The sequence below is a fragment of the Marmota monax genome, unplaced genomic scaffold, assembly GCF_021218885.2.
Source record: "Marmota monax isolate L192 unplaced genomic scaffold, Marmota_monax_Labrador192_F-V1.1 WCK01_AAM20220418_F8-fsc00185, whole genome shotgun sequence".
Taxonomy (NCBI): Eukaryota; Metazoa; Chordata; class Mammalia; order Rodentia; family Sciuridae; genus Marmota; species Marmota monax.
In genome coordinates this window covers 2,950,626-3,020,440 of record NW_026693278.1, presented here as the reverse complement: position 1 = coordinate 3,020,440, position 69,815 = coordinate 2,950,626, and the positions used below count along the sequence as shown (strand labels likewise).

Here is a 69,815-nt window from a genome sequence, read left to right as displayed (position 1 = left end):
CAGGAGGAAAGGCTAACTTATAGGGAGTCAGGACCCCTGAGTTTGTTGACTCAGCATGTGTCCTAGGACTGGGTACCTCTCCAAGAGATCTCGGTTTCCCCTTTTATCAGAAGTTGGTGGAAACCAGGATGCTTTTTGACTCTATCCTGTGAATTCCACCAAGGTTCCCAGAGCTCCTGCCAGGGTAGTGGGAGAGGAACTGTTTTAGGAGACAGGAAGGGGGCATCTCTGGAAAAAGTCCAGCAGAGGGCCTGAAAGCAATTATGGAGCAGGTATTCGAAGGAAGCCGCACCAGGGAGCACATGGTCGGAATTGGGTTAATTCCATTAAGCAGTTTGGTGACAGAAGGTGCTTTAGTGTTAGGATGGGGCTGGGAATTGCCGCGGATTAGCCATGCGCTCCTGGGGTAATTAGGACCATGTGTTCTTCCTAAAACAGGGCTGGGGCCACGGGGCTGCCAGAGGTTGGGCAGGGAAGAGGTTGATGAGGAAAATGTCGGAGTTAAGTTCAGGGAGACCCTGCGATGGCCTTGGCGGTCTCCCAGGAGGGCTGGTGGGGTTTTGGAGCTAGGCTGTGGGTCTGGGTCATTGACCCACCCCCTTTCCCCGTGTGAGTCCTTTGGGAAAGGATTTTTCCAGATACAGACCCCAGGGAGGGAGACACACTTAAGAAGTTAGGGTGTGACAGGCCTAGAGGTGGGGGTTAGGAGGAGCTTGGGGAGGCCTTCTGAGAGGCTGGGGCCACAGAGAGCTTGTCAGCTGGCAACCTGGCAGGGGGGCTGGAGCCCCTGCTGGTGGCGGTAGGCCACAGGCCTCAGATGCCCACTTTCTCCTTCCCTCCCCTAACAGATGGTGACTCGAACGAAGAAGATCTTTGTGGGGGGACTGTCAGTGAACACCACAGTGGAGGATGTGAAGCAATATTTTGAACAGTTCGGGAAGGTGGGTCTTAAATGGGGGTGGGTGCTTGCTGGGGCTGAGAATGCTAAGAGAGTGGTCAGGAGCCAGTGGGGTCAGCCAGGTCATCCCAATTCCTGCAGAAGGTGTAAGGGAAGTTGTGTCCTGCAGGTGAGGCCAGGTCAACTCAACTTTCGGGCTCCTGGCCCATCTATGGGCTTCTGACTCTTGACATCCCCTGGGAGCGGAAGCCACACAGTAGCGGCCCTGTTGTTGCCCTTCCTTCTGTATTTTTCTCCTGCTTATCTTCTTTCTCCTGAGGGAGGCGGTGCTCCTGTAGCCAGTTCAATCCAGTCACCCCTTAGCCTCTTGGGAGTTTGCACCTGTCCAGGCCAAGGGCGGTTGTCACCATCCCCCAACCCCTTCCTGGGGGATGATAAGGAGGCAATAAATATGACTCCCCATTTCACTTGGTACCTTGCTGGCCCAGGTGGGAAGCTGGGAGCAGGAGCTGAGGGGCTGCTAGGTATTGGAGGAAACTGAAGAAAGCACCCCCAAATTCTGATCTGGCCCAGAGAACGTGCGCTCACTTCTGGGTCATATCAAGCTTTCCTTTCTGGGCCTATGAAGAGGTAGGCTATGGGAAGATACGCGGTGTGTGGCCATGTCAGACAATAGGGTGTCCCTAGGAAGGTGAGCAATGTGAACTTCAGGGTCCTATGGTGAGATGGAGAGAGGGACCCAAATCCCAGCGGTGGTGGCTTGAGACCCAGGTCCCTGGTATTCCTTTTAGGTGAGTGAGGGCGGCTAGAGGCTGGGTCTCCACTTTCCCAGCAAGGCATTTGGTTCCCAGCAGGCCCAGCTGGAGGTGGCTAGAGAAATAGGCTGTAAGCTTGTGTGGCTGGTTGGGGGGGTCCCCTGGCCAGCGGATGCTGACGTGTGTGTGTGTGGCGGGGGGAGCGGGCAGAGGCCTCGGCTCAGGCACACCTCCTTGGGGACCTGGGTCCAGGAGGCTGGGCAGGCTGGGCCTGGGCCCCAGAGGGAAGGGCGCTCCTGGGAAGCAGCAGGCCCGGCTCGGCTTCGGCGGGGTGTCTTTGTGTCTGAGCGCCGAGCATTAGAGCTCGCACTAATCTGATCCAGCAGCTGTGATTGGAGGCCGCCTGCCCCCGGGGCCGGCGTTGCCATGGCAACCGGGCCCCAGGAGAAGCCGTCAGCGGCCGCGTCTTTTGTTCGGGCCTAAATCGGCGTTGGCATGTGAAACCGGCCCGGGGAGGCCAGGGGGAGCCGGAGAATAGGCTGCCAGGGAGCGAGGGGGACAGCCGGGAATGCCAAGGGCCCCGCGGCGGGGGGCCCCCCGCCCGGACCGAGGGGCCCGCCGCCGAGGGGGGAACAATGGTCAGCCGCCATGGCTGCCACTCAGGCTTAGCGGCCGCCGAACTTGGCGGCTCCCACTGGTCAGCAGGCTTCGGTCGCCTCCCCTCCCCCCGCCGTCCCCCCCCCCCCGCCCGAGCCCCCCTGCCCCCGGGTTCCCATGGAGACCAAAGCCTATTAAGGACACTGGGCTGGGAGCCTCCCTCCCCTCCGCTGGCCCCAGGAGGGGACACCGCTGGGGGTTACTCTGGACCCCCAGCCACTCTCCTTGCCCCGGCCTCAACCCCAGTGCCCCATCGGAGGTCTGTCCCGCCAAGGCCCAGGTTGAAGGTTGTGGGGCACCAGGGAGGTTGACTGGGACGGTCATGGGGAAGAAGAAGGCCGGAAGGATGTGGATTTGGCCTGAATCAGTCTGTGGACCAGGCAAGAACTCCAAGCTGTAGGATTAAGGAGGAAGGTGTGGCTGGTTCTTCGGTTCATTCACTCATCCATTCAAAAAAATAATTAATTGAGCACAAGTCAAGGTGCTCAGTAGAATGGTGATCGTGGTCACAGATGACCCACTGTCCTGGTGGAACCTTCCAGCTAGGGTGTTGGGCTGCTGCTCCCTCTAGTTTTGCCACCTTCCCCCATGTGACCGTGGGCAAGTTCCTCCATAATAAAGATAATAACAGCAGTTGTTATTTATTCAGCACTTACTGAATCCCAAGGGCTGTGAGTTAAGAGTTATGTGCACTGTCTTATTTAACTCCTTCCTATGCCCATTTCACAGATGAGGAACCAAAGTCATGGGGTCCTAAAGCCACTTGCCCAAGGTTACCGAATCAGCAAATCCAGGATCCAGGATTCCAGTTTAGGCCTGTCCTACTTAAAGCCTGTGCTTTGATCAAAACCCTTCTGTCTGGGTTTCTCTTTTCCATTGCTTAAGTGAGGGATGGGGAAGATGTGTAGAGCCTGAAGTGTCTGTCCAGCTGATTTGGGATAGGGACCCAGAATTGGGGTGGCAGGGTTAGTACTCTGCTGTAGGGTTCTGGGGATAGGAAGCCCCTTGGGAAGGGAGGTGTCATTTCATTCTGAGATTCTCCAGGAACCCCTCTGTCTCCTGGTTAAGCAGCCTTGATACCTAGGGAGAGCTGGGGGAGCACCTCCAAGGTTTGCACTTTCTACTTTAATGAGGCAGGGGAGGCCCCTGATAAGGCAGGTAGGGTCTGGAAGTAGAAGAAAGGAGGGGGAGAGAGCCTGTACCCTGTGCCCTGTGGCCTGAAAGTTTACCCTCACCCTTCGAATGGCAGACCATTTGTGCAAGGATCAGGGGCTGGAGTGGATGGGACTGGGGAGGATCAGAGGCAGCCCCTGATTTCCACTGAGGGTGACTCAGTCCTAGTGAAGAGGGGACAACAGATCCAGGCACAGGGAAGAAGGTGGGACATCCTCTGGCTGGAGAAGCAAGAGGAGAGATGACTGGGGTTCTAGAGAGGGTAGCGAATGTAGACCCTCCCCCTTCCTCAGTCCTTTCCCCTCCCCCAGACAGTGGGAGGCAAGCTGTCCAGGCACTGAACTCCACTTGCTTTAATTACAGCCTCTAGCTAAAGGAAACCTCAATTAGAGAAAAGATCTGTACCGGGAGAGGGGAGTCTAGTCTGTCTGTTGTCCTGTCCGCCTGGCCTTTTGCAAAAAAAAAAGAAGAAGAGGTTTTCTTAAAGCATCTCCTAATCTTGCTCCCATATTTTCTCCTCTAGTACAACCCTGTGCCGCCTCCTCCCTCCAGGACTTGCTGTGTAACCTTGGGAGGCAACTTCCCCTCTCTGAGCCCATTTCTTGACACAATGGGGATTTCCCCCTCCAGGAAGTGTTAGGATGATGGTTAAAGTGCTGGGCACCTCTTTGGAACTCGATAAATGTAGGCTGATTGATCCATTGAGAATCTGGTGACTTAACTAGAGGGTTCTGTGGTGTCCAGTGGGGTCGCAGATGGAAAGTTATCCCCTGAACTGGGAACAGGCTTAAGGGAAAGCCTGGCAGGGGCAAGAGGGGAGCGGGTCGTGGGAGCCCCTGGTGTCTGGTGGGTCCTCCATGGCAGGCTGTGTTTTAGGTGGATGATGCCATGCTGATGTTCGACAAAACCACCAACCGGCACCGAGGTGAGTGTGCCCCTCCCCCTTCCCAGGCTGGGCCTGGGGCCTGTGGTCAGCCAAGGGGGCTGCAGGTCACAGCTGCCCTTTCATCTCCTCTCCTGACATCCTATCCCTGAGGATCTGCATCCTCTCCCGGGCCTGGCCTTACAGAAGGCTTTTGTCCCACTAGTTTCCTGTGCTAGAAAACTGGCCGAATTGGAATTGCAGACAGAGGACGGGCTTCCCACCAATGGCGCCCTCCACCCCCGCCCCAGCCAGTGTCTGCCTCTGCCCAGGCTTACCTTGTTCCTGGTAACCAGAGCTTAGGCCAGGTTGCCCCAGGGTCACACTGACTCCAGAGCCCCAGGGAGTCTGCTGTGCCACTGCCCCCAACTCCTTTGGCCCTGAACCTGTGAGCATCTGGGCCACACTCTGTGATCGGCCTGGTTGTTTTTCTCTTAGGGGCCTTCTGAGAAATTCCACAGTAGCCCCTGGGGCACGCTCAGGAGGAGACAGGGTAGTTTCTCCAGTTGATTCAGGGCTTTGGGCCTTTTCGTTTTTTGGGGGCCATGTGTGTGCAGCACGCATGCTCAGGCACGTGTGCATGCCTGAATATGTATGTATGTCTGGTATGTTGGGGCAATAGTATGTTATAGAGAGCCCACGGGTATCTTTGGGATGGGCGCCTAGGGGGGTGTGTGTGCGTCTGTGTACAGAAGTATGTTCGGGCATGTGCACCTTTGTGTAAGTTTGTCCATGGATGTTCTTTTCCCCCCTCTTTGGTAAGCATCTGAGGGACAGAGAGAAGGCAAGTTAAGTGTACATGGTCCTCTGTATCTGTGCATTCTGTGTTTTTGGATTCAATCAACTGTGGATCAAAAATATTCAGAAAAAAAAAATGCTATCTGTACTAAGCCTGTGCAAACCTTTTTTTTCCTTGCCATTGTACCCTCAGCTGTGCGGTATAACAGCTCTGTGCGTAGCATTCACGTTGAATCAGGAATCAGAAGTAATCTAGAAATGATTTAAAGTATAAGAGAGGCTGTACATAGGTTCTACGCAAATACTGGCCTTTTTTAAGGGACTTGAGCATAGCACGGATTTGGGGGCCTGCGAGGCATCCTGGAACTAATCCCCCTCTGATTTTGAGGGACAATTACATTCTCTTGGCAGCTTTGCCATTTTCGAACTTGCTGTGTGACCTTGGGCAGGTTACTTTACCTCACTGAGCCTTGGTTTGCTCTTCTGTAATTTGGGACTTGATACCCTGTCTCAGCCGGTAGTTGAGAGTATCCTAGGCTGTGGGCAGAGCCTTTCATTAACTCTCAGACACTTGGCCACAGGAGGAGATGTGGTATGGGGATGGCCTGGGGCTGGGTTTTGACCATGAGCCCTGGTTCTGACCCTGCCCTTGCCCCTTGTCCAACCTGTAGGGTTTGGGTTTGTCACATTCGAAAGCGAGGACATCGTGGAAAAAGTGTGTGAAATCCACTTCCATGAAATCAACAACAAAATGGTAAGCCATCCAGGGAAGCCCCGGGGTACCAGAGGTGGGGTGTGGGGGTGTGAGGAGGTGTTACAATGAGCAGGGCAGAGCTGGTTCTCTCACCTCTTGGAAATCTAGACAGGGAGGCAGTGTCAGTGATTAACTGGGTTCCTCTTCGAGCCTCAGTTTCTTCATCTGTAAAATGGGAGCCATAGCAGCACCTCCATCATAGACTTAGTGCAAAAATTCAGTGACTACGGCATGCAGAGCCTTTTATGCAGGGCCTTGCACAATGCGTGCTCCATAAATGGTAACTATGAAATTAATAATAAAAAGGCCTGGCGGGGACTCAGAGGGATGGCGACCCTAGCTGGAGAAAGAATTGACCATCAGGTCTTGTTGCAGGTGGAATGTAAGAAAGCTCAGCCAAAGGAGGTGATGTCGCCGACGGGCTCAGCCCGGGGCCGGTCTCGAGTCATGCCCTATGGAATGGACGCCTTTATGCTGGGAATCGGCATGCTGGGTACGAGCTAGGCCTGCACCTGCGGCTTCTTCCTACCCGGAACTACTCCTGGGACTTCCAGGGGCTGCGTGGGTGTTGCATCTCTTCTGTGGTCTGCCCTCCTGTCTGAGTCACTGGGCGGCAGTGGAGGCCAGGCATCTCGGTCAGGGCTGGCAGTCCTACCCAGGGTGGGATGGTTTGGTTGTGGAGTGCTGCCCTCTCGTGGTAGCCAGAAGAATGGTGCAGCTGCTCTCTATTGATTGGTCCTCTGTCCATCCATCCATCTATTCAGTAAATAGGTGCCGAGCACCTGCATGGGCCAGGCAGCCTTCCAGGAATCCCAGCCTTGACTTTCCTCAGCTTTATGGTCTGTCAGGGCAGACAAGTGAGAAAGAAGACAAATAGATTTAGGGTGGAATACAGGATGCCAAGGGAGCATTGGCATGGGGAACTTGACCAAGACTTGGAAAAAATGGAAAATACGTACTATTTACACTGATTCTGCAGGTTGAGTAGAAGCCAGTTATGGGAGGGCAGTCGCAAAGAGAATGGAAAAGTATTCCAGAGGAAACAGCACTTGGCTAAGGCCTCTTGGAAGGCAAAAGGAAGGCTGCCTCCTCTTATTCAAATTTAAAATGTTTTAGTTGTCAATGGACCTTTATTTTATTTATTTATATGTGGTGCTGAGAATTGAACCCAGTGCCTTACACATGCTAGGCAAGCGCTCTACCACTGAGCTGCAACCCCAGCCCCTATTTTATTTATTTTTAAGTGGTGCTAAGGATCAAACACAGTGCCTCACAAGTGCTAGGCAAGTGCTTTACCACTGATTACCAGCCCCAAGATTTTAGAGGAAGGATACCAGGGGTTGAACTCAAGGGCACTCAACCACTGAGCCACATCCCCAGCCCTGTTTTGTATTTTATTTAGAGACAGGGTCTCACTGAGCTGCTTAGCTCCTCACTTTTGCTGAGACTATCTTTGAATTTGCGATCTTCCTGCCTCAGCCTCCCAAGCCACTGGGATTACAGATGTGCACCACTGCACCTGGCTCCAAGATATTTTTTTAATATAATCACAGTATAATTGTTCATTGCAAAAATTTATTTCATTTAGCTTTTCAGGGTCAGGACCTGCCCTCATGGGGTTCCCCTTTTAGTGAGATAAGAGTAAGTGAACACTGTCATCACGGAATGTTTGGGGACTGTGAGAGGCCCAAGGGAGGTACCTAGACCCACATGGGAGTAGGGGGGCTCCCTGGAGGGAGTGAAGGGTGCCTTGAGCCTTGAAAGTTGAGGTGGCAGTCACAGTTTGGGCCCAGGTAAATTTGGGTGGCAAATTTGAGAAAGCTCACCGTTTCCCTGTAAAGATGTATACACATAGGAAGAGGATTGTTCAAGGGGGTCTTTATGCCTGCTATGGGGGAGGGGTACACAGAGAGGTGCTCTGAGACTTCAGAAGCTGGGGGGCCTAGCAGGGCTAGAGGGTCAGCATTGTGATCACAGGAGAGGTGTGGACAAGAGCACCCTCCAAACAGGATGTAGTCTTCTTTTTCTTTTTCTTTTATATTTTTTTTAGTAGATAGACACAATACCTTTATTTTTTTAAAATGTCTATTTTTTTAGTTGTAATTGGACACAACATCTTTTATTTATTTTTATGTGGTGCTAAGGATCGAACCCAGTGTCTCACGTGTGCTAGGCAAGTGCTCTGCTACTGAGCCACAACTGCAGCCCAACACAGTCTTCTTGAAGAAGTAATTCCAAACTCTCTGAAGAATGGCAAATAATAGAATAACATAAAAAACATAAAAGAACATCCATATACTATTGTATCAGATTTGCCTGTTGATATTCGATCCCTTTGCTTTATCATTCTCATGCTGTGTGTATGCATTTACATGTATGCATATACATACCCATGGGATATTTTCCTAAATCATTCAAGGGTAAATCACCCATATGACCCATTTACCTGTTTCCTTAAGACTAGAGATAATCTTTCCTATAACCACAGTATGCTTGTCAACTTCACAAATTTATATTGATGCAGTTATTTTCATTTAGCACTGGGATGTGGCTCCGTGGTAGAGCACTTGCCTAGCCTGTACAAGGTCCTGGGTTTTTCACTGAGGGGAAAAAATTTCATCGAATCTATCTTCTGTTTTTTAATATTATCAATAACACCCCTCATACTGGGCATCGAACTTTGCGACACTTTACCATTCAGCTACATCCACTCCTTTTTTATTTTTTTAATTTTTGCTGAGTTGCTAAGGGCCTCAAACTTGTGATCCTCCTGCCTCACACTCTCACTAAGATTACAGGTGTGTACCACCACACCCAGCCAATGATGGTCTTTATAACATACTTACTTTTGTTCCCCAGAACAACAACTGGGCTAGAATCAGATTTTAAATTTAGTTGTCTTGTCTGTTTAGCTGCCTTTGATCTTGTACCTTAAGGATTTTTTTTTTTTTGGGTACTGGAGATTGAACTCAGGGGCACTAAACCACTGAGCCACATCCCCAGACTTATTTTTGTATTTTTTTAAAACATTTATTTTTTAGTTGTAGTTGGATACAATACCTTTATTTTATTTATTTTTATGTGGTACTGAGGATCAAGCCCAGGGCCTCACACGTGATAGGTGAGTGCTCTGCCACTGAGCCACAGCTCTAGCCCCCTATTTTTGTATTTTATTTAGAGACAGAGTCTCCCTGAGTTACTTAAGATCTCAATAAGTTGAACAGGCTGGCTTTTTTTTTAATATTTATTTTTTTAGGTGTAGATGGACACAATACAATGCCTTTATTTTTATGTGGTGCTGAGGATCGAACTCGGGTCCCGCCCATGCTAGGCGAGTGCTCTACTGCTGAGCCACAATCCCAGCCCCAAGAGGCTGGCTTTGAACTCACGATTTTCCCATCTTAGCCTCCTGAGCTTCTGGGATTACAGGCGTGCGCCACCCCCACCCGGCTTGAGTAATTCTTGATCTGATTTCACCCTCATTTAAAAAGAAAATGTCTAATAAGAAGTGAGATTGGTTAGGAGTATTGGAGCCAGTCACATCTGAATTTGAATCCCAGCTGTACCATTATTACTAACTATAGGATCTTCCTTGATTTTCTTAACAGAAAACCAAGTCTTGAAGAAATCATGAGATAAGTTCAGACAGTGATCATCAGTGCTATGAAAGGGGGGAAAAACAGGCTGGGGTTGTGGCTCAGTGGTACAGGGCTTGCCTAGCACATGTGAGGCACTGGGTTCAATCTCCAGCGCCACATAAAAAAAAACTAGGGGCCGGGGCTGGGGCTCTGTGGTAGAGCACTTGCCTTGTCGGGGTGAGGTACTGGGTTTGATCCTCAGCACCACACAAAAATAAATAAATAAAGATATTGTATCCATCTACAACTAAAAAACTATTTTAAAAAAAAAAAACTAACTAAATAAATAAACAATGAATGAGAGGAGAAAAAAACAGGGTGACATGGTAGAGATTGTAACTGCTAGGAAAGGAGGACTCCTGTGGGAGGACCTCTTTGAGACTTGTCCAGTGAGGACTCAGTCATGCATTCATCTGGGGAAGAGTGTTCCACGCAGAGGCAACAGCCTATGCAAAGGCCCTGGTGTGTGCATGAGCTTGGATTTAAGAAACAAGGAAACCAATGTGACTTAGCAAGGGAGTGGGAAGCAGAGTGTAGGACATGAGGACAGAGGGAAGCAGGAGCCAGAGCATGAAGGGCTTTTTTTTTTTTTTTAAATATTTATTTATTTATTTTAGTTTTCGGTGGACACAACATCTTTGTTTGTATGTGGTGTTGAGGATCGAACCCGGGCCGCACGCATGCCAGGCAAGCGCACTACTGCTTGAGCCACATCCCCAGCCCCATGAAGGGCTTTGATAAGGGGTTTAGAATATTCTCGGCCAATAAATATTACCTCTCTGAGCCTCAGTTCCCTTGTCTACAAAATAAGGTTGTTTGGACATGGTGGTGCACGCCTGTAATTCCAGCAACCCATGAGGCTGAGGCAAGAGAATTGCAAGTTCAAAGCCAAAATAAGCAACTTAGGGGGGCCCTAAACAACTTAGCGAGACCCTGTCTCAACATAAAAAGGTCTTGGGATGTGGCTCAGTGGTTAAGTGTCCCTGAGTTCAATCCCCAGCACCAAATACATAAATAAATAAATAAAATGAGGCTATTAATAGTACCAACTTGTTATGTACTATTTCCTTTTGAGGTTTAATGAGATCATTAAGTATACACTGCTTAGCACTGGACTTGGCATTCCAAAGGTACTTGGAAAGCAGGACTGAGGATTATTCATGATAAGGAGGTGGTGGAGGAGGAAGTGATTGGTTCAGATCCTTCCTGTCCTAGCAGGGTCTGAGCTGTGGGTAAGGCATCTGACGCTGCCCCTTTGCCCCATCAGGTTACCCAGGTTTCCAAGCCACAACCTATGCCAGTCGGAGTTATACAGGCCTTGCCCCTGGCTACACCTACCAGTTCCCAGGTAAGTCCTGCTTGGTGTCCCTCTATGGCCAGCATGTCCCCAGTTCCCAGGCAGTCTCACTCCTCAGGGTGGTGTCTGGGGTGCATGGCTGGGCGTCTGCCTGCTGGAGGCTTGGAAGGAAGGGCATGTCTGATGAAGGAGGGCCTTTCCCCTGACCTTTCCCCAAAAGCTGGGGACAAGGGCTCCCGGTGTGGCCCCTGCATGGTACTGTTCTCTCCCAGGCCCTTCTCTGCCTGCCTCCTACCTTCTGTCCTCCCCTCCCAACTCTGGGGTTGCCACTTCCACCAAAGAGGACACCAGATTGGCAGTAGGAGCACCCTCCCTAAGGGTCATTGTGAATTGCGCCTTCACAGACATAATACAATGACCAGGTGCTATGCTGAGCCCTTCAAAGTCACACAAGCCCTCTTGAGACTCTAAATGCCAAGAAACAAAAGCATTATAATCACCTTCAACATAGACTAGACCTTAAAAAAGTATCAGGAAGCCCAACAAAGTTCTGGACTGTTCCATGATGAGTATTCAATATGTTTTCTCTGAAATATTAAATATCAGGTTTTTTTTTTTTTTAATATTTTGCTTTAATTGTAGTTGGATACAAAATAATTTTATTTTTATGTGGTGCTGAGGATTGAACCCAGCACCCCACAAGTGCTAAGCGAGCAGTCTACCGCTGGGCCAAACCCCTACCCCCTAAACATCAAATTTTTACAAGGCAACTTATTTATTATTTAGTTTTGCAGTGCTGGGAATGGAACCTGAGGCAAGTGTCTACCACTGAGCTACACCCCCAATCGGTTTTGGTCTTGTTTTTATTTGAAAGGTTCCTAAGCACTTGTATCCTCTGCCCCCTGGGCTATTGTTTAACTAGGAATCCTTTATTTACATTATGTTGTCTGATCCTCCCAATAATTCCATGGGAGGGATGATTATACCCATTTTAGAGATGAGGAAACAGGTTTGGAAAGGAAATGTGACCTACTTAGATGATAACTAGGAAGTGGCATGGCTGGGAAATGGACCCAAGCTGGAGTAGGACTTATTCTATAACCAATGTTTTTCTTTAAGCTGCCTCTGAAGCTCTCTCCTCATTAAAAGTGAGAGAGAGGGGGAGAGAGAAGATTCTGGAAGGCGTCTTTAGTTCAATCCTAAGCCTTTTTTGTTCTTTTGGTGGTGCTGGGGATTGAACCCAGGGCCCGTGCATGCTAGGCAGCACTCTGCCTCTTGGTAGATGTCCCCAGCCCCAGTCCTAAGCCTTTAAAGGAATACCCAGGGTTGTAGTGGCAGCACTGCCTGTGCCTAGGGTTCAGGTGGCAACTCCACCTGTTCTTTTGCTCTCTCTGCTTCTCCTCTTTGTGTCTCCTTCCCCTCCCTTCCCTTCTGGGGACTTTCTTTCCCCGTCCTCAGCTCTTGGGTCCTGTGCATGGCCTGTCCCCTCACCTAGTGTCCCTTTGGGTACATTTGTCCTCCCTGGGCCATGTCTGAGGGGCCTCCCATACTTCTTCCTAAGCTGTTTTACGTTTCATTTTAGAATTCCGTGTAGAGCGGACCCCTCTCCCGAGCGCCCCAGTCCTCCCCGAGCTTACAGGTCAGTCGCTCGGATTTCGTACATCTCCTAGGCCACATGGGGAGAAAGAGAAGGGCCCAGAGACCTCTGGGGAAAGCCAGTGGGACTCTTTTCTCCTGCCCACCAGTCCCCTGGCTGGGAGGACACAGCAGACTGTGCCTGGGCACTGGCCAGTCTGTGGAGCTACGTTGCCCTTAAGGGTGGGGTATAGGGCCAAGCCAAACAGATGGAGGCAACATCACTCATTCACCATTTGGCAAATATTTACCTAGCACCTCCCGTGTGCCAGGCACCACAGAGGATCTGGGATCCAGCAGTGAATAGGCCAAGATCTCAAACTCAAAGCGGAGTGGGCCAGCGAGGAGGCCAGGGAATTCTGGGCATGCTTGGTGGACAGGCCTGCCGTCCCTGCAAGCCTGTCTTTGGCGGAAGGGGATGCAGACCCAGCCTTCTCCAATCTCATTTTTCTAGACAAGCCAGAAATCCAATTTTTGCTTTCGTATGAATTTTTTGATCATTTTTAAGGATTGACAACAATTCCAAATTATCATTTGGAATGGCCAAATGAAACCCATCCAAGGGCCAAATCTGGCCCTCAGTTTGCCCATGTGCGATTGCTGGGAAAGTTGGATGGAGGTGCTTAGCCATCCAGGACCATTTCTCCAGCTGGAGCCTTCACTCCAGCCAAGCAGCTCAGCTGCAGAGATGGGGCAAGGCGGAGTGGGGGGCTTTATACACAGGATGATGGGCTACAAGGGGTTTCTCTGTCCCATCTGCTTCTACCCCCACCCCACCCCTAGACTCTCCCCCAACCTGGCCGTGTGTGAGCATGGATGCTGCTTTAGATGAAACCTTCCTTCCAAGGGGTGCTCAGGGTTCCCCAAGAATGTGGGAGGGGAAAGGGAAACTTGGGATGAAGGAAGGGGAGGGAGGAGAGCCCTGGTGGCAGAAGTCCCAGCGGCTCTACCATGAACAGACGGGTGTTGACAGCAGTTGGGGAGGAGGGTAGTTCCTTTTTAATCCAGTGAGAACTGTGCATTGAGGACCTACTATGTGCAGCATGCACAGCCAGGCCCTGGGGGCAGACAGGGACAGAACAGAGCCAGACCCTGCTCTCATAGAGCATGCCAGCTAGACAGGAAATGAAATACCATACAAACAAGTAGTTGTTTACAGTTGTGATAAGCACTAGCTAGAGTTGGCTATTCTCTGACTTTGCTCTGTGGTGGCCAAAAACCAGACTTCAGCACCCAGCCCCTGCCCCCATCCCTGCTCCTGTCCCTGCCCCTACAGACCAGATGTAAGCAGTGTCCTCTTAACTGATATTTTGGCAGGGGAGGAAGTAAGTTCTGGGCTCAGCAATTCTTGAAAGTCCAGGGTCTGAACTTTTCTCTTGCCTAGGAGAAAAGGGGACTTGGGTGTTTCCTTCGTGTATTCAGTACATATTTATAGGGCTGGTGCTGGGCCAGGCACGGGGACACTACAGTGAATAAATCAACAAGGCCACTATCATCTGGGTGCTGGTATTCTAGAGGTAAATGAGGGTAAGAAGTTCCCCAGCAAAGATAGAGCAGGAAGCTGTCCTGCGGGGTTAGGATTGGCCCCAGGGCTGCCTGAATGGAGGGTGATCAGGGAAGCTTCTCAAGAGGTGACTTGTGAGTGGGAAAGAGCCAGCTGTATGAAGGCGCTGGAAAGATCCCTCCAAGATGCAGGAACTACAGTCCTCCTTTTGAATCTCCCAGTCCAGTGGCTTTGCCAAGGATTTGGAAGGGCCTTATCTAAGGTCCCTATCCCTAGGTCTGTCCATTTCAAGGCCAGAGTCACTCAAACAGCCCCAAGGGGCACTTTTTGGAGTGAGAGCATGGTGGCGTAAGGCTTGCCAAGTGCAAATCCCGAAAGACCATCCTCAGCATGGGGTAGAGCTCCTTGGTGGCCACAGTGTCAGGGCCAAGCAGTGGAGGTACTCACCTCAGCCTCAGGGAGTTCCCTGCTCAAGCCAACAGGTTATCTAAGCAGAGGTCCCTTCTACTCCTTCAGCAGACAGTTATTAAATATCTGCTATGTAAAGGGAAAGGTGGGAGGTGCCGGGGGTTGATGGATAACAAGGCAAGAGCCAGGTCCCTGTGCCTGGAGAGAGCTTGACTGAAAAGATGCTGAGAGCATTTGGGAGAAGGAGTGGTGATTGACGGGCTGGGTGGCCAGGGAGACCCTGAGGGGTGCTCTTGGAAGAAGGGGATTGAGAAACACAGGACACACAGCAGAAGCAGCAGTGGCCCAGCTGTGGCCTCCACCAGAGTCTGTCCTCAGTCTGACTCCATGGCGAGTTCTGGAGCCCTGATGTGCCAGAGTCGGTCACACCTTGGGGCTGTGGGACTGGCTTTCTGCACCCCTACCCAGTTGGTCACTGGCTGGAAAGAGGGACATAGCCTTCTGGCCACCTCTGGGCTACATGACCTGTGTTGTGCCAAGGGTGCTCAGGAGAAGGGGCATCTGCACTGAGCACACAGAGCAGCTCAGGGGCCACCCTCTGGGAGTCGTGGGTTGCTTCAGTGTATCCTTTGAGTCTGGGGGGGACACTGAGGCTGAACAGCTTGCTGCGAAGCTTTCCTCCCTCCTACCTTTATTCTACCCATCAAATCAGGGCATGGATGGTGGCCTAAGGTGGCTCTTGGTGCCTTGGCCCTGGGGATGCATTGAGATGGGGTCAGGAAGGAGAGCCTCTGCCAGAAGTTGGGGGCCTCCTTCATCCGTCTGCCCCCCTCTGGCCGCACTGAGACGCTCGAACCTTCTCTTCCAGCCATTCCTCTCACTGCTTATGGACCAATGGCAGCGGCAGCAGCAGCAGCGGCTGTGGTTCGAGGGACAGGTGAGGCCTTCCGGGGTCGGGGTGCAGGGGGCAGAGAATTCTAGTGGGGAGATGAGGTGGCCATTGCTATCCCTTGACAAAGGCACCAATTTATTCACTCAAGTGTTAACTGGGTACCTACCCTGTACCGGGTGTTGTGCCCACATCAGTGAGCCAGGATGGACACTCACAGGCCTTCTGCCATCTGTGGCTTCCAGGCTACTGGGGACAAGGCTATGATTCCAGAGGATGTTTCTGCTGCTCGGGGGGGAATCAGGTGCCAGAGCAGCTCCCAGCCGGGGCTTCTGAGGAAGGCCAGGGAAGGCTTCCAGGGCAAAGGGCCTCTTGACTTGAGATTTGGAGACAAAGAGGAGGAAAAGTGTTTTTGGCCGGGGGAAGAGCACTGCAAAGGCTTGGAGGCTAGTTGCATGGGTAGTGCGGGAGTGGGGGCAGGGGACAGTGGAACTTCAAGCAGCAGAGTGACAGAGGTCAGATTTAGAAAATGCACTGGGCTGCGGGGTGGGGACAGGTTTGAAGGGGCTGAAGGAGGAGGCTGTGGAGTGAGCAAACAGGAAGCGATAGGGGTTGGGGTTGGGGGTAAATGAATGTAGAGAGATCTCCATGGGGTAGACCCATAGGACTGCTGGGATGTAGGGGTCAAGGTCATGGTGGAGGAGGTTTGGTGGGGTGCCATGGGGCAGCAGTGGGCACCAGGGCTATCACTATCTTCTTTCTGGGTTGCCAGGCTCTCACCCTTGGACGATGGCTCCCCCTCCAGGTTCAACTCCCAGCCGCACAGGGGGCTTCCTGGGGACCACCAGCCCTGGCCCCATGGCTGAGCTCTATGGGGCAGCCAACCAGGACTCGGGGGTCAGCAGTTACATCAGTGCCGCCAGCCCCGCCCCCAGCACCGGCTTTGGCCACAGTCTTGGGGTGAGTGGTCAGGCCCGGCGGCCTCCACCTCCCTTTACCCTGCGAAACCCCAAAGTGAGGGAGGGAGAGGTGTTTGTCTTCTCTGGAAAAAGGTCAGGTGAGACATGATGGATGGGGAAAGAAAGTGTCACTAATGGGGAACAGTGGAAATTAACATTGGCATAGTCGGCATTCAGTCGTCACCATCTGCGTGTCAGCATTTGGTGGGCTCTGAGATGGGCCAGTGGATTCATACCCTCTCTGCCCGTAATGAGATTCGAGTCTAGCTCAGGAGGACCCTAGTATTAACCAGGGTGCTGATTATATGTAAATTCCCAGGCCTGCCTTGGAGTCTCTTTGCACCAGTCTATGGTAGGGTAGAAAAAGATTTGTGCCTTACCTTGGGCTTCTGGTGAGAGAGGAAAGGAGCACCTAAATGTTCTGTACTTTCTGCAGGATTCTAGGAGTCTAATTCTTTTCTTTTCAGGGTCCCTTGATTGCCACAGCCTTCACCAATGGGTACCACTGAAGCAGGGGACAGGTGGCAGGAGGTGAGAAGGTGGGAACAGGTATGGGATAAGGGTGGCACCAGGCATCTGATCCTGGATGATCCCATCTGGGACACAGATTCCCTTCCCTGTCATCACAGAACCATAGTCTACTAGGGAAGACAGTCCTTTATTTTCGCAGTGATGAGTGAACATAGGAAAAGCTGCTCAGCCGGGCATGTTAGTGTACTCCTGTAATCCTAGCAACTCTGGAGGCTTAGGCAAGAGGATTGCAAATTGGAGGCCAGCCTGGGCAACTTAGCAAGACACTATCTCAAATAAAAGGGACTGGGGATGTAGCTCAGTGGTAGAGTGTCCCTGAGTTCAGTTCCCAGTACGACAAAAACAAAACAAAGCAAAAATAACTATAATGCCTCTCAAAAGGAAAATGATTAGATAAATTAGTGTACCTACAGTGGGGTATTACACAGCTATAAAATAGGACACCCCTGGTACATGGGACTCCCTGTGAATTGGTGATATTTCATTCTTTACCTCACTTGTTCAAATATTTATTAAGCACTATTCTGGGACAGAGAGATGAGCAAATGAGATGAGGTCCTCTCTCATCCCAGACAAAACAAACAAATGAGAGAATCCTAAATAGTGTATAGGGGATTATTTTAGGGTTCAGAGGTGTCCCTGAGAAGGTGACATTTGAATAAATCCAGCCACTCCAAATCTGGGAGACAGTGCCCTCTGGACAAAACTCTTCTGGAAGGGGACCAGAGGGTGTATGTGTTCTGGGGACTGCCCCTTACCCCCACAGGGACCGGCAGGGTCCAAGGCCTCTATAACCTGCCATTGTCTTCCCAGCGCCCCAGCCTGAAGCTGACAGAGGACCATGAGTGAGCCAGCGAGGGGGTGGGGACACCTCAGCCGCAGCCGCCGCCCCCTCCCCCTGCAGCGACTCGGATGCTACTGCCTGCCCCCCACTCCCTGGGCCCCCCCCAGGCCCCTGCCCTGCTGCCCCCCCACATCCGTCTGGCTCCCCTACTAACCTCCCCTTCTACCCTTGCCCCCTCCCCACCTGCCTCTCTCCCTGCCCGCTTTTATTTATTTTGGATTAGCCGGTTGTCCCCTACCCCTGTGGACGTCCCCTCTCGGTCTGCCCCCCTCCTCCCCGCCACCCCTATAGGACATGCCCCCCAGAAAGGCTTTTTGTATTTGTGCATAGCTAGAGTGAGGGCGGGGGGGCCTGCTACAGGCCTAGCCCCTACCCTTTTTTTTATTCTGATTTTTCCCTCCTTTATTTGTTCCTTTTTTTTTTCCCTTTCTTTCTTTTTTTTTTTTTTAAAGAAACCGTTTTTAAACTATTTCTAGGTTTGTGAATGTGAAGCCCCAGGCCGCAGGGGGCAAGGGGCCAGGTGCCCCCCACCAGCTGAGAACAAAGTGTCTATGTGGGTGTGGCCCCTGGCCCGCCTCCCTCCAGCCCTGGAGAGGAGGGCAGGGCTGCGGGTAGGCCAGGCCGAGCCCCTGGAACATCCCGTCCTGTATCATATGTAAATACTGTGAGGTGAAGCCCCCCACCCCTCTCTAAGACCCCTTGGGGTGAGGGCATTGCCTGGGCCCCACAGGGCAAAGGTCTCCCCCACCCCTCCTCTGTCCCCTCGATGACACCGTTACTGTAAGCTTGCAGGCCTCGGCCTGGCCGCAGCAGGCCCACTCTCTCAGGCCCTCAGGGTCAAGGCCTTGGGCCTGCTCACCCCGAAAACCCAGTGTGGGGGCGAGGGAAGAGAAGGGCTTGCCCAGAGCCACTGCTGGAAAGGAATTAGCTCTCCAAAGGTCTCCCCTGTCCCCTGCCTAGGTTGGACCTTTACTTCTGCTCTGAGCCCCCACTCCACTGAGTGGAAACCCGGGGCACTTGGGTAAGGAACAGACGCCAGGGGAAAGCAAAGGGCTTCTCAGGGAACCCCCAATTCTCTCACTGAAGTTTCCCACCAGGATGGTCCTGTGGCCAGAGGCCCTTGGCAGCCCCTTACCCCAGAGCCCCCTTCAAAGGCAAAAGAGGCTCAGGGTATGATTATGAAGGGAGACCTAGCTGGCGTGGCAGGGCTGATGCCCACCCACTGTCCCCCTTCTATGTCCCTCTCCCCCAGGCCTGAGGCTGGGGGCCTAAGCTCCCTGCCCCATCAGAGCCCCCACCCCATCCAGCCAGCCTTTGGAGAGTTAATTGCCCGTGTGAGGTGCTTAACCTATTAGCCCTGAGAACACAAAGCAATAATCTTTGTTACTGAGATGCGCGGCTGTTTGTTTGTTTTTTTCTTTTTCTCTTTTTTTTTTTTTTTAAATGTTTCCTAATAAAAGAGAAGCTGCATTTTATTGGTTTTTATTTTTTATTTTCTACACATTTGAGCTGAGTCCAGAGAAACTCAGCTTCTCCCTTCTTCTCATCCCTTGACCTTCCCACCCCACTGGGCCCAACCATGGGCTCAGGGCCCTGGAATTCCGTTTTCTGAATTGTTTGGGGAATATTTTTTTTTTTTTAAGATGTTACATGTGTTTTGAAGCCAGCAAGTTACCACCCTCCGGTGTCTCTTCTCTCCACATCTGTAACTTCTTTTCCAGGTTTTATTTTCAGTTTTAAATTCCTAATAAATTATTTGAAAACGGTGCTGAGCTTGTGAGCATTTTTGTCTGTGTGTTCAGGTCACGGTGCCCCAGGATACCTCATTTTTCTGTACAGAGGTGGCAGAACTCCATCCTCTTAGGGTCCCTGATGGGTCCAAGGACTGAATTGACTTTACATGTATTAAAAGAAGAAAAGTATACTCATTTATTTTATGTAATTTTACATAGTGTGGACATCTTCATAAAAAAAAATGAAAACTTTGCAGAGAAACCCTTCAACAAAATTCAGAACACGTTCATGATAAAAACACTGAAGAAACTAGGGATGGAAAGAAGGAAAATACCTCAACATCATAAAGGCTATCTATGAAAAACCCAAAGCCAACTTCATTGTAAATAGGGAAAACTGACAGCATTTCCTTTAAAGTCTGGAACAAGACAAGGATGTCCATTCTCACTACTCCTACAATAAAGTATTAAAAATTCTAGCTAGAACAATTAGGAATGAGAAGGAAATAAAAGATAAAAATAGGAAAGGAAGGGGCTGGGGTGGTGGCTCAGTGGTAAAGCGCTTGCCTAGCATGTGTGAGACACTGGGTTCAATTATCAGTACCGCATATAAGTAAATATAAATAAAGGTCCATTGACAGCTAAAAAATATTTTTTAAAAAAATTAGGAAAGGAAGGCTTGGCATGGTAGCGCGTGCCTGTAATCCCAGTGGCTTGGGAGGCTGATGCAGGTGGATCATGAGTTCAAACCAGCCTCAGCAACTTATCGAGGGAGGAAGCAACTCAGCAAGACCCTGTCTCTAAATAAAATACAAACAAAAAGGCGGGGGGGGGGGGGGGCTCAGTGGTTAAGTGTCCCTGGGTTCTATCTCTAGTACCAAAAAAGAAAAAAGAAAGGAAGATGTCAAATTATCACTGTTTGCAAATGATATGACCCTCTACTAAGAAGATCCAAAAAGCTCCACCAAAAGACTACTAGAGCTAATAAATTCAGCAAAGAAGTAGGTTACAAAATCAACATTCAAAAATCCACAGTTTTCCTATGTACCAACAATGAATCTGCTGAGACAGTAATCCGGAAAACAATCCTATTCACAATACCTTAAGACAAAACAAAACAAAAAACCTAGGAATAAATCTAACCAAGGAGGCAAAAGACCTCTACAATGAAAACTATATAGAACATTGAAAAAGAAACTAAAGACGTTAGAAAATGGAAAGACGGCCCATGTTCATAGATAGGCAGAATTAATATTGTTAAAATGGCCATACTACCAAAAGCAATATATAGATTCAAGGCAATTCTCATAAAAATACCAATGACATTCTTCACAGAAGTAGGGGAAAAAAAAGTTCTAAAATTCATTTGGGAGAATAAAAGACCTGCCAGAACAGCCAAAGAAATTCTAAGCCAAAAAAACAACGCCGGAGGCATCACATCTAACTTCAAATTATACTACAGAGCTATAGTAACAAAACCGCAAGGTACTGGCATCAAAACAGCCACACAGACCAATGGTACAGAATAAAAGACACAGAGACAAACCCACACAGATACAGTCAACTGATTCTTGACAAAGACACCAAAAACATTGGAGAAAAGACAGTCTTTGTAACAAACGGTGCCGGGGAAACTGGTTATCCATGTGTGTAAGAATGAGACTAGACCCTTCTCTTTCACCCTGCAAAAAAAATCAACTCAAGATGAATCAAAGACCTCAGAATTAGCCCAGAAACCATGCATAGGCAATGATATTCTCTCTTTTTTCTTTTGTGGTTCTGGGGATTGAATCCACAGCCTTGTGCATGCAAGGCAAGCACTTTACCAAATGAGCTATATCTCCAGCTCGCCTTTTTCCCAATAGGACCTGTAAACCTCAGGAAATAATGCCAAGAGAATAAATGGGATGGCATCAAATTAAAAAGCTTATGCACAGCAAAAGAGGAAACAATTAGGAATGTGAAGAGAGAACCTGCAAAATGGGAGAAAATCATTGCAAGCTACCCTTCTGACAGGATTAATATCTAGAATATATAAAGAATCAAAAAACATCAAAAAAAATAAACCCAATCAATAAATGGACAAATGAATTAAATAGACATTTCTCAAATAAATACAAATGGCCAACAAATACATAAGAAAATGTTCAACATCATTAGCAATTAGGGAAATGCAAATCAAAACTGAGTTGTTGTTTTTTGTTTTTTGGTATCAGGAATTGAGCCCAGGGGCACTTAACCACTGAGTCACATCTCCAGGCCTCTTTTGTACTTTATTTAGAGATAGGGTGTCTCTGAGTTACTTAAGATCTTGCTAAGTTGCTGAGGCTGGCTTTGAGCTCATGATCCTCCTGCCTCAGCCTCCCAAATTGCTGGGATTACAGGTGTGCACCACTGTACCCGGCTACACTGAGATTATATCTCACTCCATTCAGAATGACTGTCATCAAGAATAAAACAATAATAAATGCTGGAAAGGATGTGAAAGAAAAGGAACACTTTGACACTGTTGATGGGATTGTAAATTAGTTACAACCACTATGGAAATCAGTATGGAGACTTCTCAAAAGACCAGGTATGGAACCACCATAGGACCCAGCTATCCCACTTCTTGGTATTTATCCTAAAGAATTAAAGGCAGCATACTAGAGCAATCCATGCATAGCTATGTTTATAACAACGTAATTCACAATGGTCAAACTATGAAACCAGCCAAGGTGTCTATCAACAGGATAAAGAAAATGTGGTAGAGCGCCCGCCTAGCACTGGCGAGATCCTAGTTCAATCCTCAGCACCACATAGAAATAAAGGCATTGTGTTGTGTCCATCTACACCTGAAAAATAATATTAAAATTAAAAAATCATCAGAAACATATTAGTGTTTCTTTAAAAAATGTGGTATATATACACACAATGGAGTTTTATTCAGTCATAAAGAAAAGGCAAATTGAGTCATTTGTAGGAAAATGGATGCAAATTGAGACCATTATATTAAAGGAAATAAGACAAACTCAGATGATCAAGGGTTAAATGTTTTCTCTCATGTGGAAGCTAGAGAGGAAAAAGGAAAAGAAAAGTGGGGGCAGTCTCATGAAATCAAGGAAAGATCAGTAAGACCCAGGAAAGAGGCCGGGGGAAGGGAGGAGGGAAAGGCAAGGGGGAAACACTGGGGGGTGATATTGGCCAAATTATATTGTTCTATTGCATGCACACATGAATATGTCACAACAAACACCACCATTATATACAACCAGAATTCACCTATTAAGAATATGGGAAAAGTCAGGCACGGTGGCTAGTGCCAACAGTGACTCGGAAAGCTGAGGCAGGAGTTCACAAGTTCAAGGCCAGTCTCAGCAGCTTAGTGAAGCCCTAAGAAACTTAGTGAAACCCTGTCTGAAAATAAAAAACAAAAAAAGGAGCCAGGCACAGTGGCATACACCTGTAATCCCAGCGGTTTGGGAGGCTGAGGCAGGAGGATCCTGAGTTCAAAGCCAGCCTCAGAAATTGTATTAAGCAACTCAGAGAGGTGCTGTCTCTAAATAAAATACAAAATAGGGCTGGGGATGTGGCTCAGGGGTCAAGTGCCCCTGAGTTCAATCCCCAGTAACCCCCCTCCCAAAAAAGGATTGGAGATGTGGCTCAGAGGTTAAGTGCCCCTGGGTTCAATCCTCAGTACCACCAAAAAAAAAAAATAAATAAAGAAAGAAAACTCAAAGAAGTAGGTAGCGATGGTTAGTTATACGCTGGACAAAGTGGTAGGTTGCGAAGGATCAACTTAATTAGGTGGGAAGGATTAAAAGTTAAAGGTTCTTTTAACATCCTAGCCCCCAGCTCTGTGCCCAAACACCCCTGGCCTAGTGTTCCTGGTCCTCGTCATAGGCCCGTAACACTGGTGCTTTGCCACCTATTTCACCTGGCCTAAGCCAGCTTGCCTTATCACCAAGTCATTGTTCATTACTTTATCCAAAGACATTATCCCCTGGCCCTATGGCTTATCCACATTTCTGTCCCCGACCACATCCCCATACCCAACCCTACCTGGCTTTGTCCAATTGGCTTGAGGCTCTGGGCAGTCGGCTTAACTGTGCTTACCACCTATCTTTATTTAACTGGCCTTTCTTTATTTAAGGGGCACTTTTGTCCTGGCTATACTTTCTCTCCTTATTTTCTAGGCACTCCACCTGTGCCCTAGTCCCTTGCCCAAACAACCCTGGCCTTACTAATCCCTTCATCCAAAACCGCCTTACGACGTGGTGTGAGCCACCAATCTTTACTTAGCCAGCCCTCTAATCCTTGTCCCACCCTCTGGGGATTTTTTACAGGTCAACCCAGCCATGATCCCTGACCCTACCTAGAGTTCCTACTTCCTCCACCTGGGTCCTGTCTACACCCCCTCCTCCCTCCACATCCTTATGTCTTGAGCCACCTGGCTTTAGCCATCCACCCTTGACACAGCCTTACCAGTTGGTGCTGACCACTTATCTTTTATTTAGCTGCCCTTCACACCCTGGCCTTAAGCTCTGGGGCTTAAGTGTCCCTTGGTGCCCTTATGCCCCTCACCTTACTTCGCTGTCTCATTGCCTCAAAAACTGGCCCTTAGGGAATAATTTTGAATCACGCATCTTTATTTAATTAACGTTAGCATCAAGTCTTTTCTCCCTGACCTTAACTACCTGGCCTTGTCCCCTCCCCTTGCCCACCTGGCCATTTTTCCAGCCAGACCCCTGGCTGTATTTCCATTATTGTACCCCCTGCCCAGCTCTGCTCCCCATACCCCCATGCCAAGTCCTACCTGGCCTTTCCCTCCTGGCCTTAAATTCTTGGCCTGATCAGCATGGTGTTAAACCATATGGATTAACTGAGGTGGCCTTAATTTTTGGCCTTATCTTCTTGACTTTACCACCTGGCCTCACCCTATTGGTCTTTTTGCCCTATCTGTGCCCACTGGACACCTGGTCCTCCACCCTCACCCGGCCCTACAGCCTCCATTCTGAAGCCCATACACTCCTTTGACTTGTGTACCTGGCCTGCACCTCACTGCCCAAAGCACCTGGCCTTGCCAACTTGGTATTAACTGCCTATCTTTATTTATCTGGCCCATAGATCCTGGCCCTACCCTCCCAGTTCCCCCATCCAGTCATTTTCTCCTTCTGTATACATGGTCTACTCCTCCGGACCCCCTGGCCCATCTGAATAAAATTTGGGGTCTTTTTGAATTTTTACTTTCAACACTAGCAATTGAATCCAGGGGCACGCTCCCACTGATCTAAACCCCCAAACCTTTTTATTTTAGTTTGAGACAGACCCTTGCTAAATTGCCCAGTTGTCCAGGGTGGCCTCAAGCTTGGGATCCTCCTGCCTCAGCCTTCTGAGTTGCTGAGATTATAGGTGTGTGCTAGAGCTCACAAGTACATCTCACTTTTCTCATATTCTATAGGAAATTTAAATTGGAAAGTAGTTCAGGAAATTGCCCATGACCTTGCTAGAATTTTCATCAGTCTCTGAACTTTCAGTTGGTGCCCCTCAGTCTTTTGACCTGTGACTTCTGTCTTGAGTCATATTGTGGGATTTGAGTTTCTTACCCTGATCCTCTGTGAAAGACAGCATTGGGGTATATTCGGTTTATGTACTGTTTTTTGGTACTGGGGCGAACCTAGAAGGGCTTTATCACTGAATGACATCCTTTTTATTTTTTATTTTGAGACAGGGTCTCATTAAGTTGCTTGGGGCCTTGCTAAATTGCTGAGGCTGGCCTTGAACTTGCAATCCTCCTGCCTCAGCCCCCTGAGTTGCTGGGATTGCAGGCGGGCATCACCAGACCAGCCATCTCCCATTTCTTGACCAGTGTCAGTGCTTAGTGTTGAAAGATAACTGTTTCATGCAAAGGAAGGGAGGGAGGAAGACATGAATGCTGGAACACTTGTGCATTGCTGGTGGAAATATAAAATGGTGTAGCCACTATGGAAAAGATTTTGGCAGTTGGGTGAGGTGGTGCACGCCAGTAATCTAGTGGCTGGGGAAGGTGAGGTAGGAGGATCTTGAGTTCAAAACCAGCCTCAGCAAATTAGTAAGACTGTAAGCAACCTAGTAAGATCCTGTCTCAAAATAAAAAATAAAAAGGGCTGAAAATGTGGCTCAGTGGGTTAAATATCCTTGGATTCAACCCCCAGTACCAAAAAAATTAAAAAAGGAAAAAAGAAAACATTTTGGCAGTTCCTAGAAGATACAGATAGCCAAGCACAGTGGTGTATGATTGTAATCCCAGCAGCTAGGGTGTCTGACGCAGGAGGATTGTTAGTTTGAGGCCAGACTCAGCAACTTAGAGAGACCCTGTCTCACAAAAAGAAAAAAGAAAAAAACTGGAATATAGTTCAGAGGTAGAATGCCCCTGGTATGATCCCTAGTTCCAAGTAGTAGTAGTAGTAATAATAATAATAATAATAAAATAAGAAGAGGAGGAGGAAGAATAATGTGGGGTGTAGATAAAAAAAAAAAGCCTGGGAAATGTGATAAGAATTGAGGCTGTTTGGTACACGAGTTCATGATACTATTCTCTTTCCTGTATATTTGAAATTTTCACTAGTACACAATGAAAAAAATTAAAGAAAAAAGGTGAAGAAGAGAAAAAAATCTATGTAGCATATACAAGTTTTTTTCTTTTTAGTTTTTGCTTTCCTTCTTTTGTTTTTTGGTGTGTGTGTGTGTGTGTGTGTGTGTGTTTTTAAATAAGGTCTCACTATATTGCCCAGGCTGGGCTTGAACTTCTTGGTTCAAGTGACCCTCCTCCTCCCTCAGCCTCCTGAGTAGTTGAAACTCTAGGCTTGTGTCACCATGCCTAAACTCAGACATAAATTTATGTGAAATAATATTATGAATATATTCTATTTTTTTTGGACACACTTAAGGACACACAGGCCAAGCACTGCTCTATCACTGAGCTACACCCCCAGCCAGCCCCGAAGTTTTAAAGCTTCATACCTAAATAACAGCAATAAGCCACTACCCAAGTTAATATTCTTTTTTTTTTAAATACCAAAGCAATTGTTCTTAAAAACTATATAATCATCAGAATCACGTAGGAAATTCAAAGAAACAAAATACAAAGCACAGGAACAGAACTGTAGCTTAGTGGTGGAGGCCTTGTCTAGTGTGCACAAGGCCCTGAGTTCAGTCCTCAGCACTGCAAAATAAGTATAAAAAATAAAAAAGCACAGATTGGGGGCTGGGGTTGTGGCTCAGTGGTAGCATGCATGGGGCACTGGGTTCAATCCTTAGCACCACATAAATGTAAAATAAAGATATTGTGTCCACCTAAAAAACTAAAAAATAAATATTAAAAAAAGCACAGATTGCAGATCCTGATGATCCTCAACCTGCACCTTGTGCTCCAAGAATCTACATTTCTGTTAAGTTTCCCAGGGGATTCCAGGGATCACTTGGGAACCACCAACACTACATCACGTGCCTTCCACACTTTTCCTGGATAGGACAGCAAGGGAACGGATGTTGTGAGGAGTTAGAAAGCTATCGTGAACATCCACATGCTGAGAATGGTGGCTTTGGGTGCAGAAAATGGTTTAGATACTTTGACGTACTGTCTCTGTTTATTCATCTATAGGAACACTTGATTGTAACCTCACCTGTGTAAAGCTCTATCTGGCATAGCACTCAAGGTATGTTAGCTGCTGCTACTGTTATTGTTATTATTATTGAAGAAAGCCCTGGACTAAGAAGCAGATAGACACAGGTTCAAATCCTATCTCCACCACTTTCTAACTGTCTGACTTTGAGCAAATGACTTAACCTCTCTTAACCTCTTTCCCCATCTGTCAAATGATGACAAAAATCACAGCAATTATATTATGTGAGAAGATATGTTGTTAGGCTGAAAGACAATGTAAAGCTCAGTGCTCACAGTGCTAAGCCTATAAAAGCATTCAGCAAATAGAAGCAAGTAGCTGTTTTAAAGTATTTCCTGGAAGAAGGGACCTTATCCTCCAGGGCCCCAGCTTAGGTGACCTTGCTGGACTGTGGATATGCTATCACCTGAGAAAGTCAAAAAGCTATCGTGAGCTGTTCTTTCCACTGGGAGCTGTTTTTTTCTCAGGCTGGGAGAGGCTGTGCTTTACACACCTGTGCATGGACCTGGGCCAGCAGAAGGTAAAGGAACAGAGAGTGCAGAGGCTTGGAGAATTCTACTCAGTGACTTGCCAGGTCCATTCTTCTACCCTGTGGTAGGCGCCCCAGAGGTCCAAGCTGTTACAGTTTAGCATGCCTCTTCCAATGGGAGAAATTTGTAGCTGTCCTTCTCCTCCCCTCAGAATTCACCCAGACTACCCCTGTGGAAGACTTCTGGCAGCACCTCTGGTAGTCCCTGTCCTGAGGAGCTCTTCTGGTATCATGCACACAGAACCCAACTCACATCTTGATTCTGCCGTGTGACTTTGGGGCAGTCACTTAACGTCTCTCAACTTCCACGGCCTTCTCTATAAAATAGGGTTTGTCATTGGAGCTACCTCGAGTCTCCAAGCACTACCGTTTCCAATCGATATCAAAGGTTTGTGCCAGTTCCTATTATGCAATCTGGTAGGGTTAGTGCTCTGCTAGTGGTAGTTAATACTACCAGCCTTAGAAGACTCTGTAGCACCTGTAGCGACTCCTTCCTGGGATCACCCCTAATCACCACTGAGCATCCTCCAGGCCCCAAGCCAGGAGACATGCCTATTTCTGATTTGTTCTCACCAAAGAACTCACACAAGAGGGATGTAGTGTTTTGCCATCCACAGCAGCTTTGCAGCCATCACTCAAACTGGGGCTGAAGAGGCAAAATGAGTCAGTTGGACTGAAATGGGGTCCTGAACTACCCCAGTCTCCCTGGGTCAGCAAAGGGACAAATTCTGTGAACATCTGTAATCACTGGGCAGTAGAATCTTCTGTGATAATGAAAATATTCTACTCCTACACAGCTACTAGCCACATGAGCTCATTGAGGAAGCATGGCTAGAGACTGAGAAACTAAATTTTTTTTTCTTATTGAATTTTACCTTGACTTTTTTTGGGGGGGCGGGGTGCTAGGGATTGAACCCAGGGCCTTGTGCATGCAAGGCAAGCACTCTACCAACTGAGCTATGTCCCCAGCCCCCTACCTTGACTTTTAGGCTGAGTTTCATTGTGTTATACAGGCTAGTAATTCATAGGTTCAAGCAATTCTCCTGCCTCAGTCTATTGAGTAAGTACGTTGACTCTGAGTAGCAAGGACTATAGGTATGTGTGACTCTGCTGGTCTCTATTTCGTCTCCATGGTCCTGATGTATCCTCAGGGGAAACCTCGGTTTCCTTATGAGGAAAGTGGCCAAGATGCATGCCAGAAAAAAATAAATGATTAGATGAAACACAACCATGTACTTGAAAAAGACACTTTACCTCCATGGTCTTGATCCCTCAAACCCATAACTCTAATTATGAGAAAAACATCAAACTAATTCCAATAGGGCAGAACCTACAATTCCCTGACCAATACTCTTCAGAATTATCAAGGTCATTAATAAGGGAAGTCTCAGGCACTGTCACAGCCAAGGGAGCCCAAGGAGACATGAGAGCTAAATTGAAATAGGCTATCCTAGAATAGAAAAATGTCATTGGTCTCAGCTTCTCAGGAAGCTGAGGTAGAAGAATTGAAAGTTCAAGGTCAGCTGTGGATGTAGTTCAACGTTAGAGGGTTTGCCTAGGATGTACAAGGTCCTGGGTTCGATCTCTAGTACTGCAAACAAAACACAACAAAACAAAAACAGAGTAAATGATAGATTAAATAAATTAAAACATCAAGGCCTCTTTTTTTTTAATATTTATTTATTTATTTTAGTTTTCGGCGGACACAACATCTTTGTTTGTATGTGGTGTTGAGGATTGAACCCGGGCCGCACGCATGCTAGGCAAGCGCGCTACTGCTTGAGCCACATCCCCAACCCCACATCAAGGCCTCTTTCTACCTCAAAGAGTCATTGCAGACATCACATAAGAACCCAATAGGAGGACTGGGGATGTGGCTCAGTGGTAGAGCACTTGCCTAGCACGTGTGGGACACTGGGTTCGAGCCTCAGCACCACATAAAAATAAATAAATAAAATAAGTTATTGTGTCTACCTACAACTAAATATATATACTCAACAAGAAAGCACCAAATAAATCAATTATAAAAATTATAAATATTATATTTTATGTGTTCCAATATCCAAATGAATAAGGGATATTGGAACACATAAACTCAGGAGGCTGAGGCAGGGGGACCACAAGTTCAAAGCTAACCTCAGCAACTCATCTGGGTTCTAAGCAACCTAGCAAGTTATAAAAAATAGCCCTTTTATGTGTTCCAATATTCCTTATCCAAAGGGGGATAATCCTTGGGAGCTGGGTGCAATGGCAAATACCTGTGATTCCAGCAGCTCAGGAAGCTGAGGCAGGAGGATCACAAGTTTGAGGCCAGCCTGGGCAACTTAGGGAGGCTATCAGTAACTTAGTGAGACCCTGTTTCTAAATTAAAAATAAAAAAGGGCTGGGGATGTGGCTAAGTGCTTAGTGTTCCTGGGTTTCATCCCTGGTAACAAAACAAAATGCAAAATGCTTGGAATTTGGATTTCAGATTTTGTTGGATTTTGGAATATTTTCATATACATAATGAGCAATTTTGGTGATGAGATCTAAGTCTAATCAATGTTTTCTGTATGCCTCATACACATAGCAATAATGTAACCTTACACAATACTTTAAGAGTGCTTATGTTTTGACAGCAACCTGTCAAATGAAGTCAGATATGGAATTTTCCACTTGTGGCCTCATGTTGTGGATTTTGGAGCATTTCAGATTTTTTTTCTTTTTTTTTTTTTTAAATTTTTAGTTGTAGATGGACACACTACCTTTATTTTATTTGTTTATTTTCATGTGGTGCTGAGGATCGAACTATCGAACTCAGTGCCTCATGCATGCTAGGTGAGTGCTCTGCCACTGAGCCACAACTCCAGCCCCGCATTTCATATTTTCAAATTAAGGATGCTCGATCTGTATGTAAATATCCAGAATAGGTTAATCTGTAGAGTCAGATAGCAGATTAGTAGTGGTCAAGGGATGTGGTAGAATTACTGCTTACAGCTACAAGATTTCTTCTTGGGCTGGATGAGGTTCAGGAGGCTGAGGCAGAAGGATTCCAAGTTCAAGGCCAGCCTGAGCAACTAAGCCAGAACCTGTCTCAGAACAAACAAATAAATAAACAACAACAACAAAAACAAAACAAAAAAACTGGGGGTAAGTAGCAGATATTGAACCCAGGGGAGCTTAAAGCTTAACCACTGAGACAGGGTCTTGCTAGTTTGCTTAGAGCCTCAATAAATTGCTGAAGCTGGCTTTGAACTTGTGATCCTCCTGCCTCAGCCTCCTGAGCTCCTGGGATTACAGGCTTGTGCAAAAAAAAAAAAAAAAAAAAAATTAAAGGCAGAGGATTTAGCTCAATGGTAGAGCACCTCTGGGTTCAATTTCCAGTACCATACACACACAAAAGTTTCCTCAGGGTGCTGAAAATGTTCTGAAATTAAACAGAGGTGGTAGTTCCACAACACTGTGAATGTTCTAAATACTACTGAACTGTACACCTAAAGTGGTTTAATGTTAAGTAAATTTCACCAAAAAGATATTATGTAGACATTTGATATGACAGTCCCCAAACTCTCTTCTATTTTACAAGTCAGACCCAAGTCTTTGAAACTCCACAGCCCAGGATTTTTGAAACCCAAACTGGTGAGTAGGGAAGAAAAGTGGTTTTGGCATTGGGGGGTGGGGGTGGTGAGACTTGTGCCTCAGCATCAGACAGACCTAAGCTTGAGACCCTGCTCTGCCATTTGCTAGCTGGATAACTTTAGGCAGGTACCCCCTGCCCCACCAGAACTAGTTGCTTCATCTGCAAAGTGCATGATTGTTGGAACTATTCAATGACACCCACTGCACAGACCCAGGCACTTGACAAGACAAGGAGGCAATAATCATTTCCTTCTTGTCCCCCTTTCCCAGTTGCACTGTACAGGACGGATGGCTTTGATCCCCTCCCACACGGAGCTGGCTGAGTGCCAAAGAATGGGGGGTGAGAGTCAGGGTTTCAAGGTCTACAAAAAGCCAGAAATCATCTTTTTAGTTAAAAAGTGCCAGCCACAAATTCATAACATTTTTTCCATCGATCCCTTGCAGGCAAACTCATCAGGGCTGTTCCCCTAATAGACTCAAGGCCAACCCAAATTGGCTGAGAGCAAAATAAACAGCCTTATCTTGGGGGTGTGGGGCCCCTTACTATAAAAACGGAGGCCACTGGTCTCTTTAGCGTCTTTCCTACTCAAGATGAAATTCCTCTTGCTGGCTGCTCTGCTTGCAGGTAAGTACCCCTTTCCCCTTTGTGTGGGCTAGATATTCCTCCTCATGTATGGGGGAACTCAGATCACAGGAGACAGGGCTAGGCACAGCTGGAAGTCTGGATTTGAAACTCCCTGTGGGACTGAAGATCTCCTGGATTGGGGGTTCCCTCCTCATCTCTCAAATCCTCAACATCTGACACCTTTTCAGTCTCCAGGTTTGAACTCACATGATTCCTTTTAGAAAGGTCTCCCTTGCCCATCCACCCAAACTATGAGACACCCCCACTTTTTCCCCCTCTGCTATATTGCCTTCGCACGATGACCTCCCAGAACATAACCTGTTTCAGCAATTCTCATCTTGTTGATTAATTGATTTGTTTCTGTCCCACTCACCTGGCTGGCTGGCACCTTGTACTGGGTCAGACACAGTGAATCAAACTCAGGTGGAGTTTGAATCCCACTCATTCATCCATTGTTCATTGATTCATTCAGCATTGATGGAGCCCTCTGAGGAATCAGGCTCTGAGTTGAGACCAGCAACTCAGAGATGAATGAGCCCTAGTCCCAGTCCAGGCGAGCATGCGTGCATACATAAACATACACACGCACCCACGCACCAAGCCACGGTTCTTGGCTTCTGCAGAATAGGGCCGGCTAGATCAAAGGGAGAGGGAGGGAAGGGAGAGAGAAAGCAGGGGAACAGGGCAGTTGGGTCCCTCCTGCCTGAACAGGCTCTAGGCCTCTGCTCCTCCTGCACCTGTTAATTGCCACCACAGAGCCACTCACAGAGAAGAGCAGCCAACTGCCATTCTATCCTTAGCCCTGGAGTTTAAGTACAGTGAGTGGTCCCAGTGTGCCTCCCAGAAAAATTGAGAAAAAGAAGGGCAAATCATGGACAGTAAGAAAATATTGATGGCTGATTAAATAGGACCCTGGCCAGCCATGGTGATACATACCTCTAATCCCAGCGATTTGGGAGGCTGAAGCAGGAGGATTGAAAGTTCAAGGCTAATCTGGGCAATTTAGTGATACCCTGTCGCAAAAAAAAAAAAAAAAAAAAAAAAGTAGTTCAGTAGAGTGCTTCCTTAGCAAGTGTGAGGCTCTGGGTGCAATCCCCAGCCAACAGGAAAAAAAAAATCAATCTGGTATTGTACATTTTAAGTGATTAAAATGGTCATTTTGGGACTGGGGCTAGGGCTCAATGGTAGCGCATTTGCCCAGCATATGTGAGAGGCATTGGGTTAGATTCTCAGCACTGTGTATAAATAAAAAAAATAAACATCTATCAACAACTAAAAATATTTTTAAATGGTTGATTTTATGTTATGTGGATTTCAATAAAAAGATGTTTTTAATTTTTTTTTTATTAAAAAAAAATGCTGGGGAGGGCTGGGGCTGTAGCTCAGTAGTAGAACACCTGCCTCACATGTGTGAGGCCCTGGGTTCATCCTCAGCACCACATAAAAATAAAGATATTGTGTCCATCTACAACTAAAAAAAATATTGTTAAAACAGTGCTGGGGATGTGGCTCAGTGATTAAGTGTTAAGCGCCTCTGGGTTCAATCCCCAGTACTAACACACACACACACACACAAACACACACACACAAAAAAAAAAAAAAAGGAAAGAAAGAAAAAAATTCACTTTAAGTTTCTGGCATTTTTTTTTTTTTGGTGGGGGCAGGTACCCAGGATTGAACTCAGGGGCACTCAACCACTGAGCCACATCCCCAGCCCTATTTTGTATTTTATTTAGAGACAGGGTCTCACTGAGTTGCTTAGAGCCTTGCTGTTGCTGAGGCTGGCTTTGAACTTGGGATCCTCACGCCTCAGCCTCCGGAGCTGCTGGGGGCCTCCGACACGGCGCCAGGCTTCCAGTGCTCTTTTCAGGAGTCAAGCTGCCAGGAGTCAAGGAGACAGAGAGCAGGCAGTCAGTGGACCTCTGGGGGTGCCAGACCAATCTGAACTCGGGCTGCGTTTTCTTGCAGGGAGCGTTACTGCGCACAACATCAGCCCTCGGGCGGTGTGGCAGTTCCGCAATGTGATCAAGTGCACGATCCCCGGGAGTGACCCCTATAAGGACTACAACAACTATGGCTGCTTTTGTGGCTTGGGTGGCTCAGGCACCCCTGTGGATGAATTGGACAGGTGAGTGATCCATCTAGAGGGAGACTTGAAGAGTCCTTGTTGGGATGGGGAAAGGGCACAAGCCCAGAAAGGGGACGTGCATGTTAGCTAAGGATAACATGTTTCCACCTTTTGTCATAAGAAACACAGGCCAAGAGTGCCCTGCATTCAGTGTTCCCTGTTAGAAATGGAAAGCAGAAGCCAGATGTGGTGGCGCACACCTGTAACCCCAGCAGCTCGGGAGGATGAGGCAGGAGGATTGCAAGTTAAAAGCCAGCCTCAAAAATCTGGCGAGGGCCCTGAGCAATTTAGCCAGACCCTGTCTCAAGATAAAAAAAGAAAGGTGCCAAAAAAAAAAAAAAAAGAAAAGAAAATGCCAAATAGCTGATGCAGAATCATGGGCAATGCGATGCTCCCCTCTAGTGGCAGAAAATGGCAAAACAAACCATCAGAACCACACAACCCAGGCATCAACCTTTGGTTTAAAACAAACAAACAAACAAACAAAAAAAAAACAGTGTCACAGCATCATCAGGACGTGCAATTTTACCGCATTCCTACAAACCATGATAAAATCATTTTAAACAAATCTATGGCAAGAGAGCTCACAGTTTTTCAAGGCATGGGACAGTTCCTCCTGGGGATACCCCTCCTGTGCCTAGGTGAGGGTTGACCTGGTGTGGGGGTCCTTGCTCCTCAGCTCTTCCTTCCCCTCTGTAGGTGCTGCCAGACACACGACGCCTGCTACAGCCAGGCCAAAAAGTTGCCCAGCTGTAAATTCCTCGTGGACAACCCCTACACCAACACTTACTCATATACCTGCTCTGGGACAGAGGTCATCTGCAGCAGTAAGTTTTCCCAACCTTGACCCATAAATTCTAGCAGACCCTAAGTAGGCCTGGGGGAAGTAACGACAATGGCAATACCATTGTTTTCTTAGTGTTGGGCAATGTCTCGTTTAATCTTCACAACAACACTTTAGTATACATTTATTATCCCCATTTTACAGATGAGGAAACTGAGGCTCAAAGGCTAAGCCATTTGTCCAAGTTCATTCAGCTTGAATATGATGGTACTTGGCTTTTGAACATAATTCTATATGACTCCAAAGCCTCTGCTCTTAAGTGCCATGATATACTGTTTCCTTTTTTAATAAAAAGAAGCAAGCTGAGTGCAGTGGTGCACACCTCTAATCCCAGCTACCAGGGAAGCTAAAAGTGGAAGGATCCTAAGTTCAAAACCATCCTGGGCAATTTAGTGAGACCCTGTCTCAAAATAAAATTAAAAGGGGTTGGGGATATAGCTCAGTAGTAGAGCACTTGCCTACCATGTGTGAGGCCCTGGGTTTAATCTCAGTACTGGGAGAAAAAAGAAAAAGTCAATAACTGTCATTTATTAGGCTTTCATTATATGCCAGGTACTTGGTTAAGCAATTAAACAAGATAGGTTTTATTATTATTAACAAGGATCAAAGACAGTCATTTTTCCTAAATCATATAGTTTGATGTGTTGTACGTTGATATTTGAACCTAGTTTCATTTGATTTCAAAGGTTCTCATCTTAGCCACTAAGTGGTTATAGTGGCATGGTGTAATATGAAATGTGTTCCTAGTGAAATGGGTCTCTCCATGAAGATTTTTTTTTTCTGTGATAAGAATGGAACAAGAATGCAGGGTCCTATGCATCCTAGACAAGTGCTCTACCAGTAGACTACACTCCCAGCCATGAACGGGGTTCTTATTTCTGAGCAGGCAGTTCAGAGGAGAGAAGAGTATTGCCATGCGAGGGCAACACTCTGGGTTCTCACAAACCTTCATTGTGCCCTCGTTGACATGTCCCACTTTCCCAAACTGCACAAATGCAGTGAAATAACCATAATTGCATAATTCAAATCCAAAAGTGCCAAGAAAAAAGATTATGCAGAATCCCATAATCCTAACAAATGAACTGTTTTGGTCTTTCCTGCTCCCTTTTGTCCTTATCCTTGTAATAATATGTCCATCATTTTAATCACAGGTAGGCACGAACCCACCTCAAGTCCTTCATTTCTTCTGCCTGAAACACTTTCTACCATCAATTTGCCTGCTATACCTCTTCTTCCCAGATCTTTCTTCAGATGTCCCTTTCCAGTGAGGTCTTCCTTCTCCAAGTTCTTTAAATCACATATATCCCTCCAATGCTATCTCCTTCTTTGGTTTATTTTCTCAACAGTATTAATCACCATCTAATATCTAATTTATTTCTTTTTTCTCTCTCCATAAACAAAGGGATTGTTTTCTTTTTTATTAATACATCCCCAGAATCTAGAGCAGGGTTGGGCATACAGTAAGTGCTCAGTAAATATTTGATGAATGCATTAATCTAGATACAGTCTTGCATTCTGCCTTTTCTCACATTGCCTTGTGAAAGACCATTTTTAGCTGGGTTTGGTGGTATGCATCTGTAATTCCAGCGGCTTGAGAGGATGAGATAGGAGGATCGCAAGTTCAAAGCCAGCCTCAGAAAAAGCAAAGCGCTAAGCAACTCAGACCCTGTCTCTAAATAAAATACAAAATTGGGCTGGGGATGTGGCTCAGTGATCGAGTGCCCTGAGCGGTCAAGTGCCCTGAGTTCAATCCCTGTTACTCTTCCCCCCCCACAAAAAAATGACCATTTTAGGAACAATGCCTAGTAGGCTGAGTGTGGTAGCTCACTCCTGAATCCCAGTGGCTTGGGAGGCTGAGGCAGGAAGATCAAAAGTTTGAAGCTGGCTTCAGCAATTTAACTACTTTGATCTGTCTGCCCTGGCTGTTATTTCAGAAATCAGTGAGGAGCTATGGGGGATTGAGAAAAGAGAAACAAAGACATAGAGAAACCTGGGGCTAGGTGGCACATTACCCTTTTGGAGGAACAGTGACCCCAAACTAGTTCAGCATGTTTATTACATAGGTTTTATCATCAAAAGGATTTTCTGTGAGAAAGTTTCTTCAAAGCATGCAGGATTGAAGGTTGAAGATGCAGCAAATAATAATCCTCAACTTGTGCTCATAATTCTTTACCCCTGGCAGCTGGTGTCTGAACTCAGGGTCAAAACTGAGAGTCCTGTGCCTAGCACAGAACCTCCTTTAAGCAGGGTGTCCTCATAGCAACTGGGTAATCTTGATCTGCACTTTTGCACAGGAAGTTCCCAGTGCAGGTTTGCAGCTCCTGCTGTAGGACAGTCAGATCATGATTCAAATCTCTGCTCCCAACATCTCCCCATTTTTTTTCTTTAAGTGCAAGTAATGAGCTATTATTTGGAGCTGTTGGATTTCTTTTCAGAAGATGTGGCATCCTGATGTTATAACACAAAAGAGTATTAGAAGCAAACACGTAATTCTAAAAATGTCCATATTGTATGTTCTAACATATTCCAAGGATTAAAACCATTTAAATCATTAAGTATTTATTTAGCAAGCCATGAAGGATCCACAAGATCATTCCTGCTTTCCTGAATATCTTGGATGTGATGGTGTAACTCTATTAGGTCTAGACTCTTATTATTTCTCTGCCAAATGCTCATTAGGTAATTTTTAACTTTCTCCCAATCCCATTGAGAAGCATTATATCTTGCTTCTGTAACACAAATTTGTATCTAGCATGGCAGTAAAGCCACTGTCTAAGAGCAGCAAGCTCATTTCCTATATTTGTGACTGTGGTTTCCAGGGCATTTAGTTTAGTTTATATCTTGCCATCAATATCTACCTGATTCTGTAGGGCTTTGGAAGTATTCTGAGACAAATCATGGCTCAAAAAAATGAGCATTTTGATGCTTTTAGCTAAGGCTATGGTGGATGTCACTGCAGAGACCAGAACAGATATTAAAGTAACTATTCCAAATGTGATGAGACCAAGAGCACACTGATGTCTATTCTGCTGGTTAGGAATCTGTTGTAGGACTCCAGCATCAGAATACCACGGTTCTGTGATGTTAGCTGGGATTAAAACAAAGGAGGGTTGGAATAACACAAGCACTTCCTGTCCTCTATTATACCTGGTGATGCAATTAGTCAGATTGCAACTTTGACAAGTTACATGGTACTTTTCTCTAGTTGTATTTACTTTTGGGGGGGTGGGGGGTACCAGGAATTGAATTCAGGGGCACTCGACCACTGAGTCTCATCCCTAGCCCTATTTTGTATTTTATTTAGAGACAGGGTCTCACTGAGTTGATTAACACCTTGCTTTTTTCTGAGGCTGGCTTTGAACTTTCGATCCTCCTGCCTCAGCCTTCAGAGCTACTGGGATTACAGGTGTGTACCACTACACCTGGCTTCTATTTACTTATGTATTCCCAGAAATTAAAACGTAAGGAGCCAGATGTGGTGGCGCATGCCTTTAATCCCAGCGACAGGAGGATTGTGAGTTCAACGCCAGCCTCAGCAATGGTGAGGCACTAAGCAACTCAGTGTGACCCTGTCTCTAAATAAAATACAAAATAGGACTGGGGATGTGGCTTAGTGATTGAGTGCCCCTGAGTTCAATCCCTTGTACCCACCCCCCTGCCAAAAAAAAAAAAAAAGGAGATTGTACACAGGCCCACAGGCCATATCAGTGAGCCACTTTATAGCTCTTATACACAAGATCAGTTAGGGAGCTGCAAGTGTAGTTGATGAAATCTAAGACACCTAATGCCACAGATCTCTGTGTATGCCACCACCACTGAAGGTCAGGATACTACTAATAAATCCTCCAGGAGCTGTAAATTTCTGGTGTGGGTGCCTCTTCTCAAATCTATGAGACAGTCCTGAACATATCCACTGAAACATTATATTGCACTGGCATGATATTGGCACACTCCACCTAATTAGGAAAGGCATCCAATTCTATTGTAGTATGATTAGGAGAGTAAGGTATTGGTGGATTTCCATGGAAAACGTGGTTATGTAACTGTCAGGACATACTTTTTTAAATCCTAGGGGCCAGTGATTTTGGCTCCTCTGGCTCTCCCATATGCCATGTTTTTCTCTGGGGCCACTTTTAAACAGCCAGTATTTTCACTGTGGTAGAACATATAGGTAGATTCCCACTATATCCAGTATAATTAAACCCAACTGTATGAACAGGGATAACATGTTTATCTGGAAACCTCCCATCATGCATGCAAGGCAAGCACTCTACCAAGTGAGCTATATTCCCAGCCCAGAAATGTGTACTTTACTAAGGTAGAGAAATTAGATTATCCAATTTAACTAAATTGAAATGTACAATAGTTTACTGCCTTAAGTATATGTTTTAATGCTTCCCATGGTGCTTATCGTTGCTTGCCTGTGTTATCAGAGATCTGTAACTACACAGGTTTTAAAAATCAGTGAGCTCCTGTAAGGATTGAAATAGGACTTTCCAAAAGACAGTTATTGCAGGCTCTCAGATAAACAGCAAATAAATTTTTAATGTAAGTATGTCCCAACGATTATATTCATTATTTATCAGGAACTCAAGTGGTACTGGCCATCTCAATTGATCTGGTTTAGATGTGCTTCATCTCGCAATCCTAAATCTTCACGAATGGGCTGGCCACCAGCTTATTCCAGTTAATTCTTCCTGCCCTGGGACTGTAAGAAGAAGGGTCTGCTTTGACTCAATCTTCTCCACTTATCCCTCTCCAGGCAAAAACAAAGAATGCGAGGCTTTCATCTGTAACTGCGACCGCGAAGCTGCCATCTGCTTTTCCAAGGCTCCATACAATAAGGAGCACAAGGACCTGGATACTGACAAATATTGTTAAGATATAGTGTCACCCCTACCTGTCTGGTTGCCTTCACCTGACACTGTGTCCTCCAATAAAGCATATTGTTGAAAAGATCTCACGTTTGGGTATCATTGTACTCAGTTTGCTGAATATAACTAGACTTTTAAAAAAATTTAATATTTATTTTTTAGGTTTTTTTAGGTGAGCACAATATCTTTATTTTTTAAAATATTTTTATTTTATTTATTTGTATGTGGTGCTGAGGATCGAACCCAGTGCCTCACACGTGCTAGGTGAGTGCTCTAATGCTGAGCCACAACCCCAGCCCCAATACCTTTATTTTTATTTTTACATGGTGCTGAGAATCGAACCCAGTGCCTCACACATGCTAGGCGAGTGCGCTACCACTTGAGCCACATCCCCAACCCCAAAAATTTTTATTTATTTATTTTTTGCATGTATGGTACTGGGGATTGAACCCAGGGGCAACTTAACACTGAGCTACATCCCCAGCCCTTTTTATTTTTTATTTTGAGACAGGGTCTAAGTTACTGAGGACCTCTCTAAGTTACCCAGGCTGGCCTTGAATTTATGATCCTCCTGCCTCAGCCTCCTGAGTCTCTGGAATTATAGTTAGGTGCCACCACAGCAGGCTCATCACTAGATCTTTTGTGAAAGATCTAGTCAGTTCCTTCTAGCCTTAGAAATGCAAGTTGAATTAGAAGGATAATTCTAGGAAGCAAGTACTTTGAAATATGAACAATGATTATCAACTATCATCTACTGATTATTTACTCTGTAAGAGGACAGTGTATTTCTAAATACTCTGGATAGCTCTATGAGGTGATAGTACTATCAGCAAATCTTTGAGTTGCCTGCCTGTTGAGCTGGACTCTGGTTTAGTGTGAGCCAGAAATAACCTACTCTCATTCTTCTGTCTCCATTTTGACGGTTAAATCATTTTTCTACAACTCTTACCTTTTCTGAACGCTTCAAAGACTTCACCACACCCTATGAACTCATTTTTACATCATAGCAATCAAATATAATAAGCAATAATGGTTTACATTGCTTGAGCACTTATTTCATACCACTCTTTGCCAGGTCTCTATGCATCTCAAGTGCTCATTAGCTCTGTGATATTGGTATTATTGCTTCTCATTTTATGCATAAGAAATTAAAAACTCAGAGGAGATAAGTCATTTACCCAAGATCACATAAATGGCAGAGCCTGTCTAGTGGAAATGCCTGAACTCTTAACCACTAAATTACCCACCCAAGTCTCTCTATGAGGATGACTATATGGCATTGAATTCACCACAGTGGAGGTCAAAGAGAGCTAAATTTAAAAAGCAAAGATAAGAAAGGATAATAGGGACTGTGAGAAACCATCAAAGCAGCAATTTCAAACCTTAGTAGTGCCCACTTCTGGGTTTATGGTAGGCAGCCAAGCACTGTCAGTCTAAAGAAGGGAATGCCCCAAAACTTATTTGGGAGCCAATTTCTCCCTTATTTTATCCATCCAATCAATGATTTACCCTGAGCCAGGAAGTGTACAAAAGGCATAGAATACAATGTGCCTGGGATTGGCATCAAGACAATGATTGTTAGCAGCTGTCTGCAATTCAGTCTTCTCTGAGACTTTTTCTCCCATTTTTCAAACTGGTATCTTTATATATGCTCTGCTCTATATTCCAGATAGTGTATTTTGCACAATTATTTAGTTAGTCTCCTACCTCTATATTTATAAGTACTATTACATCCACATTTTACAAATAAGGAAACTGGCTTCAAAGAGGTAAATGATTTGTCAAAGGTCACTCATTCCCAGGTGGCAGAACTGAGCTTGGAACTCAAATCTTCATAATTTAGAGAGAAAGTGCCACCAGACTGTGAACTTGTTCAAATGACTGCTGAATGCTAAATGGAGTGTTTTTAGTCATCAAGAATAGGACTGTTTTCAAACTCAAATTCAACAAGCATCAATTGGATGGCCCTTTTTGAATACTGTACTATGGTAGGACTGTGAGGGATGAAAAAATAACTTTTCTGTTTGTTTTGCAGTGCTGGGGATCAAACCCAGGGTGTCTTGCTTTCTCTGCCACTGAGCTACCCTGCCAACCTCAAAGGGATACAAAATTAAATGAGAGCTGGTCTTAACATTTAATGAACTGTAAAGGCCATAAACATCTTTTTTCAATGGAAAGAAACTACAAGCTCCTGTTTAGATGTAACAAAATGCGCGCTTTTAGGAGATTATTGCCCCCCCACACACACACTTTTTTTTTTTCAGATGACAAACAAAACAAAACGGAGTCACACAGGTACTTAATGCTATAGTTGGGCCCTAAAAAATACCCTAACATAAAATTCTACCTATTTCCCATTACCTCAAGGGTTGGATGAGAGTAAATTTCTTTTTTTTTTTTTTTTTAGGTACTGGAGATTGAATCCAGGGTCACGTACTTGAGATTGAATCCAGGGTGGCCTCCATACGGGGCACTGAGCCCGTTTTTTATTTTTAAAAATTTGAGACAGGCTTTTGCTAAATTTCCCGGTGGATGCCCTGGAAGTTACAATTCTCCAATCTCTGCATCCAAGTAGCTGGGATTACAGATTTGCCCCATGCCCCGGCTCTTTAAATTGTTTTGTTTTGTTTTGTACCGGGGATTGGGATTGAACTCAGGGGCACTTAACCACTGAGCCACATCCCCAGCCCTTTTGGGCCTTGCAAAGTTGTTGGGGCTGGCTCTGTATTTGCGATCCTCCTGCCTCAGCCTCCTAGCCCCTAGGATTACAGGAATGCGCCACCATGCTCGGCTCTTTAACATCTTTTAATGAGCATCTGCTGAGCGCTCTTTGCGGAAAATAGGATATAGGAAACTCTAATATAAAGCCTATGATGCTCTAAACAATAAATATATAAACTACAATGAGCAATTTGAAGGCAGGATTACATTTTAGAAGCCACAGTACCTTCACAGTGCCCAAAACACGACATAAACTCATTAAATAACCGTTCCACTAAGTACAGTGTAGCCTCAACTTTTGCCACAAAGGGGGAAAAAAACCCACGTGGCAGTATTTACCTTCCACCTCACATGGCCCTGCACATCCAACCCTGTCAATCTCCAGTCTCTATTCCAAGGCGGAAGGATTCCGGAGTAGGATGTGTGATTGGATAGAGTATGGGCATGTGACTCGCAGACTCTCTTTTCTATTGGTTAACGGCGGCCCGGCCCTTGGACTCCCAAGCTCAGGCCACGCCCCTGGCCAGAACCCGCGCAGGTGCAGTGGGACGTTGGCAGCCGTCGGTGTCCGCTTGAGGTGGTGGTACCTCCGCACCCATCTTTCTGGAGCTCGTCAATACTGTTTTCCTGAGCTGGAATCCGCCATTAGATAGGATGGGCGCTTGAAAAGTAGGCGACCTCACGTGGATGTGACAAAGGAGCCAGTTTTGCTGCTGTGCTCGCCCTTTGCCGCATCGCCCACCGTCCGCCGCCAGTTTCCGGTAGCCAATCCCTTCTGTGTTCTTATTCCAGGGAAGGATGAGGGGGTTGGAAAAGTGAGGTGCTGGGGAGCCCACGGGCGTGCAGAGGAGGCTTAGCCAAGCAGAGAGGCGAGTGGGTGTTGGGTGAACCAAGAGCCTCTGGATCCCAAGTCCACGCTTATTCTCCACCCCTACCTAGAAGAGGAAAGAAGAACAGGGAAGGGGTTTGCTGGTAGAACCTCCATGTCTTTGTTGTTTCCTTGGTTTGGAAGGCTTTCCTTTTCCCCGCTTGGTGAAAGCCTGTTCATCTTCCAGGACCCAGCTGGAACACTTCTGGAAGTTTCTTGAACTCTGCCCCTTTTCCTTATCCAGTCTCTGTTGCTAAGTATTTCTACAGTATTGAAGAGTTTGATTACTGGCCTGATCACCCGTGGTGACGTTGGGCAAGTTACCTAAGATATTCAAACTTAAGGATCCTCAACTTTGAAGATCCTTAACTTTGCCCATATCCTATGTAATAGAGCTGTGGGATTCAAGTGAGCAAGTGCGTTTTAGTGTTTCCCACAGTGCTTGTTGTATAGTACATGTTAAATATTTTCCTAAGGGGAGAGGGAAGAATACATAAAAGGATTTCCTTTTTTTTTTTTTTTCTTTTGTGTGGTGCTGGAGATTGAATTCAGACCTCTGAGCTACATCCCATCACGTTTCTGGTTTTTTGATTTTTAGACACTAAGTTTCTGAGGCTGGCTTTGAACTCGTAATCCTCTTGACTCAGCCTCCTAAGTAGCTGGAATTGTCTGTGCACCACTGTGCTTGGCACTTTTATTTTCTTTAGGATGGCTTTATTACATCAAGTCATTTTGTAATTTTTGGCAAAAGACGAGCAGGTACACAGAAAGAAAATGAGGCTCTGGTGAAGATCATTGAGAAGTCTAGTTAAAGGAGTATTCAGTAGGGACAAAGGTTCAAGCAGATGTGTTGGTTTCCTCTCGCACCATGCTACCCACTTCTTGATGATAATGGTGCATCTCTTTTTCTTATGTACCAGGCATTGTACTATGTGCCTCAAACTCAACAACCCAATGAGGTAGCTTTCTGAATTATAAAGAGCCTGAAGATCAGGTAGAATAATTTACCCAAGTTCATCCAGCTACTAAGTAGCAAGACTGGAATCCACATCTATGGATTCTTAAGAATTTTGAGGGCTGGGGATGTGGCTCAAGCGGTAGCGCTCTCGCCTGGCATGGGTGCGGCCCGGGTTCCATCCTCAGCACTACATACAAACAAAGATGTTGTGTCAGCTGAAAACTTAAAAAAAAAAAAAAAACAATAAATATTAAAATTCTCAAAAAAAAAAAAAAAAAAAGAATTTCGAGTCTGTGCTACATTCCTTTTATTGGAGGTGGGGGGCAGAGTACTGGGGATTAAGCCCAAGGGTGTTTTACCACAGATGCAGCCCCAGCCCTTTTAAAATTTGTATTTTGAGACAGAGCCTGGCTAAGTTGCTGAGATTGACTTTGACTTGCTATCCTCCTGCCTCTGCTTCCTAAATAGCTTGGATTAGAGGTGTATACCACTGTGTCCAGCTATATTCCTTTTCTAATAAGTGAAGGGGGAGGGCTGGGGTTGTGGCTCAGTGGCATGTAAGGCACTGGATTTGATCCTCAGCACCACATAAAAATAAAATAAAGATATTGTGTCCATCTATAACAAAAAATAATTTAAAAAAAATAATGAAGGCAGGTGGGGGGCATCTGTTTTCTTGGATTGGCTTAAGTTTTTCCTTCATGAAGTGGATAGAGTTTATCTGCTTTGTCACATAAAATTTAAGGGGCCAGCTATTACTGCAATTTTTTGCCAATCATAAATCTGCCAACATGTAACCATAATCTGCAGATAAATGAGAAACATCATTTAAAAAAAAACTAAGCTGGATACTGTGGTGCACACTTGTAATCCCAGTGGCTAGAGAAGCTGAGACAGGAGGGTCATGAGTTTAAAACCAGCTTTAGCAACTTAGTGAGACCCTGTCTAAAAAAAGGGCAGGGCTGGTGATGTGGTTCAGTAGCGGTTAAGCACCCCTGGTTTCAATCCCCAGTACAAAAAGAAAACAAACAAAAAAACTGAGTCCAGCCTGGTCAATTTAGCAAGACCCTGCCTCAAGTGCCACAAGGTTCAACGAAGGAAAGAAAGGAAAAAAGATGGAGGGGCTGGGGTGGTGGAGATGTAGAGCACCTGCCTAGCATGTGCAAGGCACTGGGTCTGATTCTCAGCACCACATATAAGTAAATAAAATAAAGATCCATTGATAACTTAAAAATATTTTTTAAAAAGATGGAGGGGCTGGGGATGTGGCTCAAGCGGTAGCGCACTCGCCTGGCATGCGTGAGGCCCGGGTTCGATCCTCAGCACCACATACAAACAAAGATGTTGTGTCCACCAAAAACTAAAAAATATTAAAAAATTCTCTCTCTCTCTTTAAAAAAAAAAAAAAGATGGAAAGTCTACATAGATTCTGGTCTGGCTCTAAAACTATATAGTATGGCCTTAGGTAAATCCAATCTTTGTTTCTTCAAAAATAGTGATAGAACGTTTGCCTAGCATGTGTGAGGCCCTGGGTTCCATCCCTAGGATTTCCAATAAATGAATAAAAATAATAAAATGAGAGGGAAGGATGAAATTTTCTCTAATTCTGTCATTGTGTGTACTATTTTTTCTGTTAGAGAATAAGGTGGTGTTTGGAGGAACAGCACGTTTTCTGCAAGCTACTTGTGAGCAAGAAGTGATATCTATGGGGGCTGGGGTTGTGGCTCAGTGGCAGAGTGCTTGCCTAGAGTGTGAGGCACTGGGTTCAATCCTCAGCACCTCATAAAACTAAATAAAGTATTGTGTTTATCTACAACTAAAAGAAGTATTTTTAAAAATTTAAAAAAGAAGTAATATCTTCCATCCTTAGTACCTTAATAGTGTCTGTTAATAATTGTATGAGATTTGTGGTTGAGAATGGTTTGAGACTCAGAAGACCCAGATTTTAATACGTTAGTTAGTACTGACTTTTAGTAACTAAGGAAATCTGGTTCAAAGCACCTTAGGTTCTGCAAATGAACCAGAATGAGATTTACAATCTTACAAACCCATATGTGCACATGAAAAGAACTCTGTTTTCAAGATCTTGGGCTGTCCCAGTGAACTAAAATTACTTCCTAGGCAGGTGAAGGATGAGCATGTATTGCCCGCCTAAATTTTAGACAAAAGGATATCCGGAATAGGCCGTGATTCTTTCATCTGCCTTACTTTTCAGGGTACACTGATTCTTTTGGCTAATGCAGTAATCAAACAAGGCTTCCCGCTTTCCTCAGCAGAAACAAATTAACTTAAGAGCCCACTTGGGAATTAACTGTGTTCTCTGAAAACCAGATTCAAAGCAGGTGTCCCAGTCTGACAGATGACATCAAGTCACAATCCTGGAGAACTGTCATAAAGCCACATTCTTATTTTAGCTGATTAAAATAAATAAATGTACAGCTCACACACCTGGTGTACTATTAAAAATTATTACTTTATTCTTTAATAAAAAGTTCATGCTATTTCTCATTTTATTTAAAAAAGTGTGTGTGTGTGTGTGTGTGTGTGTATCAGATGGCTCAGTTAAAAACACAACTATTAGGGATTATAAATTAAGTCATTTCCTTCTACCCTTATGGTAACCCTGATGTAGTGAGATCCCTGGTTTAGACTACTGTGGCCTACATATTTCCCAGGCTATTTCTTCTGCCATGTGACATTAAAAAGGAAATGAATGCAGTTTTCCCATCAAGAGCAGCTGCTTCTCTGGAAAAGACTTTCTTCAGAGCCAAATCTTATCAGCCTAAAGACTTTAACTTCTTGGCTCTGAAACCTGCCCAGTTCAGAGATTGGCTGGCAGAGAAAAGTTGGTTTTCTGCCCTCTACTTCAATTAGTTGGAGGAAAAGGGGGTGACTCTTGAGGGATCTGAAAAAGAAATAGAACAAGTTAATGCCAAGATAAACTGGGAATAGGGTGGAGGGAATAATTGTGAACATCAGCCTACCTACATGGCACTATGTACAACTGTTACACTTTTATGTATCAGTTCAAAGAAGTTAAAAAACAAAATAAAGGCATGCTGTCCATCTGCAACTACAAAAAAAAAAAAAAATGTTAAAAACTGGGGCTGGGGTTGTGGCTCAGTACTAGGGTGTTTGCCTGGCACATCAGAGGCACTGAGTTCAATCCTCAGCACCAAAAAATAAATAAATAAAAATAAAACAAAGGTATTGTGTCCATCTACAACTGAAAACATTTTTAAAAGTAACACTTTGCTAAAAGTTAAAAACTGCTTAACTGCTTAAAGTTAAAAACTGGGAGATTGAGGTAGGAAGATTCCAAGTTTGAGGCCAGCCTTAGCAAATTAGCAAGTCCTTAAGCAACAGAGTGAGACCCTGTCTCAAAAAAATAAATAAATAGCTGGGGTTGTGGCTCAGTGGCAGAGCACTTGCCTCGCGCATGTGAGGCACTGGGTTCAATCCTCAGCACCATATAAAAGGTAAATAAACAAAATAAAGATATCGTGTCCATGTATAACTAAGAAAAAATATTAAAAATAAATAAATAGGACTGGGGACGCAGCTCAGTGGTAAAGCACTCCTGGGTAAAATCCCCAGTAAACCCCCCACCAAAAAAATGGGCAAAGGATTTAAATAAATATTTCTCCAAATGAGAAATGTAGGTGACGAGTAAGCACATAAAAAGATGTTCAACATCATTAGCTGAAATTAGGGAAATACAAATAAAAACAAAGAAATACCAATTCACACCCACAAAGATGGCTATAACACAAAATACATAACAATAAGTGTTGACAAGTATGTGGAGAAATTGGAGCCCTTGTGTATTGCTGGCGGGAATGTAAAAAATGGGACAGACATTTTGGGAAATAGCCTTGAAGACCCATCAATTCCATTCCCAGCTATATATAAATGAAAATATAATTCCATAGAAAAACTTGTACCCAAATGTTTACAACAGCATTATTCATAATAGCCAAAAAGTAGACAGCTGTGGGTCTGGCTCAGTGGTGGAGCACTTGCTTGGCACATGTAAACCCTGGATTTGATTCCCAGCACACTCAAAAAAATGTGGAAACAACCAAATGTTCATTAACTGATGAAGTCATTAATTGTGTGTCTATAAAATGAAATATTATTCAACCATAAAAAAGGAATTAAGGGAGGGCTGGGGATGTGGCTCAAGCGGTAGTGGGCTCGCCTGGCATGCGTGCTGCCCGGGTTCGATCCTCAACACCACATACAAACAAAGATGTTGTGTCTGCCGAAAACTAAAAAAATAAAAAATAAATATTAAAAAAAAAAAAAAAGGAATTAAGGGGTTTGAGGATGTAGTTCAGTGGTAGAGCACTTGATTAGTATGTAAGAGGCCCTGGATTCAATCTCCAGCATCCCCCTACCAGAAAGAAAAGAAAAGAAAGAAAAAAGAAAAGAGAAAGAAAAGAAAAAAGAAAGAAAGAAAAGAAAAAAGAAAAGAAAGAAAGAAAAGAAAAGAAAAAAGAAAGAAAGAAAAGAAAAGTAAAAAAGAAAGAAAGAAACTGAGCATGATAGTACATTCCTATAATCCCAGCTATTCAGGGAGACTGAGGCAAGAGGACTGTAAATTCAAGGCTACCATGGGCAACTTGGCAAGACCTTGTCTCAAAAATTTAAAAAATAAAATAAAACTGGGGATGTAGCTCAGTGGTACAGCATTTGCCTTGCAAGCACTGAGTTCACAATCCCCAGTACCACAATCAATCAATGGACTATGGGTGTAGCTCAGTGGTGAAAAAAGAAAAAAATGAAGTACTGAAATATACTATAATATGGATGAATCTTGAATACATTCTGTTAAGTGGATAAACCACACAGAAAGCCACACACTACAGGAAATATCCAGAACAGGCAGATATGGAAAGATTAATTGTTCCCAGAGGCTGGGTGGTGGCAGCAGTGATGGGGATGACTGCTAATGGGTTCAAGGTTTTTTTGGGGGGATGATGGAAATGTTCCAGTGTTCTGAAATGAGTAGTAATCAATGGATAACTTTGCAAGTGTACTAAAAACAACTCAGGTTCACATTTCATTGTCTTTTTTTCTTTTATATCAAGAGAAAAGATATTTCTAATGCACTAAATTAACATTTGGAGGTAAACTGGCAGCATGACTAACTTGGCCAAGCTGTCGGTCACCTTCAGACAAGTATCAAGAAACTTTAGGATAAATTTGTATTTCTTTTATGATGTTTTTGTATATTAGTGAATTAAATTTCAGATGTTTTAGTATCTACCTCATAGAAAGTATAATTCTCAATTTAATAAATTTTATGGAAAAATTTTTAAAATATAAAAACTACTCAGTTGTACATTTTAAAAGGTAAACTCTATGATATGTGAGTTATATCTCAATAAAATGGTTATTTTAAAAATGGGATTTGGGGGGCTGGAGTTGTAGCTCGGTGGCAGAGCGCTTGCCTAGTATGTGTGAGACACTGGGTCCAATTCTCAGCACCACATAAAAAATAAAAATAAATAAATAAGGGTATTGTGTCCATTTACAACAATAACAACAAAAAAATTCTTGAGGGTGAAGATCAGTGACAGAGTGCCTGGTTAACATGTTAGGCCCTGGGTTCAAACCCTAGCACCCAAAAGAAAGCAGGGGGAATCAATGGCACATAACTATTCTAGTGTCTTAAATAGTTTTATAGCTAGAATTTGAAAATCATAGTCTGTCTTAAGAAGCTAGCTTAAGAATGACCATATGGGGGCTGGGGTTGTGACTCAGTGGTAGAGAACTGGCCTAGCACACGTGAGGCACTGGGTTCAATCCTTAGCACTACATAAAAATAAAATAAAGGTATTGTATCCACCTACAACAAAAAAAGAAAAAGAAAAAGTTTAAAAAAAAATGACCATATGTTGCTAGGCATGGTGGCACATACCTATATAATGGCTCGGGAAGCTGAGGCAGAAGGATTGTGAGTTCAAGATCAGCCTCATCAACTTAGTAAGACCCCAAGCAACTTAGCAAGACCCTATCTCTAAATAAAATATTAAAAAGGGCTGGAGATATGGCTCAGTGCTTAAGTGCCCCAGGGTCCAATGACCATATGTTAAGAAGCCTAGAGGGGCTGGGAATGTGGCTCAAGCAGTAGCGTGCTCGCCTGGCATGCACGCAGCGCTGGGTTCGATCCTCAGCATCACATACAAATAAAGATGTTGTGTCCGCCGAAATTAAAAAAAAAAAAAAAATATTAAAAAAAAAAGAAGCCTAGAAATATCTGTATCTTGTAAGCACACCCCAGTACTCTGTCAAATGGGAACTGAGAAGGCACGTACCTTCAGCAGCAGGATCCAAAGGAAAGCCCTGTTTCTGGATCTGGAACGTCAGGCTGAGTCAGTGTGGGTCTATTAAAGGCAGCAACTCTCCACAACGAGAATTCAGCTTCAGACATGCCAGGTTATCTGACCGTGTGGGCCCGATGTTCAGTATGGCGATTGGTAGCTTCTTCTCTCGGGCAGTGAGGATAAACCTGTAACCAGAGTACACCTGCCCAGCAGAAGACACATGTAAGAGCTCTAGATCCAAGAAAAGACAACCGAATACAGGAGCCTCCAGGACGCCCCAGCCCAACAAAGGTCAGTCACCACTCTGACCAGTCATACCTGTAAGGACGATCCCACCACCAACAGGGAGTCGGCTTCTTTCACACGCCTGTGTACAAAATTAACCTTGTCAGGGTTCACTGTGTCCCCGAAGAACACAACATCAGGTTTCAGAAGACCTCCACATCGAACACAGGAGGGGACCTGGAAGCTCTGCACCTGCTCCTCCGAGAGAAAGACGTCCCCGTCGGGCGCCAGGCCCTGGGCCTCGGCGTTCCAAGTGGGATTCAGAAGTTTGATGCGCTCTTGCAGCACCCCCCGGGGAGTCTGCTCACCACAGTTCAAGCAGAGGACCCTGAAACCAAAGATGAGGCCACTGAATGCTCTCTCCTTGGAGGCACAAATCTGCTATAGGTGCTCCCTCCTGAGGCAGTGTCAGTCTCCCCTACTTTCTTTTCCTAACACCCTGATTTTCCCCATCTTAGGCCTCCATTTTCATAATCTCCTGTGGATTTGTGGTCTTTCCTTCTATTTCTACCACTAGTTTTCTAGAGCAAGTAATGTACATCTGTTTCCTTACTATACACCCCCTGCTTAGGCTTCCACTAGCTCGCTTTTATCTTCTAGGGATTGAACCCACGGGTGCTTAACCACTGAACCACATCCCCAGCCCTTTTTATTTTTTATTTAGAGACAGGGTCTCCCTGTTAAGGTCTTGTTCAGTTGCTGAGGCTGGTCTCAAACTTGCGATCCTCCAGCCTCAGCCTCCCAAGCCACTGAGATTACAGGTGTGCAACACCACAATTGGCTCACTTCTATCCTTATAACAGCAAATGCTGTACCTTATGATTTCCTGAGCGCCTGAACAAGTGCTTTTCCCCCTTCATTCTGCACTGTGTTCACCTACTTTATTCGTCATTATCACCCTCTTCTCTTTAAGACACTTTTCTTGGCTGGGGGCGTAGCTCGGTAGGCAATGTGCTTAGCATGTGCAAGGACCTGGGTTCCATCCTTAATACTGCTAAAAAAAACAAAAACCGACCAAACCTAAAACAGCCCCTTCTGGTTATATTCTCACTTCTCATCACCTGGACATGAACTCTGTGACAGCAAGCATGTTGTGTCCTTTGGCCACTGCCCTAATGCCCACCTCCTACAATAGTGCCTTTGTCCAATTTAGTGATTGGGAGCTCACTAAATAGCTGTTGAAAGAAACAAAAACGTGCAGTTTTAGCTTCTTGGAGGTGAAGACAGGAGGATGGCTTGAGCCCAGGAGTTTGAGGTCAGCCTGGGCAATGAGATCCTGCCTCTAAAAAACATAAAAAGAAAAGAAAGAATGAAAGGGGGTATAGTTGGTTCCACCTCTAGATACTCCTCAGTCCTCCACCCTGTTTTCTATGTTCTCCTTGTTGGCTGGAGCTCTCTCCTATTTCAGTGTCTCTGTATAATGGCTGCCTCCTCTGTGACTCTACTCCTACCTTCTCCAAACCCTAGTTCCATCTCCACATCTCCTTGACTATCCTATTAAGATCAATCCCAGGGCTGGAGTTGTAGCTCAGTGGTAGAGTGCTTGCCTAGCATGTGTGAGGCACTGGATTCGATTCTCAGCACCACATATAAATAAAGGTCCATTGACAACTAAAAAAATATTAAAAAAAAAAAAAAAGATCAATCCTAGCAGAGCAAGGTGGTGCATGCCTATAATCCCAGCAGCTAGGGAGGCTGAAGCAGGAGGATCATGAGTTCAAAGTCAGCCTCAGCAAAAGTGAGGCCCTAAGCAACTCAGTGAGACCCTGTCTCTAAATAAAATACAAAATAGGGCTGGGGATGTGGCTCAGTGGCAGAGCACTTGCCTATCATATGTGAGGAACTGGGTTTTATCCTCAGCACCACATAAAAATAAACAAAAATAAAGGCATGCTGTCCACTTACAACTGCAAAAACAAATTAAAATACAAAATAGGGCTGGGGGTGTGGCTTAGTGGTTGAGTGCCCCTGAATTCAATCACAGGTATCAAAGGAGAAAAAGAAAAATCTTTGAAGGCTAACCTTAGCAACTTAGTGAGGTCCTAAGCAACTTAGTGAGACCCTGCCTCAAAATAAAAAATAAAAAAGGTATGGGAATGTGGCTCAGTGGTAAAGCACCCCTGGGTTAAATCCCCTGTACCGAAAGAAAAACAAAATTTTTGAATCTGGGGGATGGTTTATGGGTACTTAGTCTCCACTTTTGTGAATTTTAAATTTTGATCATGAGATAAAGGTTTTTATGTATTTTTAACATGAACATATAGGTATCATTAATTCTCTAATTCCCCCAATAACCCCATAATCTGGGTCCTTCAGGCTGACCTCCCTTAACCCACTCTTTCTAGTCCTGTCTAGCCTTTCTCCAGTGCTATTTTTATCATGTTGTTGCTCTCTTGCTCAGAAACCCTTTATGTCACAACAGACCCAAACTAGGCTGTCTGATTTTCAATTGCAACCAATTTGGGTCTAGCCCCTCTCAAAATCTGATTTCACACTAGTCACCATTCCCAAACCCTCCATAGAGGTCAGGCCTGACTCCCCTGGGCTCTAAGAACTCCCTTCATTTAGAAAGCCCTTTTTTCCCAGAATCCTTTGCCTAAGTCCAACTTGAATCAGTCTCAAGCCCCCACTTTACCCATACAAGCTTTCTCAATTATGCCAATCTTCACTACATCTGTTTCTTTGAACGTGCACATCATATATACCAAGGACCACACAATTTAACAAACACATGTTGAGTTGTTTGTTGCTAAACATGCTATTTTTGTGTCTCCCCCACCAAACAGAATTCCTGCATATAAAGTAGACCACCTCTTATTCACACTACCAGGTGGCATGCCAATACGCATAACACAGGCACCCAGGAAATAATTCATGATTGGCAGGCTGATTTTAGTTCTCAGAGGAGGCTCTCAGAGACATAAAGATAAAGAAATAGTCTCCAATTAGCTACAAGTCATTGCCAAGGCTGTCGGTACAATCCCCTGCCCGTGTATTCATTCCACCTATAATTATTTAGAGTTCTGACTGTAGTCAGAACTATCCTGTGTTCTGTGTGTCTATGTGCTGGAGACCCAGCAGTTTGTAGCATAAACTTTTGGTTCTGCTCATGTACATCCCAGAACACCCTGGAAGCCACAGGGACACAATATTCTTATAAGCAGCTTCCTGTGTCTCTTTTGCATAGAATGTTCCATGACCATGGTAGCCTTCTTGAGAGAAGCAGAGTAAAGCGGTAGGGAAATAATTCCCCAAGAGCAACTGTGGACCAGGGAGGCATGAGAAATGGTGGATAAACACCCCAGCTTCCTTCACTTTCAAAGAGATAATTCTGAAGCATGTTCTAGACACAGAGTCCTGGCAGGACTGAGCTTATCTGTTCAAAGTAGTAACCCATACGTATTTCCCCCACTAGTGCTGGGGAATCAAACCCTGAGCCTCGTGATGCTGGGCAAGTGCTCTAGCACTGGGCTACATCCCCAGCCCTGAACACACCCTTCCTTGTCCCCACTTTTTTGTGTCCCTATTCCCCGAATGAGTTTACCAGGATCAACTCTAAACTAAACAATTTGCTTCCAAATCTTTTTCTCAGGATCTAATACAACCTTAACTAAGATAACAAAGGTTCTGGCTCTCACAGAACACACATTGCCACGTTCAAACTAGGCTTCCTGCACCTACCTGTGCATGCATCCATGGAGCTCTGTCAGGCGCTGACTCCCGGCCTTGGTGTGCAAGGCATCCACATTTTGTGTCACTAGCCAATGCAGTTTTCCGAGTTTCTCCCAGTTGCTCAGAGCCCAGTGTGCAGGGTTCGGCTGGTGGGATGAGAACTGAGGCCAGCCCACAAAGTTTCTTGCCCAGTACTGCTGGCGGATTGGAGCACTCCGTACAAAATCTCCATGCTGGATGGGCCTCTGGTCAGTGCGGGCATAAAGTCCCACCTTTTCTGACCTGTAGTCTGGGATCCCTGACTCAGTTGAGATCCCTGCCCCCGTCATCACGAGGAGTTTCTTGGAAAGAGTGATGAAGCGCTGTAATTCTTTGACCTTCTCAGGGTCCAAAGGAGGACTTGATGGCACAAAGAACTCAACAGATCTGCATGAGCTCTGCCGCCTGAGGTTTCTGATCCAACTGCCTTTTGTTGACTTGAACGTCAACCCACTGCTCATCCTCATTCTAGAGAAAAAGAAACCTCATGTGAGAAGATGAGTTTTGCAAACAAAGGTAACCACTAACGGATGAAAGAAAAAACAAGATGTGATCTACCTGTTCAGTGGAGTGTCATTCTGCAGTAAAAAATGAATGAAGCTAGAATCCAGCTACTGAAGAGGCTGAGGCAGGAGAATCACAAATTCAAGGGAAACTTATCCTGTTTCAACATAAAAAATAGGACTGGGAATGTAGCTCAGTGATATAGCACCCAGGACTCAATCTCCATCACTAGGGAAAAAAAAAAAGTTCTCATACATACTATCACATGGATGGACACTGAAAACATTAGGCTAAGTGTAAGAAGTCAGCTACAAAAAGACAAATATTATATGATTCTACTTATACGAAATGTCCAGAATAGGCAGAGCTATAGACATAGAAAGTAAGATTTATAGTTAGCAGTGGCAGGAGAAAGGGAGAATGTTAAAGCACGTGCAAAAAATTCATCATTCATTTTTTTTTTCTGGTACTAGGGATTGAACCCCAAGGCATTTTACCACTGAGCTACATTCCCAGCACTTATTTTTTATTGTTATTTTTTTTACTTTGAGACAAGGTCTCGCTAAGTTGTTGGAGTGCCTCACTAAGTTGCTGAGGCTGGCCTCAAACTTGTGATTCTCCTACCTCAGTCTCCTGAGTCACTGGGATAACAGTTGGTGTGTGACACCACACCCAGCTAATTCATTCATTTTCATAGCTGAAAAATAAGAGGTAAAAAATAGACATTGAGCATCAAAAGCTGCTAAGATTTCAAAAAGATGGGCTGGGGGTGTAGCTCAGTGGTAGAGCATTTGCCTAACGTGTTTAATATTTAATTAAATAGGTTTAATCGTCAGCACTGCAAAATAATTAATTATTTTTTTTTATTACAGAGAAACATTGAGAACTATGAGACTTTTGATGGAAGACTGCCTAAGATGTGGTCTTGGCAAAAAAAAAAATCAAACTTGATTCTGATCAAATCTCTAATTAATAATTTATAGGAAATACAGAGAATAGAACATTGTGTAAAATGATAGCATTTGTCACCTGGCAAAGTCCAGGCCATTGGAAACTGAAACTCTACAGGACAAACAAATCAGATTCTTATACAAATAAATTACATAAGATAGATGTGAAGAAGAATTAAGGGGCTGGGGCTGTAGCTCAGTGGTAGAGAGCCAGCCTCACATGTGTGAGGCACTGGGTTCGATCCTCGGCAACCACATAAAAATAAATAAATAAAGATTAAAAAAAAAAAAAAAAGAAGAAGAAGAATTAAAATTAAAAGAGATTTAAAAACACACCAACAATTTACTATATAGAACTTATCTGGATGCTGATTCAAACCAACTTTAAAAATATAACACGGGGGGGCTGGAGATGTGGCTCAAACGGTAGCGTGCTCGCCTGGCATGCATGTGGCCCGGGTTCGATCCTCAGCACCACATACAAACAAAGATGCTGTGTACACCGAGAACTAAAAAATAAATATTAAAAATTCTCTCTCTCTCTCTCTCTCTCTCTCTCTTTAAAAAAAAAAAAAAAAAAAAAATATATATATATATATATATATATATATTTATATATATATATATATATAAAACATGGGCTGGGGATGTGGCTCAAGTGGTAGCGCGCTCGCCTGGCATGCATGCGGCCCGGGTTCGATCCTCAGCACCACATACAAACAAAGATGTTGTGTCCGCCGAAAACTAAAAAAAAAAATATTAAAAAATTCTAAAAAAAAAAAATAAAAAATAAATAAATATATAAAATATATAAATATATAAAATATAACATTCTGGGCTGGGGTTGTGGTTCAGTGGTAGAGTGCTTGCCTAGCATGAGGCCCTGGGTTCGATTCTCAGCACCACATATAAATAAATAAAATAAAGGTTCATTGACAACTAAAAAAAAATTTAAAAAATATATGACATTCTAAGCAAGTGTGGTAATGCACACCTATAATTCTTGCAGCTTGGGAGGCTGGAGAAGAGAATGGCAGGTTTGAAGCCAGCCTCGGCAACTCTGTGAGGCTATAAGCAACCTAGTGAAACCCTGTCTCAAAAGGAAAAATAAAAAGGGTTAGGGATATGGCTCAATGGTTAAGCACCATTGGATTTATCCCTCATACCAAAAAAAAAAAAAAAGACATTCTATGACATTTTTTCAATATGACAATTGAAAAACTGAACATCAACAGGATATTGAGTCAGGCGCAATGGCACACAACTTTAATCCCAGTGATTCAGGAGGTTGAGGCAGGAAGATTTCAAGTTCAAAACCAGCCTCAGCAAAATCAAGGTGCTAAGCAACTCAGTGAGACCCTGTCTCTAAATAATATACAAAATAGGGCTGGGGATGTGGCTTAGTGCCCCTGAGTTCAATCCCTGGTACCAAAACAAAACAAACAGGATATTCATGATGGTAAGCAATTATTATTTGTTTTTTTGGATGTGGAGCTTGAACCCAGGCTCTTGTGCATGCTAAACATTCACTCTACCACTGAGTAACAGCCCCATCAAGTTAATTTTTTAATGCATATGACAGACGGTATTTGTGATTCTTTAAAAGTGTGTGTGTGTGTGTGTATATATATATATATATATTTTTTTTTTTTTTTAAAGAGATGGGGTCTTGCTACATTGTCCAGGCTGGCCTCAAACTCCTCAAGCTATCCTTTGGCCTCATTCTCCCAAGTACCTGGGATTACAGGTACACACCACCATACCTGGCTTAAAAAGTTCTCACTCATATAGTTTTATTTTAAAATTTTGGATGAAATGATGTATCTGAAAGAATTTGTTTAAAAATAATAAGGAGAAGGATTAAGAGGATAGGAGTATATAAATGAAACAATTAGCCAAAAATCTCTTTCTTTTGTGCTGTGGATTGGACACAGGGCTTCCTACACACTAAGCATGCTCTCTGCCACTGAGCTCTACCACCTAACTACACCGTCAGCCCAAGAACTGCTAATGGTTGAAATTCAATGATGGCTAATTCTTTAGAGGAATGTGTGGATTGAAGATACCCTGATGTAGCCAGGACAACAGGAGTACAAAGGTGCCAAAAGCCATGAGATGAAGGCTATATCCTTAAATCCTGTGAATTTTAACAACTTAGAATGGAAGTGTGAAGAGAAGCTAAAATATGGAAAGTTTTTTTGTAAAGGTAGACAAAAATCCCAATATCTGAACCATTTCAGCAATTATATAGTATTTGGAGAAAAATATACTTCAAATTAAATGTGCAAAGTGAATTAGGCCAAACAATTTAGTAATCCAGTGTCCTCATGTTGCCCTAGATCTAGCCAAAACTGAACCCAAGGGTTCATGATTATCAATAGAATAGAGATAAATAAGGGCTAAGTCCTGAAAAAACAAACAACCAAACCAAAAACAGACAAAACCAAACTATAGGCTGGAGATAACTGAGGCAAAGAAGAAAAAATATGTACCCAAGTTAGAGAGAACCAGGGTCTCTGTCAAGAACCCACAAATAAGCAGGGGTGAACTTATTGGTAGAACCCTTGCCTAACATGGTTGCAGCCCTGGGTTCCAGTCCCAGCACTGAAAAATTAATAATAACAATAATAAATAATAATAATAATCCATAGATAGCCAATGCAGTGGTGTGTTTGTAATCTCAGAATTTGGGAGGCTGAAACAAAAAGAATCACAAGTTTGAGGCCACTCTGGACAATTTAGCACCCTGGCTCAAAATAAAATTTGTAAACAGGGCTGGGGATGACAGGCACAGTGGCGCATGCCTGTAATCCCAGCAACTCAGAGCAGAAGGATTGCAAGTTAAAAGCCAGCCTAGACACTTTAGTTAGTTAGACCCTGTTTCAAAATAAAAAATGGTTGGGTCAGAGGTCAGTGATAAGAGCACTCCTGGGTTCAATCATCAGTACCCGAGTTAGGAGGGTGGCTGAGGGGAGGGAATGGGGCTGGGGATGTAGCTCAGGGGTATGGCATTTGCATAAAATGCATAAGGCCTAGGTCCAATACCCAGTATGTCACACAAAAAAGATAAACCCACAAATAAAGACAAGATTGGCTGGTATCTTTATTTTCCCCAAAAATGTCCACCCTAAATTATATTCAGTAGCAGATTACTGATGAAATTCTAACTCAGGGCCTTACACGTACTAGGTAAGTGCATCCCCAGCTCCTACTGATGAGATATCAAGCCCTTTGGGGAAGCTGCCAACCCAAAGTATCTACTAATCAGCTAATCTGCACATTGAAGTATTTTTTTTTTAAAAAAAAAACATAGTCTTTTTTTTTTTTTTAAAGAGAGAGGAGAAGGAGAGAGAGAGAGAGAGAGAGAGAGAGAGAGAGAGAGAATGAATTTATTTATTTATTTTTAATTTTTCGGCGGACACAACATCTTTGTTTGTACGTGGTGCTGAGGATGGAACCCGGGCCGCACGCATGCCAGGCGAGCGCACTACCGCTTGAGCCACATCCCCAGCCTGCACATTGAAGTATTATGCAGAGGTTAATGAGAGCCAATGAGAGCTTGATATTGAGAAAGAGCTAAGGAGTAAGAATTTATCAGAAATGCATACAATACTGTTTTATGGAAAATAAGGATGTTTAAGTATTAGAAAAATGTGCTTGAAAGAAGCATAGGTTTTTCTGTAACCTAAGAAAGACATCTATTCAGACCTTACTTATCCATGCTTACCAACTCATAATCAATCAACTCATAATGAATCAATGACTTCAATGGACTCAAAATGAATCAATGTATCTGACATGACAGAAAAGATACAGCCTCTTCCCCTCCTCCCCTTCTCCCATCCTACAGTGGTTTTGTTTTTCTTCTTTTGGTGCTGAAGATTGAACCCAGGGTCTCAATTGCACTAGACCACTTAGCTACCCCCCAGACCCCGTATTACAAAGTGTGGGGTTTTTTGTTTGTTTGTTTGTTTTTGGTACCAGGGATTTAACCCAGGGGCATTACCACAGAGCCATGTCCCCAGCCCTTTTTATTTTTTGAGACAGGGTCTCACTCAGTTGCTGAGGCTGGCCTTGAGCTTCGATCCTCTGCCTTAGCCTCTCAAATTGCTGATTACAGGTGTGTGTCACTGCGCCTGATAATGTGTTTTCTTTTAAATCAAAATCAATATCCTGTAAAATTGGGAAGGGTGTGAGCTAGTTAACAATCTGATAATTCAGGGATGCGTTGAACATTAGGGCTCCAGGTTTACAGAGAAACACTGGCCTTTGCCAGAGAAATGCGGATAAACTGGCTTCCACACCCAAGAAGGAAAAGAAAAATCCTATTATGGCCAATTTCAGGCTACAAGTGATTTAACAACTGGTTAGTAAATTCCCAAATATTTAACAACTGGCCCTCAGCAGCATAAACTGATTCCAGAACCCGTCCTGGGTCCTTTGAATCCAATCTGAAGTAAGCCCACCTTCTTTATTATCTTTTTAATAATTTTTTTGTCAAGAATCTTTCATCCCTCCCACAAAATAAGTCTTATCTAAGCATAAGATTATTACATAAGAGCTTTTTTTTTTTTTTTTGCAGTACTGGGGATCAAACCTAACATGCTAGGTGAGCATACTACCAGGGAAATAAGATTTGGCTAGGCTGGGGCTGGGGCTGCCCTCAGTGATGGGTTTAATCCCCAGTGCCACAGTAAATAAATAAATAAAGGGTGGGGGAAAACTGGTAAAGCAGGATTCTAACATAACATAAGGTCTATTCTGTAACAGAAAAAAATGGCTGGTCAGAAATGAATCCTTATATGTTCCAAAAGGCTAATGAATTACCCCAATATTCTTTTTCTTGGGGGGAGTGATGTTTGGGATTGAATCTAGGGCTCTGTACATGCAAGTGGTTTACACTGAGATATGTCTCCAGCCACCTAACCCCAATATATTATTTAAATCTCAGTAGCGTACTATTATTCCACCTATGACTACATTTAAAGATGTCACTATAGAAGAGTTAAATTTATATTTCTGGTCAATATTATCCCTTGGGGGATTACGTGTTCCAGAAACCTACTTCCTGTTTTATAAATCAGAATAATCTCATTTCTCCCTAAGCCAAGAGGAGCACGTTTGAATTGTAGTACGTCAGGGTTTTAAAAATTTATTTATTTTCATTTTTTCCGGCACTGGGGGAAATGAACCCAGAGCCTCTCTTGCATGCTAGAAGCAAGCACTCCTCCACCTCTAAGTTGCACCTCCCCAACCCAAACTGTCAGGTTTTGATAAAATTTATTGCTCAGACCTTTCAGGCTTTTGATTTTATTCATGTAATTAATCCCACACCCCTTTCATTTCTTCGTTTCCCCCATATTTCTTGTTACCTCTCCATTATAAATTCTGCTGCTGGGACACAGAAAAAAAGAAGAAAAAGACCAGACTCCTGCATGTTAGCTACAACTTCTCTAGTGACACGCATCCCATATGCAATCACTATTTTAGGCCTGGCTTTCCAGACCTGAGTTCACGACCCCGCTTTCTCCGGGACATCCCACCTCAACGCGCGAACTGAACAAGGACACAGCTCTTCCCTGAGACCTAAGGGCCAGAGACACGCCGCTCGAAAACACGTCCCACGGGAAGAGAGGCTCTCTTCCAGACCCCACCAGGGGCAAAGAGGAAAAGTGAGACCCTTACAAGAAATGCACAACTTCGAGAAACCTGCAGCCCGCTCAAAACACACTTACTTTCGCCGCTTAGGGGACACCTCACCCCTGGCGCGGGGGGGGCTGTTCGGCTACCGGTGCATCTTGGGAATTGTAGTTCGTGAAAGAAACTGATGCAAGGAAAACTACAAGTCCCACAATCCCGCGGGACCCATTATCGTCCGCGAGCGCCCCCTGTCCATCTCTCCTGGTCAGAGGTTTGGAATCTTGGTGTGGGCGCTCAGCTGGGCCTTGTCTTTCAGAAGGAAGTAGTTAGAGCTTAGGTACCCAGGTATTGGGTGCAAAACAGCCCGTCCAAACAGCGATAAGTTAGGAATTCATCCTTTCTTAATAGATGCTTTTAGAAATGGGTCTACACTTTACTCATCTTTGTCTTCAGTGTTCATGTTCATGTTGCATTCAAAAAAATGGAATCGAGTTTGCTGCTATGGGTAAAACACTTTGTAGTGAGTTATGACAAAATAAGATTCACACAAGTTAATATGATTAAAATCACCTATATACGTGGACTCATTTGACGTCTCCAATATTATTTCTATGTTTTAATTAAATTAATCCCACAATGCCTGTGTCTCCACCTCAGAGATTGTAATTTAATTGATCTGAACAGATGCCTGGGTATTAAGTCTGTTTACATGTGGCCAGTGAGAACTGCTACACCTAAGTAGGACATCAACTAAAATATATATTTAGAACACAATCTAGCAGAGTCTAAGAAAGCTCATCTAAGAAAGCTCTTACCCTGCTTCAAGAAGAACTGAAGGGGTGGGGTGTAGCTCAGTGGTAGAGTACTTTCTTAGCACGTGTGAGGCATCAGGTTCGATCCTCAGCACTACATAAAATAAATAAATAAGGAGCTGGAGTGTGTGAGGCCCTGGGTTCTATCCTCAGCCCCGCATATAAATAAATAAAGGATCCATTGACTATATATATAATAAAATAAAAGCTGAAGCCAAGAGGAACAATAAGGAAGCTGGAGGCAGAGTGTTTCCTGATCCTCTCATCTTATGTATGGAGATAAATATTGGCAAACTGACTTCATTAAGTAACCTGGGGGGCTGGGGACATAGCTCAGTTAGTAGAGTGCTTGCGTCACATGCACAAGGACCTGGGTTCAATCCCCAGCACTAAAAAAAAAAAAAAAAAGTAACCTGGGAGTAGTATTTGCAGTTACAACTTGGATAGATCATTATCTATAGAATCTTCTAAGCAGAAAGAATCAGTCCCCTGACAGCCCTATGTGCCTTAGTTAACCTAATTACATTGGCTGAGAGAACCAAAATATAAGTTAAAAAATTGCAGGGCTGGGGGTGTAGCTCAGTGGTAGAGCATGTTCTTAGCATAAGGCAGGTCCTGGGTTTGATCTCCTGCATGCAAGGGTATTTTATAAAAACCCATGACAGGGTTAAAATAGTGACACTCTCTTTCCCTTTGTTTTATTTATCGATTGATTGTAGTAGGAATTGAATCCAGAGGTGTTCTAACAGTGACTTAAATCCCCAGGCCTATTTTTTAAAAAAATTTTTTTAGTTGTTGATGAACCTTTATTTTATTTTTTTATTTATTAAGATGCAGTGCTGAGAACCAAACGCAGTGTCTCATACATGCTAAGCAAGTGCTCTATCACTGAACTACAACCCCAGCCCATTCCCAGCCTTTTTATTTTTTATTTTGAGACAGAGTCTTGCTGAATTGCCAGACTGGCTTGGAATTTGTAATCCTCCTGCCTCAGCCTCCCAACTCACTAGGATTATAGGCATGGGCCACTGTGCCTAGCTCTCCCTTGATTTTTTTTTTAAAACTGTATTGGGGATTGAACCCCAGGGCCTCAACACATGATATTAGGCTTTACCACTGAGCTACATCCCCAACCCTTTTTAAAAATTTTTATTTTGAGGAAAAGTCTTGCTAAATGGCCTCAAACTTACAATCTTCGTGCCTTATCCTCCTTAGCTGAGATTATAGGTGCGCCCCACTAGACCTGACTTGAACTTTTAGTGTTTGAAATTTTTTTACAGCCGGGCATGGTGGCACACACTTGTAGTTCCAGCAACTGGGGAGGCTGAGACAGGAGGATCACAAGTTTGAAACCAGTCTCAGCAACTTAGTGAGGCCCAAAACAACTTATTGTCTCAAAATAAATAGATAGATAGATAGATAGATAGATAGAGCTGGAGATGTAGCTTATTGGTAAACACCCTTGGGTTCAATATCCAGTACCGGGCTGAGCACAATAACCCACGCCTGTAACTCCAGCAGATTGGGGGGCTGAGAAAGTTCAAAGCCAGCCTCAGCAATTTAGCAAGGACCTAAGCAACTCAGTGAGACCCTGTCTCTAAATAAAATATTTAAAAAGGATTGGAGGGGCTGGGGATGTGGCTCAAGCGGTAGCGTGCTCGCCTGGCATGCGTGCGGCCCCGGGTTCGATTCTCAGCACCACATAATAAACAAAAATGTTGTGTCCGCCAAAAAATAAATAATAAATAATTCTCTCTCTCTCTCTAAAAAAAATAAATAAATAAAAATAAAAAGGATTGGAGATGTGGCTCAGTGGTTAAGTTCCTTCTGGGGTTCAATCCAGGTAATCATCATCATCATCATCATCCAGTACCAAACAAAATAAAACACTGGAGAAATGTCAGTGTTTCAGAGACCATTGTTCAAATTTTAATGAATAGCAAAAGTCAAAATGAAAGTATTTTGGAGAATATAGTTTGGAGAGGAAACAGATTTAGACTTAGGCTTTAAATAGCTTTCTACCTGCTAAAGAAAAACAGGCAGTGAGGGTGAAACATACTTCAAATTCATACACAGTGGCATTTCTGTGGAAATACAGCCTTTCAGCCTCTCTCCTCTGAAATAAAGTGTTTGCAGAAGGCCTGGGGATGTAGCTCACTGATAGAGCACTCGCCTGCATGCATAAGTCCCCAATTTTGATCCCCAGCAATGCAAGGAAAAAAAAAAGTTCATAGAAAGCTCTTTTGAATTAAGCATAGAAATACCATATGATCCAGCAAATTCTACTCTTAGGTACATACCCCAAAGAATTTAAAACATAAATTCAAACTGATACTTGTACACAAATAGCAACATTATTCACAATAGCCCCAAAGTGGAAATAACCAAGCACTCATTGAAGAATGAATGGATTAGGACTGGGGATGTGGCTCAAGTGGTAGCCCCCTTGCCTGGCGTGTGTGCGGCCCGGGTTTGATCCTCAGCACCACATACAAACAAAGATGTTGTGTCTGCCAAAATAAATAAATAAGTATTAAAATTCTCTCTCTCTTAAAAAAAAAAGAATGAATGGATTAAAAAAATCCATCCAATGGAATATTGTTCAAATTTTAAAAGGAATTAAATTCTGATACATAGTACACATGGATGAAATCACAAAAATTTTATACTAAGTGAAATAAACCTGACCCAAAAGGACAAATATGTATGATTTCATACAATACTTTCATGTAAGGGACTTAGAGTGGTCAAATTCATAGAGACAGCAGGCCTCTGGTGACATACACATGTAATCCCAGGAGGCTGAGGCGGGAGGATGGCAAGTTCAAGGCCAGTCCGGGCAATTTACAGAGACCCTGTTCCCTCCCTCCCCGCCATCCACCAAAAAATAATTCCTACTAAAAGAAGTGGGATAGCCTTTGCCAGGGGTGAGGGAAGAGGGGAATAAGGAGTTAAGAGTTTAATGCGGACAGAGTTTTAGTTTAGAAAGATAAAAAGGTTCTAGAGATAATGGTGATTATGATCGTGCAATGTATTCAATCCATTGAATTTACACTTAAATTTGGTTAAGATGGTAAATGTTATATGTACTTTACGTAAATTTTATTTATTTATGTATTCTGGTACTGGGGATTAAACCCAGGCATGCTCTACCACTGAGCTACACCTTCAACCCCGTTTGTTTTTGATTTTGAAACAGGGTCTTTTTTAAATTACCCAGGCTGGCCTCAAATTTATGATCCTCTTGCAATCCTTATAGCAATTGGTATTTTTGGCTTCAACTAGTAAAGAACAGCGATCTGAGATTACAGGAATGCACCATTTCACTAATTTTCCTGCATATAACACAATAAAAAAAAAAATAAAACAAAAAAACCTCTTGGAGAAGGGAGTTACACTGTGAAACTGAGCCAAAAATACACGGACTCTGAAGATTTCCCTCAATTTCCCTTTGCAGTCTCTGAAATAAGTCTATTAGCATCTTACCTCCCATAGTGCTTTGCTACAATCTGTTCCAAAACCTTGTTAAATTCAATCACAACTGAAATCCCTATGTACTTTCGAGAGCTCATCATACGATTATGCTTGATTGGATAATTTTCAATCAAACAATAAGTTAAAGTTTTTCCAGTAGTCTCAAACTCGCCTTTGTGTAATAGGAACCTCACTTATTGGGGGCGAAGGCCGGTGGGCGTAGCTCTTCAGCTTTGCGCAGTGGCAGTATCGTAGCCAATGAGGTTTATCCGAGGCGCGATTATTGCTAATTGAAAACTTTTCCCAATACCCCGCCGTGACGACTTGCAATATAGTCGGCATTGGCAATTTTTGACAGTCTCTACGGAGACTGAACATTACTGGTGCAAATATAAGAATCACTTGTCTGTTAGTTGAAGACAATAAGTACTAATTGTAGGGCTTCTTCAAGCTTTTGGACATTTTCGAGTTAAACTTTTACTTGAGAACGTCAGGTACTTTCATGCTACGTTGTTTTGTTCAAAAGTCTTCTTTTTTAATTACGTTTTTCCAAATAGTTGCTCTCTCAAAGCACAACTCCCGTGCGCTTATTCCTGCACTCGCCCATTCAGCCAGTTGTGCTTTCAGGTTCTACCCTTACCGCTCTTTCTCGCTCTCCGGCTGGTGTTGTGAAAGTCTCTACCCAGTCGTTTCTATGACGTCACGTTTATTTGCATAAAAGTCCCCAGCATCCCCAGCGGCTTCTGTATTACTAAAATATGAACGAATATTGGACACGAGTAATCTAATGACAAGAAATTTCCCACGAGAACGGTGCTTGAATGTAACTGATCGTGTAGAAACACATTATATCCACACGTGTGCTGGCCTTTGTTCACCCTCACTGTAAAGGTAGTTATCATCCATGGGAGAGCAAAAGGGGAGACCATGTCCGCCAGCTTTGCGCAGTGGCAGTATCGTAGCCAATGAGGTTTATCCGAGGCGCGATTATTGCTAATTGAAAACTTTTCCCAATACCCCGCCATGACGACTTGAAATATAGTCGGCATTGGCAATTTTTGACAGTCTCTACGGAGACTGAATATTGTGTGTTTAAAAGTAAGTTTTTACAACGTGCCTGTACTAGTTACATCTTAATTAGGTGTTGTTTTTTTCTTGTTTTCTATTTCTAGTCCGGATTTTCACGACTGTGTTTTCACCTGGTGTTATATCAGTATGGCTTTGCACCAAGGTTTTCAGGAGTCTGATCCTTACATTTCCGGTCTAGCTTGACCTGCTTCGACTACTATTGCTCCTTTGGCACTTGGCGCAAACGAGGTGGGTGTGAACTGCATCCACAGTTCAAAAGGCACTGGGAAAGACAGCCCTATTATTGGAATTGGTCCCTGTTTCAAGAAGTTTACAGTCTGTAGATAAACCTAAACAAGTTAACAAATAAGATGCGCGGTGGCTCATGCCTGTGATCCCAGTGGCTCTGGAGGCTGAGACAGGAGGATCGCCAGTTCAAAGCCAACCTCAGCAATAGAGAGGCACTAAGCAACTCAGTGAGGCCCTGTCTCTAAATAAAGTTCAAAATAGGGCTGGGGATGTGGCTCAGTGGTCTAGTGCCCCTGAGTCCAATCCCCGGCAAAGCCCCCCTCCCCCTGCTGTCCCTGAAAAAAATATTTCAGTGATAAATGGGGGGGATATGATTGATGGAGACCAACCAAGTTCCAAGTTTCACCTAGTATTGGGAATTGAGCACTTACTGCGTGCCTGACTCAGTGCAGAGTGTTTACTTTGCTTTACTTCATTTAATTCTCACAGAAACCATTCCTTCCAAACAACTTTATTGAGCCAGGTATGGTGGCTCACGCCTGTAATCCCAGAGATGTGAAAGACCGAGGCAGGAGAATCGCCAAGTTCTGGGCCAGCCTCAGAAATTTAGGGAGACCTGGTCTCAAAATAGAGCTGCCTGGTGTGGTGGCGCTCGCTTGTAATCCCAGTGACTCAGGAGCTGAAGCAGGAGGATCGCATACTCAGTTAATCTCAGCAGTTTAACAAGGTCCTAAGCAATTTAGCCAGATCCTGTGTCAAAATAATAAAATAAAAAGGGGTGGGGATGTGGCTCAGTGGTAAAGCGCCCCTGGGTTCAATCCCCAGTACCTCCTCTCCAAAGAAATCCCACAACTTTATTGAGGTATAATTGACATACAATAATCTGCACATGTTTAAAACATGCAATTTGATAAATACATTACTCCAATCCAGATAGTGAAATCCATGACTACCGAGTCTCTTGGTGTTCCTTTTTTTGAGGGGGTGGAGTACAGGGATTGGACTCAGGGGCATTGGACCACTAAGCCACATCCCTGGCCCTATTTTGTATTTTATTTAGAGCCAGAGTCTTACTGGGTTGCTTAGTGCCTCGCTTTTGCTGAGGCTGGCTTTGAACTCTGAATCCTCCTGCCTCAGCCTCCTGAGCTGCTGGGGTACAGGCATGTGTCATGGTGCTGGGCTTGCTTTTGCTGTTCCTTTGTGATCCCTTCTTCCCATGTGTTTCCACTCCCCTTTCTCTTCCCAATCCTTCAATCTCTCCTCATTCTCTCCAGTCCCAAGCAATCATTGTTCCTCTTTCTGTCATTGTAGATCAGTTTGCATTTTCTAGTTTTATATAAATGGAATCATCCCGAATGTGATTTTTTTTTTCCCCTGGTACTGGTAATTGAACCCAGAAGGATTTTACCACTTAGCTACATCCTCAGTCCTTTTTATTTTTTACTTGTGAGACAGAGTCTCACTAAATTGCCAAGGCTGCCTCAAATTTAAAATCCTCTTATCTCAGCCTCCCAAGTACCTGAGATTACAGGTGTGCACCACCACACCCAGCTGTATGTGACTTTTTTTTTTTTTTTTTTAGTACCAGAGATTGATTGAACCCAGGGATGGTTAACCACTGAACCACATCACCAGCCCTTTTTATGTTTTATTTTGAGATAGAGTCTTGGTAAATCCCTTAGGGCCCCTCTAAATTGCTGAGGCTGGCCTTGAATTTGGGATCCTCATGCCTCAGCCTCTTGAGTCACTAGGATTACAGACATGTGCCACCACTCCTGGCTGAATATAATTTTTTTTTTTTTTTTGGTAGCGGGAATTGACCTCAGGGGCACTCGACCACTGAGTCACATCCCCAGCCCTATTTTGTGTTTTATTTAGAGACAGGTCTCACTGAGTTGCTTAGCGCCTTGCTGTTGCTGAGGCTGGCTTTGAACTCGCGATCCCCCTGTTGCAGCCTCCCAAGCCGCTGGGATTACAGGCATGCTTCTACGTAACTTTTTAAGGTTGATATTTGTCACTAAGTATGATATCCTTGAGGTCCATTTAGGTTAAATGTATTAATGATTCTTTCTTTTTTATTTCTTGCTGAGTGTCCAATTGTATGGAAGTACCAAAGTTTGTTCAACTAACTATTCGCCCATTGAAGATCATTTGGGTTGTTAGCAGTATTTTGCCATTATGAATAAACCTAATAATATTCCTGTACAAGTTTTTATGTGAGCCTATTTTTGTTTGGTTTGGTTTTTTGAAACAGGGTCTTGCTATGTTGCCCAGACTGGTCTTGAATTTTGTGGGCTTAAGTGATAATCCTGCCTCAGCCTGCCAAGTAGCTGGGACAACAGGCATATACCAGTATATCTGGCCTAATTTTTTGTTTTTTGGGGGGGTAAGGGGGGATAAGGGTAATTGGGAATTGAACCTAGAGCCACTAAGCCACATCCCCAGCCCTTTTTATGTTTTTATTTGAAGATGGGATCTTTTAAGTTACTTAGGGCCTTACTAAATTGCTAGGCAGGCAGGGCTCCAATTTTCGATCCTCTTGCCTCAGCCTTTCAAACTGCTGGGGTTGCAGGTGTGCACCACTGCACCTGGCCTGGCCTAAGATTTTCATTCTCAGGATAATTGCCTAAGGGTGTGTTTGCTGGGC

The 69,815-nt window shown here is 44.4% G+C and overlaps 3 protein-coding genes and 3 non-coding genes across 8 annotated transcripts in view; 5 read left to right on the top strand and 1 right to left on the bottom strand.

Moving 5' to 3' along the window:
- Msi1 (musashi RNA binding protein 1) overlaps positions 1–19,369 on the top strand; it is a 24,171-nt gene extending 4,802 nt beyond the window's left edge. Inside the window, exons 6-15 of one of the 2 annotated variants that reach the window (XM_046456488.2) lie at positions 849–941; positions 4,360–4,408; positions 5,815–5,897; positions 6,273–6,390; positions 10,803–10,883; positions 12,415–12,471; positions 15,248–15,316; positions 16,041–16,228; positions 16,695–16,758; positions 17,572–19,369. In XM_046456488.2, coding sequence (XP_046312444.1) covers positions 849–941; positions 4,360–4,408; positions 5,815–5,897; positions 6,273–6,390; positions 10,803–10,883; positions 12,415–12,471; positions 15,248–15,316; positions 16,041–16,228; positions 16,695–16,736 — 780 coding nt within the window. In that variant the 3' untranslated portion in view covers positions 16,737–16,758; positions 17,572–19,369. The remainder of the gene's footprint in view (positions 1–848; positions 942–4,359; positions 4,409–5,814; positions 5,898–6,272; positions 6,391–10,802; positions 10,884–12,414; positions 12,472–15,247; positions 15,317–16,040; positions 16,229–16,694; positions 16,759–17,571) is intronic. The other variant, XM_046456489.2, reaches the window with a different exon arrangement.
- Positions 19,370–31,619: 12,250 nt separating this feature from the next.
- On the top strand, positions 31,620–39,680 carry Pla2g1b (phospholipase A2 group IB). Its single transcript, XM_046456517.1, has 4 exons — positions 31,620–31,750; positions 33,719–33,878; positions 34,578–34,705; positions 39,485–39,680. Exons 1-4 carry the CDS (start codon positions 31,717–31,719, stop codon positions 39,601–39,603), a joined length of 441 nt encoding a protein of 146 aa, XP_046312473.1. The 5' UTR covers positions 31,620–31,716; the 3' UTR covers positions 39,604–39,680.
- Positions 39,681–46,597: 6,917 nt separating this feature from the next.
- Positions 46,598–61,712, bottom strand: Sirt4 (sirtuin 4). 2 transcript variants are annotated; one of them, XM_046456456.2, is made up of 6 exons: positions 61,661–61,712; positions 55,030–55,132; positions 54,442–54,939; positions 50,794–51,088; positions 50,467–50,677; positions 46,598–47,048 (listed from the first exon to the last, which is right to left on the bottom strand). In XM_046456456.2, the coding sequence occupies exons 3-5, from the start codon at positions 54,936–54,938 to the stop codon at positions 50,525–50,527; spliced, it is 945 nt and encodes a 314-aa protein (XP_046312412.1). In that variant the 5' UTR covers position 54,939; positions 55,030–55,132; positions 61,661–61,712; the 3' UTR covers positions 46,598–47,048; positions 50,467–50,524. The 2 variants fall into 2 exon arrangements, with proteins under 2 accessions (XP_046312412.1, XP_046312410.1); XM_046456454.2 differs by lacking the exon at positions 55,030–55,132 and having other exon boundaries at positions 61,661–61,710.
- Positions 49,200–49,329, top strand: LOC124100894 (small nucleolar RNA SNORA19). Its single transcript, XR_006854457.1, has one exon. It is a non-coding gene; the product is annotated as a small nucleolar RNA SNORA19 (small nucleolar RNA).
- A 4,368-nt stretch (positions 61,713–66,080) lies between the features above and the next one.
- LOC124100892 (U4 spliceosomal RNA) lies at positions 66,081–66,221 on the top strand. Its single transcript, XR_006854454.1, has one exon. It is a non-coding gene; the product is annotated as a U4 spliceosomal RNA (small nuclear RNA).
- A 566-nt stretch (positions 66,222–66,787) lies between these two features.
- On the top strand, positions 66,788–66,928 carry LOC124100891 (U4 spliceosomal RNA). The gene has a single exon (XR_006854453.1). It is a non-coding gene; the product is annotated as a U4 spliceosomal RNA (small nuclear RNA).
- Positions 66,929–69,815: the final 2,887 nt, after the last annotated feature.

Bases quoted from the DNA above. Each gene is read 5' to 3' on its own strand.
- Pla2g1b (XM_046456517.1), top strand. From the start codon at position 31,717: ATGAAATTCCTCTTGCTGGCTGCTCTGCTTGCAG. The intron at 31,751-33,718 runs GTAAGTACCCCT...GTTTTCTTGCAG, and splicing joins GCTGGCTGCTCTGCTTGCAG to GGAGCGTTACTGCGCACAAC. The intron at 34,706-39,484 runs GTAAGTTTTCCC...ATCCCTCTCCAG, and splicing joins GACAGAGGTCATCTGCAGCA to GCAAAAACAAAGAATGCGAG.
- Sirt4 (XM_046456456.2), bottom strand. From the start codon at position 54,938: ATGAGGATGAGCAGTGGGTTGACGTTCAAGTCAACAAAAGGCAGTTGG. The intron at 51,089-54,441 runs GTAGGTGCAGGA...CTTTGGTTTCAG, and splicing joins CTCCATGGATGCATGCACAG to GGTCCTCTGCTTGAACTGTG. The intron at 50,678-50,793 runs GTATGACTGGTC...TCTGCTGGGCAG, and splicing joins TGGTGGGATCGTCCTTACAG to GTGTACTCTGGTTACAGGTT.